Source organism: Cupressus sempervirens, chromosome 10, assembly GCF_028749045.1.
Source record: "Cupressus sempervirens isolate cs-2001-9-10 chromosome 10, ASM2874904v1, whole genome shotgun sequence".
Lineage (NCBI taxonomy): Eukaryota > Viridiplantae > Streptophyta > Pinopsida > Cupressales > Cupressaceae > Cupressus > Cupressus sempervirens.
In genome coordinates, this window is record NC_143127.1 from 511,598,658 (window position 1) to 511,670,746 (window position 72,089).

The 72,089-nt window shown below is 34.8% G+C and overlaps 1 protein-coding gene across 1 annotated transcript; it reads left to right on the forward strand.

Annotated features, from left to right (window-relative positions):
- The first annotated feature begins 2,593 nt into the window (after positions 1–2,593).
- Positions 2,594–55,454, forward strand: LOC149534905 (protein XAP5 CIRCADIAN TIMEKEEPER-like). The gene is made up of 6 exons (XM_089806092.1): positions 2,594–2,734; positions 49,411–49,542; positions 54,811–54,860; positions 55,048–55,117; positions 55,209–55,283; positions 55,404–55,454. Exons 1-6 carry the CDS (start codon positions 2,594–2,596, stop codon positions 55,452–55,454), a joined length of 519 nt encoding a protein of 172 aa, XP_089662218.1.
- The last annotated feature ends 16,635 nt before the right edge of the window (positions 55,455–72,089 follow it).

Consider the following 72,089-nt stretch of genomic DNA (forward strand, 5'->3'; position numbering starts at 1 on the left):
TATGTTGTAGTGGATGGCAATATGCTTGTGGTACTTCTTCTTGTTTCTTGCTTGGTGGCTCTAGCTAGTTGGGTTCTTATCTGCAAGGGTAGTCTTTCCACTTCATCTATCTCCTCTTCTTCCTCCTTTTCTCCTTCCAGAATGGTGTCAGGAATAGATGAAAAAGACACCATTCTCCTAGTCACCCTTTTCATTTTCTTCATTCAAATCTTGATCCTCTTTTGTTTTGTGGAGGAAAAAGGGGATGCTAGCTCTTCTTGTGAAGGAGGAATGGAAACTTTCTAACCCTCTACCTCTTCTGACTAGCTGGGCACAAAGGGAGGCAATTGAGGGTCATCTTGAACTTGGGAAGCACCAGTATCCTTAGATACTTTTACACTCTCTTCCTCTTTCTAGGGAGGTACTTGCACTTCACCCTATTCTATTTGAATCCTTTAAGGAGAGGTCCTCTTCCTTTTTTTCTTTCCCTTCCTCTCTGGAGGATGATAGTATCCAACTAGTCAGTCAAGTTGGTATAATATCTCTAGCCTGATGGTAGACTAGGCCACACAGTTAGGAATTGAAATTTTCTTCCATCTACCTTTCTCTGGGGGGGCTTGAGCATGGACGATCATAGTGTCAGGTATTGGATCAAGTTAAAAAGGCTTCTTGATCTAATCCTTGGTCATTCTGACTACATGCCTAGCTCGATGATTTATATCACTGCCTTCCTCCCTGTCAACCTCGACATTCATGATGGGTCTCTCTCCTATTTTTTTTGAGTTGAATAGGGGGTGTAGCAGCTCCCACAAATCTCGTTGCCTTACTTCTTCTAGAATGTCTAGTTTGAGAGCCTTCTCTACTAGATACAAAGTCATCCTACAATAGTCCCTTATGCAGACATCGTACTTGTTTGTGGCATTCATCCAATGATCTTCAATGGCATCTTCATGGTGGAACTTCTTGCCAGCCAGACTCTCCACTCTTCAGATATTATCAAAATACAGCTTAGGGAAACTATACTCCTTGAGGGGATAATTCTCCTATTCCCACTCAAAATATGAAATATGTTGCTTCTATTTGACCTAGTATGGTCCAATAACCAAGGGCCATGTCCAAAAAGGTCTCCTTTGTCTCTTCACCCTCTCACGTGTAGACTCAATTTGCCAAGAAATCTTCAATAACACCAATTTTTTGCTTGGATATCTGGGGAGCTTCTTGGGGTTGTCAGTGGCACCAGCTACCCACAAATATGTGAATGTCTTGAATTGGATAAAGTAGGCCTCAAGAGCTGTTATCTATTCTTTTTCCTCATCAGATAGCCTCTTTACATAATCACCTTCTATGAATTAGATGACTATGAAGATGAATGCATCATTCACGATTCTATATTCCTTGTTCTATGCTGAGAGCTTCTTCTTTACTAGCTTAGGGTAGACAATGTAGGGCCAAGCATTAGGATCCTGCATATTGCCTCTTCTGTACAAACTAATGTAGTTTGTCACCCTTGTTGCAAGCAGATATATCATGTCAAAAGTCATATAGAACTTATTCTTCTCCTTAACTACCACCAATTGCTCACACAAGTTCTCACTTAGTGTGGTGGCCCATTCTAGTGGCATCCTCGTTGTCTTCATTGTCTTGATGAAGTTGACCATGAAGGCACTAAGGTGGCTAGCTACTAGTAAACCCATGACTCTACTCAAAAGGATGATGGAATATCCAATGTCATCATTCATGTATCCCCTAGCCATGTTCACTTTCTCTATGACCCTATCCAAAGGATTCTTCTCAATGAGATATGAGGATTGGATGATTTTAGATGCTTCTTTAGGGTGCTCCCTATACCATCTCTTTGTTGCTTCATAGGAGAGTCTAACAAACTGATCCACCATCAGGAGATGGGAGACCCTCTCAATGTTGTTAGGTTGGAGGTCAAGGACCACTTCTCCTATCAATCTCTTAACGACTCTCTCCTTTAGGACAAAATGTTGTGCCAGTGCCATAATTAATTCTACTAATTGCATTGATACTGGATGTGAAGTTGTGCTTACCAACCTAGAACAGATCAAGGCGGATACCAGAGTAGATCTCTTAGTGGGTTTATTGTAGATTCTAAGGAACTCTCCCAGGACTGTATGCCCCAAATTAGTATCTTTGATCTCTACATGATCATCATGGAACCTCGATTTGATGGTACACCTTGGAACTTGAATACAAGTGGCTTTGGAGCCATTTTCTCTCTGGATGTGGATGCCATTTAACCTTCATGACACAAGGACAACATTTATTAGCTCAAAATAATGAAAACCTAAAAAAAAATGTAAAAGCACTCAATTACTCTTTAATTGACTATTGACGAAAAATAAAAATTGAAAAAGAAATTGGGTCCTTTTATTTTTATTTTTATTTTATTTTATATTTTATATTTTATATTTATTGATTTTATATTTTATTTTTTATATTTCTAAATTTTTATATTTTTATATTTTATTTTTTTAGTTTTTTAGGGTTTAATAAAAAATGATGGGGGAAGTGAAGCTGGGCGCATGCGGTGCAGTAGGGTTTTGTTGGTGCAGAGAGGTGGAAATGAGCGGCATGAGGCATAGCACACATGCAGGCATGCAGCAAGGGAGGTGAAGTGGGTGCATGTGTGGGTGTGAGGTGCAGTGTGCACACAGGCACGCAATGTGGTGGAGGTGAAGTGGGTGTGTACGCAGGTGCGAGGCATGGCGCAATGTTTGGACGCATGCGGGTATGTGTATGCAATGTGCGCGGTGCAATGTAAATGAGTGCACAATGTGAATGGGTGTGCAAAACCAAGTGCACATGGTGGTGTTAAACAAGCACGTGGTAGAAAATAAAGAAATGGTTGTACAGTGTTGAGCATGTGCGGTGGAAAATAAAAATGGGCACGTAGCACTAAGCTTGTGTGCTTCCATGTCTGTACAGTGCCCTAGGGTTTGAATGCACCTTAAGTGTGTAAGAACTGAGAGCAAAGGAGTTTAAAGTGCTTTAAACACAATGTCAAAGAAATAGTGAAATTGTATGCTGTGGGGGGGAGCTTTATAGCCCCACCCACCCCACCGTGGGTGGTGCGCGCTTTGTTGCACATATGTGGTGTGCAAATGTGTTTTATATTTTATATTTTATATTTATTTTTTTATTTTTTTTGAAAATTTTACAGTTTTTGAATTTTATATATATATATATATATATTATATCTTTTTCAATTTTTTCATTTTTTGGGTTTTTTTCCTAATTTTCTGACTCTAACATTTTCTCAAATCCCAAATCATGAATTCAAAAAATTGAAAAAGTAGGGGGCCCCCATTCCTAGTAGGGAATGGGGCGTGTGTTGTGGGAGCACAACAAATAGCCTCGAAAAAAGGAAGAAATGTCCAAGGCATTTCTTCACCAATTAATGTCCTTTCAACATGTGTCAAACACCAACCAAACTTTGAACACCTTGGGCATATTTCAGATGACCATTTAATCAAAAATCTAGAATTCAAAACTTTCAAGCTTAGTGTTCTATTCGTGTGTTCATTCCCTTTGACATTTCAAGATGCAACATATCAAAGTTTTCTGACAAGTCAAATACAATCTTCCACCCCTCCTAGTTCATTCATTAAGAATCTTCACAAAGGTTATTCATCGATCACTTGCTTAACCATATGAGAGAATCAATTCGAGGGCTCTTGGTAGGGTATCACATTCTTTTAGATTCCTAGCAACTTTTGAATAATCACTCCATGTAGTTCACAATGTCACTATTTGATGAAGCAATTTTTGAATACACGATACTTTGGTTTGAAAACATATCTTTTGCCATGTTAGATCTTTTAGAATCCTTCAATCCTAACACCATTCTTTCATTTATTTATTTTTAAATTTTTTTATGTATCCTAACTATGCTTAGACTATGTAGCCAGGACATTGGTGTCATTTCTTGGATTTGATCTTTTGTGAACATCCCTTGGGTTTTTAAAACTTCAGAAACTCTCACACCAAAAAATAATCTTAGCAACCCTTCGAGAAGACCCCTTCTATTTGAACCAATTGGAGCTTGAATCATCCCTTGGTGCCTTGAACCTTAATTTGACAACACCTAAGATGGTCAATTCTTAATTTTTTGAAGTGTTGAGAGCTCGTTGGTTTAGAACCCTGAACTTAGGACTGAAAGCCTTCCTATTTCTACAAGCAACATCCATTGTTCAGTTTGTATATAACACACAGTTGTCCAAATATTTTGACAAAGAAATAGCTCTCCCTAAAATTGAAACCAAAGATTAGTTTGTGAAATATCTCAAGATAAAATCAAAAGTGCACCTTACCCCTTGGGACTAACACAACTTTAAAAGAAAACATGCGACATGAAGTAAACACACAACTGAAAGTAAACACTCCTACATAAAATAAACATACATGCTAAAAAAGAAAAAACTTAACTAAATGCAGAAGTAAAATCTAACTAAGTGCAAAAATAAAACCTAACTAATTTTTGTTTCTTCTAGGCTTCAAAATAATGTTTCAGGAATTGCCCATTTATGGGCAAGGGAAGAAAATCCCCCTATAAGGAATTGAGCCTAAAAGTGTTTTCTCTGAGAATTTCCATGATCTTGTAAGCACCCATCCACAAGTGTTGAAACTTGGTATGACTACCCAAATTTTCCTTCTCCTTATCCCATAATAGATCGAGGTCATAAATCCTAAATGATTTTATGGTGGCCCTCTTGTTGAACCATCTCTTCACGATAGCTTGATGTTTAGCCATGTGCTCCAATGTAGCTATCTTTTTCTCATCCATCTCCAAAAGATTCATTAATCTTATTTGTACTTTGTTAGCATCTTCAGTGTATCCACTCATGAACTTCAGAATAGGAATCTTGAGGTTAAGTGGGAACGCTGGTTCTTGTCCATAAATGAGCAAGTATGGAGAAGTCCCCAAAGCATTTTTTTACTCTTACTCAATCTATCCATAGGACATATTCGAGTTATGTATGCCAATCCCTAGGATTCTCCTTCAAAAATCATCTTATTATTGTAATCATGTTCTTGTTTGTAGGTTCTACTACCCCATTTCCTTGTGGGTAATAATTTGAAGAGAACTTGATAATGACTTAATTTTCAAATGCCCATTGGGTCAATAATGTTGATGTGAAAGGAGACTAGTTATCACACACAAGGGTGAATGGCATCCCAAATCTAGTAACAATGTGTTCTTCCAAAAATTTTGTTACCACCTTAGCAGTGTAGTTTCTAAATTTTTTTGCTTCTGTCCACCATGTAGAGTAATCCATAGCTATGAGAATAAATGCATGCCCAGTTGATGATGGTGGATTAACCAAATCGATAAAATCTAGCCCCCACTTTGCAACGGGGTGTACCTTGTACACTGGTTGCAATGGCATCACCAGATTCCTTTCCCTATTGGCACTAGTTTGATGGATATGGTAGGAGTGCACATGGTCAAAAGTGTCTTTGAATATCAAGGGCCAAAAATATCCTGATCTTAAAATCATGTGATCCATTTCTTCTACTGAACCATGTCCTGTACCATACTTGTCATGAAAATGTTCTAAGATTTCCTTTGCTTCTTCATGTCCTAAGAATTTTAGATAAATCCTTCATAGTTCCTTTTATATAACTTGTTGTCACATAGCATGTAGGATTCACATTTCATTTTGAGTCCCCTACGTTGTGAAATATTCATCCAATTGGGACATTGGTCCTATAGAAGATAATAAACAATGTCTTGATACCAAACATCTATAGCCACACCTTAACCGATATCAACTTCAGATACAATCATTTTATTTCAGTCATCCTCATTTGTTTCACTATCAAACTTGAATTCCTTTTCATTTTCATCCTGGTTATTAGCTATCATTCTTGACAACCCTTGACCTCTAACTAATCTCATAGGTTGAATTTCTAGACTGAATTCTTGAAGTATGGCCATCCATTTAGCTCTCCTTTCACCGAGTTCATTCTGCATCAAAAGCATCTTTACTATTGGTTCAGGTACAATTGCATACACCTTACTTCTTATAAGTATGTAATAACAAAACTTCTTCATAGCTTTGATCAACACAAAAGACTACTTATCAAGGTTTGAATAATTCAATTTGGAATTCTTCAAAGGGAAACTCATGAAAGCAATTGGTCTTTCATCTTCCTTTTCTTTTTTTTGCATTAGGATCCATGCACAAGAGTGTTCTGAAGCAAAGGAATATATCTTAAAAGGTAACTCATAATCAGGACTTACTAAGACTGGAGTCATAGAAATGGCCACTTTGATATCTTCAAATGATTTCTTAATCTCTGGAACTCATTCTATCATAGCCCCCTTTTTGAGTAAATCATTAAGGGGATGAACTATTTCTTCAAATACACTTATGAATTTCTGCATGAAATTTATCTTCCTAAGGAAAGACTTTAGTTCTTTTTGACTATGGGGAGGTGACAACTTTAGAATAGCTTCAATTCTATCAAGATCGATAGAGATCTCAGCTTCAGAAATGATATGAACTAGGAGCTTTCTTTTAGTAACCCCAAATGAACATTTCTTGGGATGAAGGGATATGCCATACCTACGACATCTATTGAACACCCACCTCAAATCAGCAATGTGAGTGCTTCGATATTTTGAAAAGATAGTTAAATCATCCATATAGATGACTATACACTTATTTACAAATCCCTTAAAAGCTTCATCCATGGCTCACTAAAATGTAGCCCCTGCGTTAATCAGTCTAAAATGCATTCCTCTATAGGTAAAAATTCCCCATTTAGTCGTAAAGGTAGGTTTCAATCTGTCCTCTTCTTCTACCATTACCTGATTGTAACCAAAATATACATCTAGAAAAGACATAATCTTTGAACCATTTACAATTTGTAGGACCTCATCAAGTGAGGGTAGAGGATAACTATCCTTCTGAGATGCTAGGTTCAAGTTACGAAAATCAACACAAAGGTGAATATCTCTAGTCTTCTTCCACATAGGAATCAAATTAGCCACCCATGTAGAATGGTGAATGGGAAATATGATCTTGTCATCCAATAATTTCTTAATTTCTTTCATTATAAGTGGTTCAATGATAGAATTAATAGGCCTTTGTCTTTGTCAAAAAGGCTTGGCATCTGGTTTTAATGGGATGTCATGGGTTATAATCTCAGGGTCATATGTTTTTAGCTCCTCGTTGCTCCAAGCAATAACATCTTTATACTCAGTAAGTAACTTGAGCATTTCTTCCCTTTCTTGTGCATTGCATGCTTTCCCTATTTGGACCATTCTCAGATCTTCTTCTATTCCTAAGTTATATTCATCACACTCTGCGATTCCCTTTTCTCAGGTTGTTCTTTTATTAAGTGATGATTCATCATGATCAAAAATGCATTCTAACTCAACCATCCACTTGGGGGTAGTGTTAGTCTTTAAATTCAAGATCCCATTTTCATCTTCAAGTTCATCATCCTTAGGTTTGTCATCCAGATTGTCATCAATTTCTTGCCCTTTAGAGTGACCATTGCACATGATAAATTGAAGTATGTGTTGATCATCCTGAAAGACTTGAAAGTTTGTAATATTGTCCAAAATAGATGGGGCAGCAATCAAATCTACTGAAAATCTTTTCAACTTCATTCTTTTGACTAGTTGCAATGCACTTGCTGAAATGGTGAGAGCATTTACCACCATGTTCTTCCTCCTTGGAATGGACCTTATGTTTAGAGCTTTAAAATCATCCAATAAATCCCATACTCTTTTCCTATAAGAAAATAACCTTTTGTAGTTGCAAGAGTATAATAATTTTACTTATTGAATAACCAACTAAGAATCTCCTTTGGTTATGAGAGTCATGACTCCTTTCTCGAGTGCAAAGAGAAGTCCTTGGATCAATGCTTCATATTATGCAGCGTTGTTGGTGCATCTGAACTATAATCAATATGCTACATAGAAAGACTTACCTTTTGGTTTAACCAATTCTATACCCACTCTAGCCCCTAATTTGCATCTAGAACCATCAAAGTGAAGCATCCAAATTTGATCTTCCTTAGGCTTTATAACCTTGTGTTTGTTCATTCTTAACTTGTCTTTCACCTAAGAGTTAAAAGATCATTTCTTGAGAACCCATTGCAACTTCTCGTGGGGTGGACTTGATGATTCCCCTTTGTAACATGTTGATAGAGGAAACATATGTTTTTCCTATTTGTCTTGAATTTCCTCTATCAATTCCTCAATTTCATCTATTTTGGGTTTAAGATGAACAAAAACTGAAGTCCATCCTTGGCCTTTCATGTACTGTCTTCTTCTCTAAATCTTGATCATTCCTAGGGGAGGAGAAGACAAACCTCCACCATCTAAAGAGGTATCACTGTATGATAAATTTAGATCTTCAATTTCCTCTTCGACCTTTTCTATCAACTCAATTGGATTTATATGGCTTTGATCTCCCACGGGTCCATTTTCTAGAATTTGGTTATCCTTGCCTTGCATCATATGTGTTAACACCTTTGTGACTGCTTCTTGGCATGATGAGAATTCAAATTCAGAGTGGCTAACTTTTTGCAATTGAAAAAATCCTGGGAGGAGTAAGATACTAGGATCAGCTTCCTCTCCCAAGCATTACAAATTAGTGACCATGCTATCTATGAATTGTGTTAAATCTCATCCTTTGGAATTGATATATTGAGTTCTTTATCCTAATCACTTGATGCTTTGGTGGGAATCATGTCAAATGCCATCACTTTCTATGATCCCAAATCTGATTGGAGGAATGCCACCTCATTCAGAGCATTGTATTCTATAACCATCATTTTCAATTTGAGTTCTACATCTATCTTGATTTGATTGTTCAATCCTTTCCATGGTAACCATAACTGAGTGAAATCAGTAGAAAATCATCCACTTAGGCATTTCATCCATTCTCTACTCAAGATCAACCCATACATCTCTGGAATGTCCACCACATGTATATTAATGACATCTTGAATTTGAGGATCAACTGTCAACTGTATTTGAACATCTTTCAACATGCCGATGACTTTCACCTCCATTTTGTGTAACTGTATCACTATCTGATTGGAAGGTTGAGGACTTACCCCTAACCTTTGTGCTATTGATAATGGCATGAAATTACATGAGGCTCTCGAATCAATCAAGCAATTGTGGAGATTCTTCCCATATATCCTAATGCTAAGAAAAAATGGGGGTACTTCAACATTATCTTTAAACATAATGGGCATCGCTTGTGCAACATTGACTTGTTGAGATACTATCTTTTGAGGAATAGTATTCATATTATGGGGTACCTTTGTATGATCCAGAGTCTTCATGAGAACTTCTCATTGTTGTGGACAATTTTGAAACATGTCAAACATGGACATATTTTCTTTGGTTCACTTCAAGTCTTCGACAACACTATACTTTTCAGTAGACCAAGTGGGATTTATAAATATCATTGGTACATTCACTTGATTCTGATTCTATTATCCTCCATATGGTGGCCTAATTGGTGCTAGATTGTTACTTGCTCTTAAATCAAGAGGAGTTGGTTGTAAAGCTAGAGGAATTCCATCTGTCAAAGGTTCCTTTCTATTTCTTAGATTATATGTATTTTGATTGTCATTGTGAAAAGAAAACACCTCATCATGCTAAATATCAGGTTCATTCTATGTAGAATTATAGAATTCTAGTAGCATAGCATTAAATTGTATAGGATGAGTCTTTTCAGTCACTTCTGAGCTTTGATTCATCTCTTGATTCCCTTTATAATACGAACCATCATTATTGGATGCATTCTAACTATCGTCAAATTGATTAATATATGCATACTGAATGTTGTTATTGTTGTTGTCAAAAAGAATGCTTCCATTATTCGACCAAGTGTTCCACTATTAGTTTTGTCTTTGGAAGCCACTATTATGATCAAGAGGATTGAGATTTTTCCCCCCATTGTTGTTTCCTAGATCATTGTTGTTGTTTCCATTGAAGTTCCTGTTATAATTCTGGCCATAATTGTTATTGTAGGGACCAACATTGTTCCTTTGGAAGTTGTTGTTCTATCCTTGTGATAACCTTAGACAAGTTAATTCATTGTTCATTTGGGACATAGTCTTTTTCATCTAACCAAATTCAAAAACAAAACCATTGTCTGCTTCAATGGGTTCTGTTGCCTTTTTCTCAAAGAAGGCAACTTTTAGAGGTTCAAACCCTGGGTATGTTAGAGCAATATTTTGTGGAGTAGGTGCCTATTGTGATGTAACTGGGTTCATAAGTATAAATTGACTAGGCATCATGGGTACTCTGGCAAGGTATGTTGGCATCATTGTGATAGCTAGAGTTGGAAGCATTAATCCTCCTCTATTAGGATTATCTTGCTTAGTGAAGGTAATTGCCTCTTCGAAGGCTTTATCCAAAGTGTCAATATTTATTGTAGGAAGTCTTCTCAGAAAGATGATAGTAAGATGGTCCATAACATTTAGATAAATTTGAATAACGGCTTTAACTAGTATAGCGTATGGTGCCTCTAGCTTGTGATATGCCATATGAAAGCGATGGTTGAAGCGAGAAACTATCTCAGTTGGATCCCTTTTGATTGATATGAATTGTTGATGTATCCTAGCTGGGTTGGTGAATGTTTTGAATTATTCTAGGAACAATTTTTTGAAAGTATTCCAATCTCCAATACATCCAAGTGGAAAATTAACATACCAATTGAAGGAAATTTTCCCCAAGGAGTAGGGGAATAAATTAAGAACCACATCCTCATTAGCAATCTGCTTGCAGTTGCAAATTTCTTTGAATACTTTGATGTGATCTTTGGCAGTTTGTGTCTCACCATAGATTAACCTTGGGAAAAAATTCTTAGGATTCTTGGGGAGGTCATGGAGTGCACCTCTCAAGTTTATAGGTGAGTCTACAACATTGACGAAAAAGGCCATCCAAGGGTTTGGTAGACCTAATAGTGGCTGTTGAGGTGTAGCTATTGGAATATGTGGTGGTCCACTAGGGGGTTGGAGTGGAGGTGGAGTTGAAGAAGATGATGAAATTTCAAATGGAAGTGGTTGAACTTGGGGTATTCCCTTATCACTACATGGTTTGCAGAAGTGGGTAACCTCAAAAAACTCATGCACTTGGCAACCTTAATGCTCACTAAAATGGGGATTTTGGATCAAAACCCTCCAATTTGCATCAATTTTGGAAAAAGTGCACCTCTGTAAAAGTACACTTTCTCACCTCACTAAATTTGGCACACCATAGAGTTTTTCACAACTGCAAACTTGCGTAGCTGCAGATCTACGTAACTGCGGACCTGTGCACCTATGCACCTATGCACCTAAATTTCTAAAAAAATTAGAAATTTTTTTGAACTCGTGTGAAGCACAAATTTTTGCTAAAAGTGTAGAATTTCAAAAACTTTAGCAAATTTTCCTTCCTTTTTCAAGAATCAAAAGTGCGGCCCTCGTTCTAGTGCCACATCTATTGGGCTATCATTTTGAATGATGCTTAATGGTAGGAATCCTTTTGAACTCCTATCTTGAAAAGATGATTTTTTGAATTGACTCCAAGGTTCCAGGTGATCTTGCAACCTACTAGAATCGACTTAGTTGAAGATAAATGTGAGTGTTCACGAGGAGGCCTTTCCTAGTTTGTTTTGATTTTGGATGAAATGAAGAATCTACACACTATTTCAAAAATAACACTAAAAAAAAAGAACTAAGTTTTTGTATTTTTTGTGCTTTTATGAATGCAATCTAACCAAGTAGCTAGTATGAAATCTTATTCTAACAAGGGGGTTAATAAAGAAAATAACATGAACTTTATTGAAAATAACATGAAATTCAAAGTGAATAACATGAAATTGAAATCCTAATGGACATAAGCTACAAAAAATAACACGTCCATGAGTTAGGATTTCAAAGAAATTAGTAGGTAACCAATGAAAGTAGGAGCAGTGCTTCCTCAATTCCATTGATGCAATCATCGATGAGAAACTTTAATGATCGTATAATATTTCACCCTTCTTCAAATCGCAAGGCCACAAAAAGTGCACTCATGTGAGACAAAAAGTTATGCAGGCACAATTTGATGATTTCTTCTCGAGCTAGATACGTCAGCAAAATTTGTCAAACTATAGCAAACACCAGAACTAAAAGATTGCACAATCAGAAAAAAATCAATAAACCTTTGGCTCAATCACAATTCCACGAACAAAATTCACAAAAATATGACACATTCAAGCAAGAATCACTACACTCCAAATGCAAGCACCAAAAGCATAATTTTATTGCAAAATAATGGTGGCCTCAATTACATATTATAATGGAGTATTTATAAGAAATCATCTCCTCAATTTGTGTTGAGAGTGAGAGATATCTTCTTGCAATAAAATGCTTTTAAACAATAAAACAAACTAATTATATACAAACTAACTATCTAACTTGTTCTTTAGTAGGACTCCATCCATTTTATATTCATTAATTGGATGCATGAGCCTTTACATGTCAAAAAAAAAGAAATTATGAGAGAAGAAAGAATGAGAAAGCTTCGAGTCGAAGTGGAAGTGTTTGGAATTGCCAAAATTAGAAGTTGATCCTTCACAGGCATTTGTCGGAGTTATATTGCCATTAGAATGCATTTTTGATGCATGGAAAGCTCTATTTTTGGAACTGGTAGTTAACTATTAGTGGAACCTTTCCAAAAATGTGCAACTAAGGAGCTACATATCTACAGATCTACATACCTATGGAGCTACGCACCTCAAAATGGTCCAAAATCTCAAAATTTTATTGAGTGTCAAAATTGAAATTTTGGCACCTGGGTTTTGTTCTTCTTCATCCCAAACCTATGTTTGGATGTTTTCCCTTGAATTTCTCTATAATCTTAGTAATTTTAGCTGTATCAGGTAAATTTAAAGCATCATATTTGTCCTTGACCTTTTTTCTGTAATTGTCTACCTTAATTTAAGTGTCAGCAAAATCTCTGAGTTTGGTATCCAATTCTAACAAAGCTTCTTTAGTCCTGAAGGCTTGTCAGATGTCTTTGTCATTAGCAATTTCCACAAAAATCTTCCTAAAATTCTCTACCACTTTCTCTATAGGAAACAAATTTTCTCATTCCTCATCTTCAAAAGTATCCAAGAAAGCACCGTTATAGTGTCTCTCTACTTCCAAATTTCATTCTTAGGCTTGGTCCTTGAGTTGATGAATCTCCTCATCTAATGTTTCCATTAATTTATTGCTATCTTCTATTTTCTCTATCCAATAATCAATCATATTTAACTCTTCTCCTGTATATACATCAATCAAAATTTGGTACCTTTGCCCCTTTATGGCTTGTAGAGTTTGTAAATCCTTACTCCAAGCCCTTACTTCATCCATAATACTGAAGTCCTGCTTCAAAATTGCTATGATTTTATTCACATTCTCCTATGTAGCATGCAGTAACTTCAAATTTCCTATAATAATCAGAATACCTTTCTCCTCAAAACTTTCCCACCACTACTAATAGACTTTAAAAAATAGGTCTATTTGTACGCTTCCCCCTTCTTTGAGTATAGTATTCAAAGTCTCCTTAGGGTACTTAGGATCCAGAGGACCAACTACTTTAGCTAAGTATCCCTTTAGGATCTCGATCTGCATTTGAAGTGTTTGAAGGTCAACCTCATCCTGCTCCATGCTCTTTAAGACTTCTTTGATTCACATTGTCACCATCAATTGAGTTGTATCCTGTGTGGGTCTTCCCAACATAACCTCTTTCAATTGATAATCTTTGGGACCAAGGCTTTCTACATCAATGTCTTTAGGAGGAACGGCCACTTCCACAAATAATTCCTGGTCTTGTGTATTGGTGACAAATGCATATAGTCTTGCCTCATCTGACAAGGACTCAGGTTTATTCAAAATCTTAGCAATCTCATAAATTTCTTCTTCAGTAGCATAGAATTGAGGTTTTTTACTCCTCATTATTTCCTTCCAGAGCCATCTCGAGATATGCTCAACTAAAGACCTTCCTCTCAAGGACGAAGGAGTATATTCTATTACTTCCTTCCCATTATCACTCCTCCTCAAAGTTTTTTGCTATTGTGAGGGCTCTCCTTCTATGGTCTTAATCTTAGTGGACCCTATAGCTTGCACTTTAATGTCTTGGGAAGGTGATTGAGAATACTCTACTATTTTGTCCCTCCTTTGACACTTCATCAGTTGCCATTTGTTTTGGTTCCTCCCCTTGTGATGGTTCCTTCTAAACATATTCTTCTTCTGAACTCTAAGGTAAAGGAGTAATCAAACCCTTATCTACCATCATGAATTGTGGTGGAGATGGGGGAGTAAGATCAGGACCCTATGAATCTGGCGGCATCTGCATCTAGTCTTCTTGTTGAGGTTCACCTATAGGGGTATCCGTGATCTTATCCCTAACTAGTTCTATACTGACGCACATAAAATCAAAATCTAACATTTCCAAAATGTCATCACCTTCTTCACTTTGCTCATCCACCCATTGTTTAACTTCATCTTCCAAAGAAGAGACTTCCAAGGGTCCTATTGGGGTGGATGGCAATACACCTGTGGTACTTCTCCTTTCTTGCTTAGTGGCTCTAGCTAGTTGGGTTCTTCTCTACAAGGGTAATTGTTCCCCTTCATCTATCTCCTATTCTCCTCTCAGAATGGTATCAAGAAAAGATAAAAAAGGAACTATTCTCCTAGTCACACTTTTCCTTTTCTTCATTTAGATCTTGATCCTCTTTTGTTTTCTGGAGGTAGAAGGGGTTGCTGGTTCTTCTTGCAAAGGAGGAATGGAATGTTTCTGACCCCCTCCCTCTCCTGACTACCTGGGCACAAAAGGGAGGCAATTAAGGGTCATCCTGGACTTGGGAAGAACCAATATCCTCAGATCCTTGTACACTCTCTTCTTATTGTTGGGGAGGTACTTGTGCTTCACACTATTCTATTTGAATCCTTTGAGGAGAGGTCCTCTTCCTTTTCTTCTTTCCCTTCCTCTCTAGAGGATGATAGTATCCAACCGGGTGGTCAAGTTGGTATACTATCTCTGGCTTGATGGGAGACTGGGCTACAAAGGTAGGAATTGTAATTTTCCTCCCTCTACCTTTCTCAAGGTGGGCTTGAGCATGAAAGATCACAATGTCAGGTATTGGATGAAGTTGAAAACTTTTCTTGATCCAATCCTTGGTCATTCTGACTACATGCCTCGCCCAATGATTAATATCACCACCTTCCTCCATGTCAACCTCAGCATTCATGATGGGTCTCTCTCCTATTATGTTTGAGTTGAATAGGGGGTGTAGCAACTCCCACAAATCTCATTTCCTTACTTCCTCTAGAATATCTAGTTTGAGAGCCTTCTCTACTAGATACAAAGTCATCCTACAATAGTCCCTTATACAGACATTGTAGTTGTTTGTGGCATTCATCCAATTATCTTCAATGGCATATTCATGGTGGAACTCCTTGCTAGCTAGACTCTCCACTCTCTTGATATTATCAAAATAGAGCCTAGGGGAATTGTACTCCTTGAGGTGATAATTATCTCATTCCCACTCAAAAGATGGAATATCTTGCTTCTTCTTGACCTGGTATGGTCCAATGACCAAGGGCATGTCCAACAGGGTCTCCTTTGTCTCTTCACCCTCTCATATGTAGACTCAATCTACAAGGCAATCTCCAATAACACCAATTTTTCACTTGGATATATGGGGAGCTTCTTGGGGTTGACAGTGGCACCAGCTACCAAAGAAAATGTGAATGTCTTGAATTGGATGAAGTAGGCCTCGAGATCTATTATGCGTGCTTTTGGCTTATCAGATAGACTCTTTGTGTAATCACCTTCTATGAATTGGATGACTACAAAGATGAATGTTTCATTCACGATTCTATATTCCTTGTTCTGTGCTAAAAGCTTCTTCTTTACTAGCTAAGGGTAGACAATGTAGGGCTAGGCATTAGGATCCTACATATTGCCTCTTTTGTAAAAACTAGGGTAGTTTTTTGCCCTTGCTGCAAGCAAATATATCATGTAAGAAGTCATATAGAACTTCTTGTTCTCCTTAAGTGCCCCTAATTGCTCACACAAGTTCTCACTTAGTATGGTGGCCTAGTCTAGTGGCATCCTCATCATCTTGATTGTCTCAATGAAGTTGACCATAAAAGTGCTAAGGTGGCCAGCTGCTAGTAAACCCATAACTCTACTCAAAAGGGTGATGGAATAGCTAATGTCATCCTTCATGTATCCCCTAGTCATGTCCACTTTCCCTGTGACCTTTCCCAAAGGAGTCTTCTCAATGAGATATGAGGATTGGAGGATTTTAGATGCTTCTTTAGGGTGCTCCCTATACCATCTCTTTGTAGCTTCATAGGAGAGTCTAATAAACTAATCCACCCTCAGGAGATGGAAGACCCTCTCAATGTTATCAGATCAAAGGTCAAGAACCACTTCTCCTGTCATGCACTTAACCACTCTCTCCTTTGAGATAAAGTGTTGTGCCAGTGTCATAATCAATTCTGTTGATTGCATTGATACTGGATGTGAAGTTGTGCTTACCAACCTGAAACAGATCAAGGTAGATACCAGAGAAAATCTCTTAGTGGGTTTATTGCAGATTCTAAGAAACTCTCCTAGGTTTGTATGCCCCAAATCAAAATCTTTGATTTCTACATGATCATCATGGAACCTCAATTTTGATGGTATACCTTGGAACTTGAATACAATGGGCTTTGGTGCCATTTTCTCTCGAGATGTGGATGCCATTTAACCTGCATAACACAAGGACAACATTTATTAGCTCAAAATAATGAAAACCTAAAAGAACTTAAAACCACTCAATTACTCTTTAACTGACTATTGATGAAAAATAAAAATTGAAAAAAAAGGTGGGTCCTTTTATTTTTATTTTTTATTTTTTATTTTATATATATTTTTAATATTTTTATGTATTTTTTAAAGTTTTAAAGTTTTATTTTTAGTTTTTTAGGGTATGGACATGTGCATGGGTATGTGTATGCAATGTGCACATCATGATGTAAATGAGTGTAGAATGCAAATGGGCATGCAGTGCCAAGTGCACACGGTGGTGTTAAACAAGCATGTAGCAAAAAACAAAGAAATGGTTGCACAGTGCCTAGCGCGCATAGTGGAAAGTTAAAATAGGTGTGTGACGCTCATGAGTGCGCACTCTTTGATGTGTGTATAGCATAGTAGGGTTTGAACGCACCTTAAGTGTGTAAGTGTTGAGAACAAAAGGAGTTTAAAGTGCTTTAAACACAATGTCAAAGAAATAGTGAAATGGTATGTTGTGGGGGGGCTTTATAGCCCCACCCACCCTCGGGGTGCACGGTGTGTCCCTTGCGCAAGTGTACAGGTGCGTGCTTTGCTACACATATGTGGTGCACAAATGTGTTATATATATATATATATATATATATATGTATGTATGTATTATTATCATTATTATTTTAGGAAAAAGTGGCAAGCCACTATATTATATTAATAAATTTGGTTCAAACAAGGTCAACTAGGAAAGAACTAGTAAGAAAACCTAGCATCGTCCCTTATATTTACATCGATCATAGTTTTCGAACTTATAATTTTGACTCCAAAATAGAAGTAGAAGTTTTTACAAAGTGGAGAATATACTGTCTCCCTTGAGAAAATATCCCAAAAATGAATTTGTATTTGGTAAGCATATACCAATTTTAGAAACATTTAAAAATAACAAAATATCACAAAAATCAAAACATTCACTTTCACTGATTATTCCTCTATGGCGTCACTTCCTTGAAAACCTCTATTTTCAGCACCTTCAAAATCATTGCCACTAGAAACAATCAGACCTTCTTGAACACTGGTCATGGCATCACACCCCCAACCAACATGCTCAAATTGATACTTATCTGGAGACCATCCAAAACCTCTTCGAGCCTATGAGGAAGATGGTTGCAATTTTGAATTTGTCCCCTAATTCCGAACATTCCACTCTATAACTCTAGACGGCTGAGTTCGCTCGATTTCAAGGTTCTAAGTGGGAAACCTATTTGAAAATCTTTACAAATCCAATAGAGAAAAAACCATTTTCTTTACCCATTCCTCCAGGTGAAAGCCAAGTGCCATCTTGATGTGGGTAGGGCTTCAATGCTCATATGATTTTTTCAATTCTTCAAATACCACCAAACACTCATGTCTATGCAACAATTGAGAATGAGAGAATAAACTCCCTACCAGCGCCTTTCCACTCCATAAATCATACCTTTGATAGGCTATCAAAAACTTGTTCTCAATCACTTGTCTGATAGCCCTCCTAATTGTTGGTGAGTGAATAATGAACATAATATCCAGCACTAAACCATCAATATCCATGGGTAGCACTATTTCCCCAACACTCGATGCTAACCAGATGTGATAGTTTTTGGGCAACATTGATCGATGCTACAGATGAAAACCTTTGCATGGAATAGAAATGTCTACCTCCACTTTTAACATTGTTAAAACCATGTATTGACTATCACATATTCATTGGGCACTGATCTTTATGATATGATAGATACATAAATGTGCAGATTTTGCATATCTTCCACCATCTAAAATAATAATACCTCTACATTTCAAAAAAATTCACACAGCATGAAGCTATGTGAATGTCAGAGAATAAATGTCCTATCTATCGCCAACCAAATGTACTTTCAATCCTCCACACATTTGAACTTAAATCGTATGCGATGAATATGATGTTACCATAGTACTTTATTTTTGCAATAATGCAGACAAACTCCTCCTTAAATGAAATTGTGCATCATAATATGGTGTGGCTTTTATTATTTTTTATCCATAGAAATAATCTTTTTTAAGTCCTCATACTTTGCAATGATTGATCGTGGATTGAAAGATGAGAAATGTACCCCATCACACCCCAGATTGGAGAGATGATCTACCACATGATTACCTTCCCAAAAGATATACGAGATACATATTTCTTGAAACTCATCTAATTTCTTCCATACCTGGTTGAAAATGTATTTTAATTTCCATGAATATATTTTTCTATGTATGCAAGCATTAATTATAACTATCAAATCTCCTTCAATGTGTAATCTTTGATATTTCCCTTGCTTTGCAATAATAAGACTAGCTAAGAGGGCTTGCAATTCTACCATGTAATTAGTTTGAGATGGCAGCAGAGAAGTAGTAATAGCCACTACTACACCTTGTGAATCCTAAATGCATGCACCCAATCTAGAAGGACCTAAATTTCCTTGAGAAGCCCCATCAAAATTCAGTTTCAAAAAGCCCCCCGAAGGATATGTCCAGTGAATTGTAGATCGAGGAACCAAAGAGTGGTTTGGATGTTTAATTTTGGAATGAACTACTTCCATTGTTGAATGATTTTAGTCCCGTACTATAAAAATAGGATTAAATTTTGAATGATGCAAACTCAAATTTTTTACTTTTGATATTAATCTCCCAAGCCCCTCTAAGATTTTGTCAACTGTAGAAGCCTCTTTCCTGAAAATATGTTTGTTCCTTTCCCACCAAATAGCCCACATAACTAATGTCAGGATACATTTCTAAATGTTTTCAAATAATGAATTTGGATATAGGACAAGCCAAGCTTGAATAAAATCCCAAAGATTATTTTGAATTGGAGTAGTGTAATTCAGCTTGTTTAGTATGAAAGTCCAACATGTATTAGCAAAAGAACATGTAAGGAGTAGATGATCCACAATCTCTTCACATTCGTTGCAAAATAGACAACTAAATGATGATGCTATGTGCAACCTACTAAGTCTATCAGTGGTCAAGATCCTATGATTTAGTGCTAACCATGCAAAACTACATGCTTTTGCAAGTACAACATTATATTTATTATTATTACTTTATTTTTTTTGAAAAATTTACAATTTTTATATTTTTGAATTATATATATATATTATATATCTTTTTTGAATTTTTCATTTTTTTGGGTTTTTTATCTTGATTTTCTAACTCTATCATTTTCTCGAATCCCAAACCATGAATTTAGGAACTCAAAAAAGTAGGGGGCCCCCATTCCTAGTAGGGAATGGGGCATGCATTGTGGGACCACAACAAGACATTCATTGTCATGAAATACATCGAGAGGGGTAATAAGTTAACCTATGACCTGTCTCAATGCATTGGAACCAACCAAATGCAGGGCCCCTAGGGACATACGTTATCATGAAATGCATCAAGAGGGGTCATAAGTTAACCTATGACCCCTCCCAATGCATGTGAACCAACCAAATGGGGACATATGTTGTCATTAAATGCATTGAGAGGGGTCATAGGTTAACCTATGACCCCTCTCAATGCATTTGATCCAACCAAATGGGTTCCTACAAGCCCGTTGTCATGAAATGTCTCGAGAGGGGTCATAGGTTAACTTATGGCCCCTATGCATTCAAACTAACCAATTAGTCCCTAGGGGCCCTAGGGCCCCTAGGATCATATGTTGTCATGAAATGCATTGAGAGGGGTCATAGTTTAACCTATGACCCCTCTCGATACATTTGAACCAAACAAATGCATCCCTAGGGGTCCTAGGCCCCTAGGGACATAATTTGTCATGAAATGCATCGAGAGGGGTCATAGGTTAACCTATGACCCCTCTCGATGCATTCAAACCAACCAAATCGATCCCTAGGGGTCCTAGGGCCCCTATGGACATACATCATCAAGAGGACCTATAACCCCTCTCGATGCATTAGAACCAACCAAATGCATCCCTAGGGGTCCTAGGGCCCCTAGTGAAATATGTTGTCATGAAATGCATCAAGAGGGTTCATAGGTTAACCTATGACCCCTCTTGATGCATTCTAACTAACCTAGGGACATATGTTGTCATGAAATGTGTCAAGAGGGGTCATAGGTCTTGATGCATTCAAACCAACCTTGGGACATATGTTGTCATGAAATGTGTTAGGAGGGGTCATAGGTTAACCTATGACCCCTCTTGATGCATTCGAACCAACCAAATGGGTCCCCTAGGGACATACATTGTCATGAAATGCATCAAGATAGATCATAAGTTAACCTATGACCCCTCTAGATGCATTTGAACTAACCAAATGGGTCCCTAGGGCCCCTAGGACCCCTAGTGACATAAGTTGTCATGAAATGTGTCAAGCCTATGACCCCCTCTCGACACATTTGAACCAACCAAATGTGTCCCTAGGGGTCCTAGGGCCCCTAGGGACATTCATTTTCATAATAAGAATAATAACATATATTACTATATTATATTTAATAATAATAGTAAGAATCATAATAATATAATATAATAATCATATATATATATATTAATATATATAATATTTATAGGTCATATATAATAATAATCATATATAAATCATATATAATAGTAATTGTATATAAATCATATATAATAATAATCACACACATAGACACACACACACACACACACACACACACACACACACACACACATAAATCATGTAATGAAATTTGTTTACATTGCGCACGATTCCCTCCAAAGTTTGGAATCAATATTGGGTACTAGATCTGATATCAGATATCTAATTTAAAATTAGGTATTCAATATGAGATCAGATACCCGATAATACTAGCATGATTCTCCCAACATATTCCCTATCACTGTAGACCAACAATATTGCTTTTTGCAAGCTATTTTCATGGGTTTTGGAAAAATTGACTTTTAGGGGTCCATATGATCAAAAGAGGTTCGATAATAGATCATTAGGTGTCTGATATTGTCATCTAAATAGGGAGTAGTAGTCGTCAAAAGGCTAAATGTAAAAGGAAAGTATCGAATGAAGACATTGCAACATATAGGGAAAGGGACAAGCTAAATCACCGAAGGAAGAGACAAGGTATGTTAAATGTGATTCAAGTTGTTGATGTATTGATCAAAAGTGAAATCATAGAGTACAATAATGAATATTTGTATTTGGTGAATGAAAATGTACCAATTGATAACGATAATGTCAAGATTGAAAATTTAGAGAATGAAAATTTGGAGAATGAAATGCTACCAGGTCATAATGTAAATTGCATGATTGACCATGTTGAACATGACAATGCATGAGAACCTTACATATCTCCTAATTGTAATCGACATGAAGGTTCTAGAGCACCAAAATAGATAATTGAAATTGATGAAATGATTATTACCAATTTGGAAGAAAAAATTTAGAAAGAACCATTCGGTTATGGGCTTCAAGACTATATAAGATATTTTTCAGCAACAAGACAATGGTGGAGCAATGTCAACTTTTTATGTACTTATTAAAGATGCAAAAGATGATACCTATGCTTTCCAAATTGAAGATTCGTGTCAATAAAAAAAATGGAAAGAAATGTCATTATTGTGAAGAATCTTTTCAGTGCTCTCAATAGCATTGGGAAAAATAATAGGGAGAAGGATAAGAAAGTTTCTCAAAGGGTTATTACAACCTCTTTGGTAAGTCATCATTTGAGAAAGGGTAGATATATGAGACAAAATTGTATTAACTTGAACTTAAATAGTACTATTTTCAGAAGAGAACTTAGTAGATGAGAGAGAATTGATGATCCTCTTCAAAATGAAACATGGGCTTTTGGTGGGAAACTTGCACATTTTGATAAGAAGCTATCTGATAATGTGAAGAAAGAAATCACACAATTTTGGCACTCTAGCTCAAGAGTATCACCCAATGCTAAAGACATTTTAAAGTTGAGAATTGGCATCAAAGAGTGCATGCCACATCCTATACATTATTTGGAGGTAAGTCAAACTATGTTGTTCAAACAATTTAGAGAGAGTCATCCAAGTCTTCATATATCACAAAGGACTTTTGAATCTTTGAAGCCATTTTATTGTGTGCCACTTAAAATTTGAAACACATGTTGTTGCAAATATCATGTCGAGTTTTCTATGCACCATGAACTATTACACTCCATCCATTCTACTTTGCATAGTCAAGAAATGTTGGAGAATTATGGTGCTAGCGGTCTTCCAAAATCATCAAGAGACTTGCTAGATCAATTTTTATGCCATAGAGTTGATGGTTGTTTCTTTTATATAAATGCTTACTTAAATGAGAAGTGTTCAAAATGTGGTGGCTTATCCAAGTTTGACATATGTTTCCATGACAGGTGCGAACAAGATCTTGGAAAGAAAATAGTGTAAAAAAGGTATATGAAATGGTGAAATACACATTGAAGAGTGGGGATGAGGGCTCTAGATGTGAATTGGTTGCAAAAGAAATTAGTGTGCCTAGTTTTATTCTAGATTTCAAGATGAATCTTTTCTACAAGTATGCAAGACATAGTCACATGTCTTAGTGGTTGGATCAACAATTTAGAATGTGTAAGGAGATTTTTCCCATTGGCACTATTATATCAATTGTTGACTTTGCTGAGAAAAACACATTGTAGCCTCAAAATGAGACACAATATTAGTATTAAAACTCCATTCATATTGCTATTTTCATCCACATAACATATAGACATGCCCTTAATAGTGTGGAAGATAATCGAAAGATTATTAGAGAGTACCATTTTTATGAGTGATGATAGATCTCACTCTCACGATTTTATGCAACATTGTTTCAAGAATTATTTTGATTTCTTACAAGAGAATGCAATTTCTATGGATAGACATGTCATTTGGTCAAATAATTGTACAGGTCAATTCAAGAATGCTTGCATGTTTTATTGGTTGTGTAGGATGCATGTAGAGAGGGGGGTGCCTAATATTTGGAGTTTTTGTGAGTCTAACCATAGGAAAGAGGAACATGATAGAGTAGGGGCATGTGTGGAGAGAGCTCTAGTTAAGGAGCAATTGAATATTTTAGGAACAGAGCTTCTTGATGCTCATAGCATTATTGATTGGTGTAGTTCAACATTATCATAGGGGGGACTCTTGATTTAGTAGTACACAGGTTCTTTTGGTTGGTTGAGGAAGGGTCCATAGGTGATAGATCAAATTGTGCTATAGTGAGAGACTCATAAAAAATGCATTCATTATGGAGCTCTGATTCTAGTACATGGACCATTTGGACACAACAACTAGCTTTCTTTTGTCCTAGTTATTTTTAGTGTGATTAGGATCACTATGAGTAAAGTGAGTGGGTGGACACATTGGCTCCACATTATCTTACTTCATTGTCAATCATACCCTCTATTAGAAATGTTGACATGGAAAGTTCACTTGAGCATAACCATCTATCAGATCTTCTTCAGCCAAGACATGTCTTTGAATTAGTTGCACCATAGGGGAATGATGAGAAATCAAATTATTGGTTACCACGTTGTGTAAGAGGTTAAAAAAAGCTTGCACAACTAATCAAATTCTCATATATTTTCATCTTATTATAGAAACAAATGTAAAGTTGTTGAAGCATCAAGGAAGATCAATAGTAAAAGAACTTTTTACTATTACTAATGTTGATCATGAAGCCCTATTGGAGACCCTAAAATAGAGAGAGGACTCTACTGGAACACTCGACTAGGTATATTTACTTATGTTATTTTTTTCATAATGATTCAGTGAACCGATGATTATCTTGTTTAATACAATAAGTTACTAATATTTTTTATGATATTGGAATGTAGGTGCATCATGAAGAGTAGCCATGCATGAAGATAAAAAACTAAATAAGGAGTAGAATGAAGAAAAATCTATTCTATTTTTGACACTACAATTTTTGGTAGTTATGTATTGATGTAATAATGATGGAACACTTGAGATATTGTAAATGTAAACTTGTTGATTTAATTTAAGAAACAAAGATGATTTTACTTAATGCAATTTACGTGGAGGGACCTAAAAATGATGATTTTAATGCATACTAACACCAAACTATTCCCAATGCCAAAAACTTGAGAGAAGTAAAAAATAATTTTTTTTCCTAATAATAATCCTAGTAACACCTTTGTTCCAGCCATGGAGAGCCTTCATCATCCACAGCCACCCCATACTAAGGAGTCTCCAAGGTGCTCTAAGTGCTTGTCGAGGTAAATCTTTTGAGGGTCGTAACTCAGAGCTTGTGGGGGCTATTGATAAAACATCAAATGTTACAAGATGGTCATATCGAGGCCTAAAATAACCTATCTCATTTTTGAAAGATCACATTTCGTTTGGATTTGGCACAACAATCTTGCTCAATGCCAAAACTCGCAGTGTGACTCAGTTCATAGGTGAACCACAGCGTAACTTTGAAACCACTGATCTTGTCATCAAATCATCAATTCAATTAGCTCCATATGGGTGGGCAAACCCTATTGACACCCTTTTTTTAGCCACAAAGAGCCTCCATCATCCACGGCCACCCTGTACTGAAGAGTCTCCAAGGTGCTCTAAGTGAGTATCGAGGTTGATCTTCTGAGGGTCGTAACTTGGAGCTCATGGGAGCTATCAATTAAATGTAAAATGCTAAAAGATGGTCATGCCAAGGCCTAAAATAACCTATCTCATTTTCAAGAGATCACATTTTTTTTGCATTCGGCACAACGATCTTGCTTGATGCCAAAACTCGCAATGTGCCTCAATTCATAGGTGCACCATAGTGTAAATTTGAAACTATTGATCTTGGCATTGAATCATCAACACCATTAGCTCTAGATGGGTAGGTGAACCCTAGTGACATCCTTATTCCAGTTTCAAAGAGCCTCCATTGTCTGTGGTCACCTTGTACCGAAGAGTCTCCAAGGTGCACTAAGTGCATATCGAGGTTGATCTTTCGAGGGTCATAACTCAGAGCTCTTTGAGTTCATGAGGGCTATTGATGAAATTTAGAATGCTAAAAGATGGTCATGCCAAGGCCTAAAATAAGCTATCTCATTTTTGAGATATCACATTCCATTTGGATTTAGCACAGGGATCTCGCTCGATGCCAAATCTCGTAGTGTGCCTCAGTTATTAGGTGCACCATAGCATAACTTTGAAACCACTGATCTTGGCATCAAATTTTTAGTTCCATTAGCTTTGGATGGGTTTTTGAACCCTATTGACATCCTTTTTTTGCCACAGAGAGCCTCCATCATCGACAGTCACCCTGTATCGAAGAGTCTCCAAGGTGCAGTAAGTGCGTATTGAGGTCAATTTTTTTAGGGTCATAACTCAAAGCTCGTGAGGGTTATCGATGAAATGTTGAATGCTACATGATAGTCATGTCAAGGCCTAAAATAAAATATCTCATTTTTGAGAGATCACATTCTATTTAGATTCAACACAATGATCTCGCTCAATGCGAAAACTCGCAGTGTGCCTCAATTCATAGGTGCACCATAGTGTAACTTTGAAATTTCTGGTCTTGGCATCGAATCATCAGTTCCATTAGCTCTAGATGGGTAGTTGAACCCTAGTGACACCATTTTTTTGGCCATAGAGAACCTCCATCATCCACAGAGAGCCTCCATCATCCAAGGCCACCCTATAATGAAGAGTCTCTAAGGTGCTTTAAGTGCTTATCGAGGTTGATCTTTCAAGGGTTGCAACTTAGATCTTGTGAGGACTATCAATGAAATATACAATTCTATAAGATGATCATGTCGAGGCCTAAAATAACCTATCTCATTTTTTAGAGATCACATTCTATTTGGATTCAACATAGTGATCTCACTCGATGCCAAAATTTGCAGTACACCTCAGTTCATAGGTGCACCACAATGTAACTTTGAAACTGCTAATATTGGGATTGAATCATTAGCACCATTAGCTCTAAATTCATGGGTGAAATCTAGTGACACCCTTGTTCCAGTCACAAAGAGCCTCCATTGTTCGCAGCCACCCTGTACTGAAGAGTCTCCAAGGTGCTCTAAGTGCATATCGAGGTCAATCTTCCAAGGGTTGTAACTCAGAGCTTGTGAGGGATATTGATGAAATGTCAAATGATACAAGACAATCATGCCAAGTTCTATAATAACCTATCTCATTTTTTAGAGATCACATTTCATTTGGATTCGGCACAATGATCTCGCTCAATGCCAAAACTTGTAGTGTCCCTCAATTCATAGGTGCATCACAATATAACTTTGAAACCACTGATCTTGGCATCGAACTGTCACTGCCATTAGATTTGGATGGGTGGGTGAACCCTAGTGACACCCTTTTTCTAGCCACAAAGAGCCTCCATCATCTGTGGCCACCTCATATCGAAGAGTCTCCAAGGTGCTCTAAGTGTGTATCAAGGTCAATCTTCTGAGGGTCATAACTTGGAGCTTGTGAGGGCTATTGATGAAATATCAACTGCTATATGATGGTCATGCCAAGGCCTAAAATAACCTATCTCATTTTTGAGAGATCAAATTTCATTTGGATTCAGCACAGCAATCTCATTTGATGCCAAAACTTATAGTGTGCCTCAGTTCATAGGTGCATCACAACGTAACTTTGAAACCATTGATCTTGGCTTTGAATCATCAGCACCATTAGCTCTATATGGGTGGGTGAACTCTAGTGACACCCTTGTTCTATCCATGGAGAGCTTCTATCATTCGTAGCCACCTCGTACTGAAGAGTCTCCAAGGTGCTATAAGTGTGTATCGAGGTCGATCTTCTGAGGGTCGTAACTTGGAGCTCGTGAGAGCTATCAATAAAATTTTGAATGCTACAAGGAAGTCATGTCGAGGCCTAAAATAACCCCTTACCAAGTTTGGTGAACTCATCTAATTAAGAATTTTAAGTTATAGTAAAAATTGCTCAAAATTGCAAAATTGCAATTTTGCAACTTTTTCTTGCAAAGTGAAAATGAGTGCAAATAGTTAGTTAGGGGTTTGAGCATGACCATAAAAGGTTGGAAACACCTATATAAGGTGTGAAATGACCTTTTTATGACTATGATTTTAATGTTCTAACAACAACATCTAGTTGAAATTTGTTTGAGATATTGATTTTTAGTTATTTTAGAGTTGTTGGTTGATCCAAACTCATACATATCAATGTCATGATGCTAATGGAAGCCTTGAATATTTCTTGCATTTCCAAAATGTCATGTGGGCTTGGTAAACCAAATGTGTAGTAAAGTCTCATAATAGCACTTATTCTCATTTGTCTTTCTAAAGTTCATGTACCAAGGTGAAGGAGGTGGATTGCAGAGATTATTTTCAATTAAACATATATGATAGAATTTCAAATTAAACATTGCATCAAAATTTGATACTAAAGTTTGTTAAAATTTTATTCAAAAAATATTGCATTTGAATCGAATATAACAAACATGATAAAAATGAATGATATTCCATAAACATGAACACTACACATGATCCATGATAAATTGAACACTACTATACTAAATTAATATGTATATCATTGTGCACATAAATGAAAAAAATATATCAAAATACATGTATACATAGAAAAATTACACAAATATATATCAAAGTTCATGTATCCTTAAAAAAAATTACACAAATATATATCAAAATATATAGATCCATATACAAAATGTGGTTGATCATGCCATCAGAATGTGTATAATATCAATGTTTCTGTGAACAATGTGGCATATGCCATCTCAAAATGTCTCATGATGCATCCTATGACAACTATACTCTCCTAGGCTACTGATGGATGATCAAAATGTAGCCTCTTTGTTGCACTAGGTGGATCGGATGCCTCCTACATAAACAAAAAATGAAAACCCAAAGTTAGACTACTAAATTTATATGATTCTTTGTATCTAACATTGAATTAATCAAGTGCATAATGATCTTTTTTAAATGAAGATTTATAGTATTAAAATTTCATCATAAATACCTCTCTCATCGATCTCCTGCACCGGTCAGAAGTCCTCTCATATGTCCTTTGCAATGCTTGTACCTCACTAATTGTGGCATGTGTATGTTCAAATATGTTTGTCAGATGAATCTACAACTTCAACTATAACATTATAATTCATAGCATGCTAAATTTATAACATATAATCAAGAATTAAAATTACAACTTACTTGTGTGGACTCCTCATCAAGATATAATGGTTGCATTAGCAAAGATACATAACTCTATCGTCCAACCTTGTGTACACTAGGTGTTTCCTATGAGATACAAAATACTAGTTGTTAATATCATGAAAAATTAGTTTTGAATTTATTTATGAAAATAAGGAAAATAAAAAATAAATGATACTTATACACACAATGGGGCTCTCAATGCAAATGGAAATTTCAGAGCTTCTACAACATGTAATTTGCATGGGCTCATCTCCAGTTACCATGCCCTATACAATAAAGAATGTAATTAAATTTCATTACCACAAACATTTTACAAGAATGCATCGATATTTAATCAAATAGAAAGCACCTAATTACCTTTCCCTTCTCAATGGGTTCTACCTCATCCCTCACAATTTTTCCCCCAGGGACAAGTGATACCTGGAAGAAAAAAAATAGATTAGAAACCATATATGCTACAATATCAAATAGAAAAAATAATGAGAATACAACATAATGAATTGTAGATGTCTCAAGGCCAAATGAAATAGTCGAGAGCATGGCATCATTAGCCTATTTGAGCTCCTCCTCAGTCATCAACTAAACATGAATGAAGATCACAAACATGTATAAGTCAATATGGCTTAAAAATTGAAATTACTCTATTATAAAGATTAACTTTAAATCACATATGTCATAACAAAAAAATGTATACACGTACCGACATAGAAGGATTCCATGCCTTTGCATGCCCCTCCTCTCTCACATTAGGGTCTATAGCCACTATATGTGTGTCTAGTGTATCCTCATCAAATACAACCTGATACTCAGAAAGATCACCTATGGGACCCAGACAAATATTCTTGCATGTTATGCAAGTATGGGGCACACAAACATGTGATGAGCTCATTGATGATGAACTCACGCCAACATCATCAACATGGGGAGGTAGTACTGACCTAGCTTGGGATATCAATAGGCTACTCAATCTATGGATGACTCTAATAGTCTGAGAGCTAGCCTTTGCAATGATATTAGGATGTTGCACTCGAGGAGGGAGGGAGACATTAGTAGGGGGGACAAAAGTGCCAGATTTCTTCTACTGGCAAGAGGGTCTATCCTAAGGAGCTCCTCCTACACCCATGTTGGGCTTCATGCTCCAATAGTTCACCTTCAGGCCCAACACAAATTATGAATACAATTTTCTAAGGAAATAACATTGCACCTCCAAATTTCTATGTGGAGGGATGTCAAAAAACATCCACCAACGATCCCAAAAGTTCACACATATAGCATCATTTGTGCACCATTTAATTGATAGTTTGGGATTTTTGCAATTGACTTGTAACTTGGTTTTTGGGTTTGCAAAAAGGGCAACCAAATCATCTTTTCTTATATTGAGGGCCGCAACCTCATCATAATCCAACCCATCATCAAACATGGCATGCATTTTGTCATGGCAATGAAGAGCAACATTTTGTTCATTGCTAAGTGTTTCAATATTATCCACTATGGTGTTTAACATGGATAACATAGGAGTCAATGCAGGTTCAATATTATATGTGGTTCGCAAAGCCCTCAATTCGGTGAGATTTTCAAATATCAAATCTTTGATTCAAGGAGGGCTTTGAGGGGTTAGGGGATCATTTGGTGGATGATTTTGAATGGGGCACTGGATCATTTGGTGGGGGGTTACAAGGAACAGTATTTCTTGCCTCATTATCATCATTTCGGTTAGCCATACCTATTAATTCACAAAACATAATTTCTATTAAAAACAACCTAAATTTCAACAATTTCTATTAAAAAAACCTAATTTTTAACAAATTTAATTAAAACTAACAAATGTATAATAAAATTCACTAAAAACATTAAAAAAAACAAAAAAACACTAACCTATATTGTGTATCAGTTCGTTGATCGGATACCAAAGCCTAAGCCAAAAAATGCAATGTGAAACAAATAGCACTCAGGTTTTTTTAAAATCACAGTACAGGTATTAGGTATCTGATATTTTATCAGATATCTGATATGGTTTAGTCCTAACTTTTTAACTTTGGTATCAGGATGGGTGGAAAAAAACTTAGAGCAGATTTTGAAATGCTTTTAGACGTTTTCAAACTCTATTTTTTTCACATTGTCACTTTTTGGCACACTATGACCCTACACATACCCTAGTATATAAATTGACTAGAGGCACCCATGGCATATTGAATTGAGCACCACATTCATAAACACCTATGTTTGATATTAAGCTATTGAGTGTATATATCATCATTATTTGTATTTCCATGCATCACCATGATTGGGCCTCACTTTTGATTCATGTACTAGATTATACATTGTTATTGTGTTGTTATACTAGCCAACATTATGGGGCTTACATTATCAATTGTCCTTAATGACTCATAATTTTTGGTTAATCATCCATGATTTATTCATAATAATCATGAAGAACAAATAAATTGGTTATGAGAGGTGACAACTTTCCACTGTGTCTCTTCATATCCCAAAGCACATGAAGTTTGTGAACCTATGCATATGAGATGATCTCTTTGCTTTTGAAATTGCATGTACTTTAGGGAAATCCCAAATGCACTAGTAGAAGTAGATCCTACAGAGGCAAAGGTAAAAGTAACTGACTCGACTTCAGCTTGACTTAGGGTTTTCTTCAACATATAAGCAAAATAGAAAATTGTAAGTACAGACTGATAACAGTTTGTTGAATTTAAGATATTTAGTCTTTGTTTGAGTTGAATTTGATATAAATCCTACTATATCCTAAAAATGTATCAACCTTCTCTGATTTTTAATTAAATTCCACTCTATCGTAATTATGTGATTTTAAACCAAAGCATTCTTTTTAATTTTTTGTAAAGAATCTCAAATAGCTATTTCAAGGGACTCCAAACTCTCTAGAAGAATCGAGGTTTATAATATGCGAGCTCCTTAAGTGAAATACATTATTTAAATGCTTTTGTATGGATAATCTAATATCGTATAAATTCTTGATCTATTTTTGTATATGAGTTTTTGTTGATAAATAGTATATGAATACCACTGAAAACATCTGAAAATGTTTCAAATTATACAGCCTTTTTCTAATTACATTTCTTTATAATCTATTACTGGCTCCTATAATTGTATGATAATTTTCTAATAACCAACCTTTTTCTTTCTAATCCTCTCTTCTCTGATCTTATTAAATCATAAACTTACAGAGATAAGGTTCAACTATTTTTAAAAAATTAATGTTCTTTCTAATCCCTTTTTTCTAAAATTCAAAATTTAAATATACCATGTTTTACTTTTAATTTTATTGAACTTTTATGCTCTTTCTAAGTGATTCAAACTAGAAATGGTTCAATTTGCCCAAATATTTTCTTGAATTCTCTTGTTTCTTTGTTATATTTGTAGGAATAATGTATGGCCTTAAAATGTTGTAGTGAATCTCCAAAATTGTGAGATTGTCTTTTACTGACATTTGGTACAATTTTCTTAGAGATACGAACGAGTAAAATTAATGGGTTTTTTGTGTTTTCACATGGTTTTTGTAGAGTTGGATGTTGTCAACATATAATTTTAGCTACATCAAGGTAGCTACAACTACTAGATTTAATGAAAGAGAATGTTAATCAAGTACTCGTCGAGGCAAAATCAAAGACTATAGGTTATTTCTTTTTCCTTTTTTCTTTGTTTCCCCATTTTAGGGTTTATTTTATGTAGAGGGTTTTGCATTTATAAAATTGTTTTAACCATTCATAAGTTTTTTAGGTGTGGTAGAGCTTGTAGAGTTAATGGATGGGCCATTTGTGAAGCTCCATCTAAAAGGCCACTTTTGGCACAAAAGATCCACAGTGTTGATGAGGCTTGGCACTTACCTATAGAAGAGAATATCTATAAGTGACTTAATATGTATTCTTGAATAGAAACACGTGAATTAGAAAAGAATAGTAGTAGAAATGTTTGCATTCTCCTTTTTCCAAATCCACTAGAGCCTCATTAAATTGGTTTGCAATAAATGGGGAAAATTTATAGTTTTTGATGAAGAGAGAGAGGAAGAGAGGGGTCACAAAGTAGTATTTTTGATAAAGACTATAAACTACAAAGAAGAGAATATAGAGAATACCTATAAGTGACTTAATATAGAGAGCTATAGGGAGAGAGGAAGAGAGGGGTCACAAAGTAGGTTTTAATAAAGATTGACTATTTATTGATATAGAGGTTTTAGTTTTAGTTGTGCTTAGATTATAGTTTTGACGGGGATGTGATGTGGCTTGCCCCTCCCACTTTTTGGTTTATTATAAAATGGGGGTTCCTACTATTTCTAAGGAAAATATTAGTGATATTTTTTTAATAGTAATAATTACCCTTAGACTACTATAAGATGACAAAAGCCTATAAATTATGGAATTTAACTTTTAACCAAGTTTGAAAATTATAAGATCTGAAACTATTTTTAGAAACTATATGCATGAAATATAACTTATGGTATAAGAAAGTGAAAATATTGGTGTCTTTTATGCTTAATATTGATTTCATTTATATAATCACAAAGAGGAAGAATGTGAACTATATAAGGAGTTATAGAGAGAGATTAAGACAATTTGATATTGTTGGCAAGTTGGATGAGTTATCATTGACATCAACATGTCTATTATGTAGGTTGGATGGAATTTATGCATTCTTTCTAATTATAAAAGATGATTAGAAGAATAGAAAAGGAAGTTTACTAAAGATGGGGAATCATACACCTCATAGGATGATGTAGAGGTTGAATGTATGGTTTATGTCAAGTTATAGTTTCTGACATGATAATTGATCAAGATATAATATCACAAATCGGGATTGGTTATTTTACTATTTGCAAGTGTAATTGAGTTGCACATGTACTTAAGATGATATCTTTAGTTGTGACATTGGAAAAAGTTTAATGATGTATCATTGCACCTATCATTCAAAATGTTTGTGATTCTAAGGGTCAGCAAGGCATTTACAAGTGTTTGAGTTGGGGATAATAATGCTATTGAGGTTTAGCACAAATTGTTGATAGATCCAATTTATATGATGGATTTTATTTTTTGTTTAAGCTTCATGATGCCTTATATGAATGATCTAGGATTATGTGCCTAATAAGTTGGAAAAGTGCATTGATCAAGGTGACCAAGTACAATGGATTCAAAGATGGCTTAAATTTCTTATCCAACATGTCAAGAAAATTTGATCAAATAGTTTATGAGATATAAACAAAACATTTTAGGGATATTTTAACGATCTTGAGGTATTTTTGATGTATCTAAGTAATGTGTGGAAAGTGTGAATGATCATGATGGTTTTTTTTTTTTTTGAGGTTTGAATATTTGAGTATTAGATTTCATCAATCTAGTTCTTGGTAAGAATGGTGAATAAAGGTTTGATTTGATTGGTCGTGTGTGTATGATAATATGTGGAATATTGCATAAAGAAGAGGTTGCTAGTGAAGTGTTGTTAAATATCTATTGAGGGATAGATTTATTATCTAAAATGTGATAGAGAGAATTGTAGTAAATGATCTCACTACACTAAAATAGAATTGACCAAGGTATAGGAAGATGCTATAATAAAATTCATGAATTCTAGAATGGTGTTTAAAGAGCGATTACAAGTTAGATTGACCTTTGTAAGAAGAGAATACTTGTAAGTGACTTAATATGCATTCTTGAATAGAAACACGTGAATTAGAAAAGAATACTAGTAGAAATGTTTGCATTCTCGTTTTTTCCAATTCCACTAGAGCCTCATTAAATTGGTTTGCAATAAATGGGGAAAATTTATAGTTTGTGTTGAAGTGAGGGTGCTAGATCTAAATAACCATATAAATATACAAATCAACATGATGGACCCTTCTAGACTATCCAACCTTAGCCAAATTCAATTCAATTCAAAGACCCCCAATCCACATAACTCTTCATTAAACTATTCAAAGAACCTAATAGGTTGTTTGGTAGACTAGTAGTAGTTTAAAAAACTAAATAACTCAAACTTCTTCCAAGATATCTGACAAGGTAATGGTATTTATGGATACCCTTTTCAATGTTCTAAAACATATTAATGAATTTCATATAGTTACTTTGGACTAACACACCTATTCAAGACTGATGCCCTATTTTTAATGCATAGAAATGACCCAATTTACAAAGGAAGTACCCTGCGATGATCTTCTATCAACCCTAACTACTAGACAATGTCTTCTTATGTATTCAAATGCTTAATTCCAAAAGTAATTAGACTCCAACACTCTAAGACCTAGAAATCCCCAAATTGTGCCCTTAAACCCATGTAATCTAAGGCTTCCTCAATCTTCTAATTCTCCATAGTTTTGGGCCCAATTGGTGATTGAATCACCTTTCATTCTCCATACTCAAATGTTCCAAAGCATAAAATGTATGCCTCAAGTGGATTGATCATCCACTGCTACACCTTGATGTTCAACTTCAATAACTTCGTAAAAAATCTATCAAATAGGAATGAGTTTAAAAGCTCCACACCTTAGCAATAGACTTGGGAGGATATTTTACCTTTAACTTTGGGTCAATACACTACTTTACTTTGTCTTCACTCAACCTTGGAGTTTCCTGTATGCATGGTAAAAGCATAGAATATATTATATATCATTATCCCCAACTGCATAAAAGTGATATAAAATTATATATAATGGAACCACTGTCTATACTCAACAAGCCATCAGTATGATGAATTAAGTATGTTAATGATTTACTACAATAGGGAAGAGAAACTTTAGAATATATTATTTGCAAAATCATTGTAATGTATCACCATTGATAGTGTTTTGTAATTGTTGAAAATGAAAGAAAAAAAGGTGAAATATATCTTCTCCACGATATGAATTCTTTCTTAAGAAAAGTTCTGATTATTATTTTTCCCATCCAAGAGGAGACTTGGAACCAAAATATAACACTAACCCAAGTAACAAGGCTTTGTTGTCCCCTACGCATTGTATGGTCCACTGGTTTTCTTCCTATTAAAAGCATAAGTAGCACCACCCCAAAACTATATACATCACTCTTTTGAGTTAACTGACTGATCATAGCATACCTAAAAGGAGAATGAAAATAAAATTGTCACAACCACAACCTTGAATACTCAAAAGTTGCCCTATCATTTTTTAATAGGAAGCATCCAACATAGCATTCAATTATGATCCAAACAAAAAATAGATGCAATGCTTATTTCCATCTAAAGTAATCCTTAGAGACAAGTAGCATTAACAACTATGGGAGCCTGTTAATTACATTGCATGGCACATTTAATTTTGAAACCCTTCAATATCTATCAAATTTGGAGTAGCAGGGAAATCAATATGGTAGTTGTATTCTACAGTCAAATTCATATAAACATTGAAGGCCTAAACAATTACAAAAATATATCCAGATACATTATATTATGTTAAACTATGAGAAACTCAAGTTTTAATGCTTGTTAAAAAAACTCAATCACTAGTGTTAGGAATAATTTTCAAAAATTCATAGGAAGTTCAGAAATCCTAGTGAATCTTTTCAATATCAAAGTTTTACATTACAATATTTGGTCATAATGTAGAATTATGTTTCCATTTCCAAGTTTAATATGATGTAATACAAAAAATTGCAAATTCCTAAAGGAAAGAAATATTATTTGTGAAAATTTGAGCCCCTTTATTTTCAATAGAAAATATTTGTACATAAAAAGAACATTATATCCAATTAGTAAATATTATTACTAAAACTCCCTAGATAGCCTAAAATTATTTTTTTGTTCATTTCTAGCAACCACATTAATTTCCCCCAGTTACAATGTTTGCCAAATTATGAGAAAACATCTAAGGAATTTTGTTATAGAGTATAATCTAGTTTATTAGTTCTTGAAATAATGAGTATAGCTACCCCAACGTAAGAAATGCAATCATAGATGTAGGTGTAGCAAGTTGAGGGATTAGAAAGTAAAGGATAAGAAAAGAAAAATAGTACTAAAAAGAAAAGATTTTGATTGATCCAAATACAAGATTGAGAAAAGTTGATTTGATTTAACTGGTGCACAGCTAGCATAGTATTCATCAATGGTATATCCAAGAGACACCTCCCTTAAGATGTTCCTTTGATCTTGAAAATTATGCATGGAATGGACAAAACACTGGCTAGTACTATAATAATAAAATAAATGTAACACAACACTAAGAAACATGAGGTATTCACAAATATTAATATTTACTTAAACCCTATAGAAAATTAATAAAGAAAAGAAAAGAAAAATAAAGGCTCCATAATATTATTAACTCAACAGAAAATAGTCCTACTAGTCCTCAGATGTCTTGAACCAAGGTTGCATGGGTACGCATAGCCACACCCCTATGATGCATAGCCATATACCCAAGTACTGGGTACTCTATGGAGAGCATCATAGCTCAGGGCCTTGATTAAGAATTTTGATTTATGTTTCAATTTTTTGTCTATGTATCAACTTGTTGTTTATCAGGTTTAATTCAATATGTAATGAGTTTGAAACTTTGATACAATAATGATTAATATTAAACTTTATCATTGTTCAAGTTAGAAGTTTATCATTTGCAATATGTCATTGTCATATGATGTATGATCTTCTTGTTCATTTTTAAATTATGCCTATTGATGGATAAATAATTCTAAGGTGCTACATATTGATTGCTACAAAGTGAAAAGAAACACTCCAATTAGATTCTTAAATACACGAAGTGAAAAGGAACACTCCATTAGTTTCTTATATAAAGAAATTATGAGCTTCCATTCAAGTAAATGAAAACTTCTATTATTTTGAAAATGATCATGATCATGGTGATGAAGATGATGATGATCATGGTGATGATGCTCATGATGATGATGGTAATGAAGATGATGATGATGGTGGTGATGACGATGATGATCAAAGTGACAAGTACGATGGTGGTGGTGGTGGTGATGATGATGATGATGATGATGATGATGACATGGATGAAGATCATGATGATCAATGAAATATCTAGGTAGGATCAACGTCAACTATGATGTGGTCATGTACGACCAAATTTTTCTTTCCAAACCATATGTGCAGATATAAACATTAAATAGAACATGTCAAATATTTTTTTAGATATACACATTAGTTACACCAAATTTTTGGCTAACTTAAGACAAATGATTTACATATATGATCTACTTTATTATTAATATTTATTTTGGTAAGCCTATTACTTTAATTTTGTTGTTGATTTCTAAGACTTACTAGTATTTTTTGTCGGGCAATATGGATGCAACATCTCACAAACCTTCAGTGGAGGTAAACATTACTTATTGTAATTTTTAATGTTAATATAGAAATAAATGTTGTATTATTATGTTCTTTTCTTGATGGTTTTGGAGTTATTTTGATGAAATTTTATTGATATTTTATGTGACAAATGATAGGAAAAAGCTAGAATGACAGCTGATCAAATGCGATCTGAAATACAGGCATCATTTCTACATGACATCGCCCTTAGTGCTGACCCTATGTTCATGGCCCAGCAACTCAAAAAAAGATACACTAATGAAATTGTTAACATTATCATTGAGGGTGACACAAGCGAGGAGAAAGAGGCACTGAGAAAAGAATTAGACCGTAGGGTCCACTCTTTGAAGGTAAGCAATAATTCAACTAAAGCAATAACAAAAGTTCAATAGATGTTAATATTTGATAGTATCTTATGGATCATGATCTCTAATTTTATGTGTTCTTGTATAGAATTATGTGATAGTTGTGACATCACATGGTGAACATGGTGAGGATTGTAGTGCACAACCTTCGTGTAAGTAACTCTTTCTTTGTTTTTTTTCATCAACATTATAACATTTACCTTTTTTTTTTTGTGGATGCTTCTACCTAGTATTTCATTTGATCTTTATCTATTGCAAATTTATTTGCTAAAAATATTGTATTCTTTAGCTCATGATGAAGTGTAGACACCTCCTTCAGTCGACAGTCTAGTATTGCCTTGTGCATTGTTGGCAACAAGGTCCATGCAAACATCCTCATCTATGCCCACTACAACTAGTAAAACCTTCTTTTTCTATATTTTTAAATGTGCTACTCATACTTTTTTTTTGTTGGGTGGATTTTGTACTCATGTACCTATCATACATACCAGATTTTATCTTCATCTTTTTCTTTTATTGATATGATAGCTCTCAATGGCTTGATGAATTATTTTTGGTATTTTTTTAAGTCACCTCTAATATATATTATGTAGGTTCTTTCTAACCAATTTGATTTTTTTATTCAATCATCAACTGTGGTTTAGCTAGCAATGGTTTTTAATAAATTTGGTTACTATGAATTTATTTTGTGTTTACCATTTATTTAGAGAAGGACATTTTAGTAGTTCTGATTGCTTAAGAAAGGCTCTATTAAGTGATTCATCTTCATTCTTGAAGCTGATTATCAACTTGTTTATTTATTGGATCTTGGTTTTTGCTTATTTGTTTGTTGGGAGAGATTGTAGTTTTGATAAAAGTGTCCATGATGCCTGTAGTGTTTATATTGATACATCTCTACAGCTTTTCATGTACAAGTTTGGGTGAAGTTTGCATTTTCATCAATCATAAATCATGCCAAAGAGTGTGGTGGGTTTCAGATATTTGTAACTCTTATTGGGAAAGAATCCACCATATGTCCCTATGCTCATTTATGCTTCATCCAAATTGTCATTATTCAAATACAAGATGACTAACAAAACTCTTGTAATCATTTAGGCATATATGTTGGCTTACAAGCTTTGGAAACTCTGAAATGCATATGTTTGGTAAGAGATGTATTCTAGTATTTGTTTCTTGAGCTTTTTTATTAAGATCCTATTTGACATATCTACACTCTAGTTTGAAGTAAAACAATTCATATGGCAACAATTTCAATATTGTGATTGGTGGCAGTACTTTTGTATGTTTTTATGTACACATTTACCAATGAAGAAAGTGTGATTGGTGGTGTTTCTCTTTCTTTCATTTCATTTGGTGTGTGCTTTAATTGTCATGATGTTTCATTTACATTTAATAAACTTCATATTTTGATCATTCTGCATCAACATTTGTGTATGTGTTTTCTTGGAAGGATTAAATGTGTTTCCAAGATAACATAGTTAGGTAGTCTTAACCAGAAGGTTCATTAATTTTACCAGACTGAACTAATGCATTTTAGAACTGCATTGTATCACCTTTGGGACACATTTTTGCAGTTCTCTCCATAGATAAATATGTCATTCTGACAGAGAGAAAATAAACATTACCACTCAAATGGACTCCTAATGACTTCTCCTCTAGAACACATTATCTTCACTCATTCATCCTTCCTATCAAGAACTTGGATTGCATCAAACAATCCATTCAAAGCTCCTTCTTAACTCTATTTTATTGATCATCAGGACTAACCAGGTATTCAAACTCACCTAGGGCTCCTTGGTAAAAATAGAAACTTGTTCAACACACCACCAAAATGAATATTTACATAGGTTACCAGATCCATTACTTGATTCCAAAAGTTCATCACGATTCTACCATTGGATTTCAACTTATGGTTGCTTCTTGGTTGATTTCCTTATTTAGGCCAGCAAATTGGAAACTTCAAAATGGTTTTCAAATTAGCAATAAAACCTATCATACAAACTGCAATTATTTACACAAGAAACTAATTTTAAAAATCTACAAAAATATATGAACATGTTATTCCATTCAATCCATCAAAGGTATAGATGGTGGGTTGAATCCAAAACTATCATAGTTTTCTCTTGTTTGTTATTTACTCCAATGCACCAGTCCATACTGGCAGGAGCAACTATTAAATTACTATAAAAAAAATTAAAAGGTAGGGGAAAAATGTCAGTGCAGGTACAATGTTGGGTAGAATGTATTTTTTCACATGCTATTTTAGATACAAAACCATGCATTTTATCTTTTAAGATGTCATTTTAGCTACAAAACCATGTCATTCAATTCCACTTTATGGGTCATTGGATGACCATGAAGTAAAATATTTCAAATATTCAAACTCGTCATGAGGAATGGTAGTAAAAAAATAGTATGGTCTATAAATGTTTGCCTAATTCATCAGTGGATGTAACCAGTGATAAAAGTTATGCCAGATAGATCTTACTACAGTCCTATTTTGTGCACTGATAGATAGACCTTCAATTGATAGAGCAACAGAGAGTAGTACTTTTGAAGATGATCCATTTCCTAGAGCAGTCTATGTGATTAGTACTAGTTCATATGTAGGGATGTTGTTGTTGAACAAGAAAACTATGTTTCCATTAAAAGAACAAAAGCTTCTAGGTGCTTTAAAATTGTTATTATTTAAAGTGTAAATTTAGTTTACTTTTACATTACTTGTTTTGGACTGATAATCCCTTTATGTTTTTGTAGGTAATGATGCTTTCTTTGATCATCTTTTTGATATGACATTGAGACTATTTGGACCCAACATATGTAAAAGGTATGTAGTTTCATATCATTGCTACATAATTTTTCTTTTCTTCCATTTATTGTACTATATTAAAGTAATTTATTTAACAATCTATTTTTTTTTAAAGGTGGAATTTACAAGCTATGGAATTAAAAAATTAGTTGATTAAATCTTTTGAGGAGAAATTTGGAAAAAAAAAATTGACACTGGCCTACTTCTCAAAAGAGCATCAAAGCATATAAAGACTGTGAGGGATCAATATAGAAGGGGTCTTAAGGAGAATTCAAAGTACGACCATCCTCCTATGATTCCACCGATGGAGTGGAATGAAACAATAGAAGATGCAAGGGAGAAAAGGCTGTGTAAAAATAGAGTAAATGAACCAACATAGGGCAAAAAAAGGTATGTCATGATAGTATTAAGTACATTGTAGTCATGCACTAATTAGTGATATTTGTAAATATATAATCTAAGATGTTTGAAATTATTCATAGATTGCAGGACACATCTGTGGCTACAAAAGCAAGACTACAAAAGGTTGGCCAACACGAACTTTCTCTAGTGGCTATATGAATCTCCAGTCTCAACTTGTAAGTAGGAGCAATGAAATTTCATATTAATTTTTTTAAATAATGTTGCAAATAATTTTGTTTAATGAAACCATACATGGAAAACTAATGATATTAAGAAAAAAATATAGGGCATAGAATTGAATGTGGAGCTCACAGATGAAGATAGAAAAATTGCCTTGAAGGAAGGTTGTAAAGTCGTGGTTGCATACCTATGCAAAGAATTTGAAAGCCTTGCCCAAGAATCCAGTGCACCAAATGATATCTCACATGTAAATTGGTCAGATGAAAAGTAAATGAAATTGAATAGTTGAGAAGATTCTTTTTTTGGTTAGTTTTGAATGTAAATTGACTGCATAACAATGTGCATAACATTTTACTATAGCCTTCATATCCTACCATAGAACCTGCTCATGATGAAGGCCATGATGTACATTATAGTGGTGGAGGTATTAATTTGCTATTGGAAATTAATTATGCAATTATGAATACAATTTAACATCTTCAATTGCAATTTGACGTGTATCCTTTTTTTGAATATTTCAGAGCATGTCGAACATCAAGGTGAAGGAGTGGAGCATGTTCCAAGTGTTCAACATGTTGATGTGGCGGTGGATCAAAATGTTAATGTACATGATGTGGCATTTTCAAGTAAGAAAAATGCATGTTATGTTGTACTAGTACTTAATTACAGACATGTAATAGTTAAAAGAAGAAAAAGAGTATGTCAATTTATCCCGTTTACTTATGCTTGCAACAAAGCCCCCTTTAGTGCAACAACCTCCTACTCCTCCAAAGAGAAGGAACCATCGTAATTTGACATTACACATGCTAGAAGAGGAGGAGAATGAGGAAGATATGGATGCTCCTATGAGTGTTTTTCTTAAGAGAGCTAAGAAAAACAAAAAGAAAAAATGATGTTTTAAAAATGCTCTTTGATCAACCTTGTTGGATAATGAAAGAACTTTGTTTTAAGTAATTATCTATAAATGATACATATTAATATTGATTTTTATTTTATGTTAATGAATATTGTTATATTTTAATGAATTCTTAATTAGTATTGTGTATTAATGAATTTTATATCATATTAATGAATGTTATGTGATTATGTTGATTGAATGTTATAGTTCATAAATGGATGAAGGAATGAATGAAGTATGTAATTAGATGATAATGGGTAATTTAGATTGGTGTTAGGGGGAGGGGGGTGAGGTGAAATGAGCTTCCACCTTCACGTGGTTGACCTTGTAAAGTAGAGAATATTATAGTATTCTTGAAACCAAGTGAAGCTCAAACTAACATAAAATGGACACTTTGCATGTGGTAGGTCTAAAATGATCTAGGACTAGTGCTTCCCATAACATAAATTTGTGAAATACATTCTGATATCACCCATTTCAACACTCTATTTGAAGCATAGGAGTGGCCTATAGTCTTAGCATCAATTTCAAGTAATGCCTTAGTCCAGATTGCCTCATAAGTGGTTGGAAGAAGTCTGAACAAGTCTAAGACTATGAACTCTCCTTGCCTTGGCCAAGAAGAACTTGTCAACTCTCTAGTATTAGGGAAAACCATAGAGTGGTGTGGCTAATCTACAACCAACCAATAAGTTCACAATTAAAGGAATGAGCCTTCCCTTTCCAAGGATTTCCAAGTAGCAATCTCAAGCGTACCAATTTGATCAATGCTCCAATCCTTATTGAGTATTTTGTCCCAATCAATCAATCTCTAGATGAAATGGGGACACAAAGTGACTGGTAAAATGGTGAATAACATCTAAACATCTAAAAATTTCATCCTTATATCTTCCATCATCAGTCCAATGAATCCCAACCAATTCCATTACTTCTTGTTGAGAAATCCCAACATTGACACCCAACTGAGATTGATCCCCAAGACCAATGCATCACATGAAAAAACTACATTCCCAAGAACCACAACAAGTGCAATTCACTCTTAGTCTACCTCTTTATTTGTATATATCACAAGTGGTGATGTCCTTGGAGAGTAACTAATCATCCCATGATGTGAAATGGTATCACCCTCAAGTTTGTAATCATGTTTCAACCCATTGCCTAAGTCATCTATCTAAGCTAATACCATCTATTATCTTTTAAGTGCAATGCTAGAATCAAGTGATATTCCACCTATCTCATATAATGGTATGACTGCCCAACTTCCATCTCAAGCAATGGATTATTGAAGGATTCCCAGCTCTAATTTTGTAGAGGAGGTGTAATGCTATGGTAAGGCTATTTACCAAAATTATCATCCATGTCATAAGCAAGTCACCCTCACTTTCATTGGTGTACAGTGGATGAAAAGCAACTCATAGGGCCCTCTACTAGTCTCCTAGAAGATAGGTTCACTACTAAGAGTTTGGGTGGGGGGGTGGCCTTGTGGAGGAGGGTTAATTAGTAGTGAACAAACTTTATAATCAAATTCAAGCTTCTTCACTTTAATCATTTTTGTACTCTAGAACACTAACCATAACAATAGAAAATTACACTATGAAATGAATAAGCACAAAATGCAATAACGTGATGTGGAAACCCAATGAGGGAGAAAGCAATGATGATAATAGCTGCTACAATCTACTATCCTAATCTAGTCTCACAAATCTTCAATCCAATTAAAACTTTCAAGGGCTTTAACCCTAAGGAGCGACAACCCCTCTCTTTGAGAAATCTAGCTCTTATACACCACAAGTATAAACTTACATAGTCTTACACAAGTACCAACTCAAACAAATCCAGCAAGAAGTCTACAATGTTTGGGGCTCCAAACCTACTTAGCATTATGCAAGCACCAACTTTGGTTTACATGAACAACAATATTAAGATTCAATCTTAGGATATTTAAAATGGAATATTCAAAATGATTTAATATGCATGCATGCTATTAATTTGATAATTAACTCAGAAGATATACTGATGATAACCAAAGTATTTTTGATTTTCTTTCTAAAACTAGGTTGAACTAAAGTTTCAATACTTTTGCTAGTATTTTTATAAAGATATATTCAATATGAAATGTTTAGTATACTTTTGAAAAACAACCTTAGATGGACAACATGTTTATTATCTTTTAATCAGAACTTTTTCGATCAAAATCTATATCATTTAGGAAACCAATATCTGTAGATTTATATATTAAGGCAAAATTAAGACTTGTAAAAATATTTTGCAATATTATCTGAAGATAAATCTATACCTTCCCAATCAAAGAGCTTGTCATCATCAAACCTATTGCAAGCCTATGCTCATTCTACATCACACCTTTTGTATAAGTCCATCTCAAAACACAGTGTGTATACTCATTCCAATATCTATTCCATGTATTAATCATCTTTATTATACCTAGACAATAGGCTTCATATCACTGTCTCACACACAACTCTCAGTGTTGTGATATAGAATAAGACATATATAGACATCTCAAATTATCAATAGTCCTTGGGAGTTAATTAGTTCATATTAGCTAATATCATATTTATTCAAACAATGATCTATTTTTGCAAACGTGAGTCTAACTATTTTTTTACTGCAACCAATTTTAATAGGGATTGTTGACAACATATAAAATATTTAGCAAAACTATAATCACTAGTCTTAACAATTTTATAATAGTCTTCGCTTTATATGTGGGTGCCTATCTGGAATAGTTTGTCATCACAAAGACTTATTTCTTAATTAAATGTGTCTTTTAGTAGGCTTACTAGAAGTCAAATAGCTATTTGTCACTTATTAGATCTGCCCTATTCTCCATCATTTTTCTTTAGTATGTGACCTCTTAATTTGTGAATATTGATGGCCTTCATGATATAGACTTCAAATCATATGGATGTGAGACTTTATTCCTAGTTTTTTTCCATCTCTACAAACAACATCTCTCAATCAAACCATATGCACCACTCAAGCCAACAAAGCGCACACAGCCCAACACAAAGACCTCCTTAATTGCTTGTATGCTAGAGTCAATATTTCACTTGTATGATTCCTTGTGTGCCTAGCATCCTCTAAATTTTTAATTCAAAAAATAACGACTGACATGTATTCTTCCTTGTGTTCTTGACATCCTATAACTTTTGAATTCAAAAAATCTTCTCTCTTTTATCTGTATATAGCCATCATGAAGATCAATTTGGATCAACTTGTTCTAGACATTCAGTTCCACTTACATATACAAATTCATTTCATTACTTATTATTGTTTGTAGAGATACATACTGTGGGTGGTATTTAATTTAGAATCCCTTTTACTTCGGTATTTTTTTACAAGAAGAAGTGACAATGATTCAGAAGAATTTCTAAAGATGAAAGTGACAAGGATGCAAATCAAATGACGCCCATGGTATGATGATGGATTGGAAGGTTTCCTTTTGGGAAGGTATTATTCTATTTTTTTATTCTATCTTATAGCTCATTTAAGACCTTCTTGATGAAATGTTGAGACTATTAGCAAGAAGAGGACTTTGTTGGAGTCATCTACAAAACCTAAAATTATTGCTGATAAAATTACTGTTGATAGATCTCATGCAGCATAGTAGAGGTTTGTGTGTCAAAATGCTCTATTAATCGATATATGTAAAATAGAGTAAACTCTTGAGGTAGGCTAGCACCATACAATACTCCTTATGGAGGAAGACACTCCACACAATCATACTTCACACATATCTCTTATAATGATAACCAGCTTCCTTTATATATACCTTCTCTTAATAGTAGAATGGAAAAGTAAATCCTAATGAAGGCCTATGCTACTCTTGGTATGATTAATTAGACAAATTATTCACATGACCCAATATAACTAACTAAAGGAAATGTGCCATGCGAACATCTCCAACCCCCTAAATAACTTATAATATCATATCCCTATAGACTTTTTATATTTTCTTGTTCTCCTTTCAAGATTTCTCATCCTCATGATTGATCATGGAGCATGATCCGAAATGGTGATGATAGAAATTGATAACACATAAAATTTATCAAGACACATTATTATGGACTATGGAAATTTAATGCACCTAACAACTTTTTATATATTTTTATTAGCGTATCTAGTGATTAGGCTACTGCTTTCTAGTATACAAATTGGAAACATAACTAAAATTCTATAGTAGATTATAAGAGTTGCTTGAATCTCTTTTGAAGTGGATATAAATTCCTAGGCACTCATAGTACGTGAGTTGGACGTGAGATTTTACTTCCTTGTTGTAACACTTCAAGAAGTCTAAGATTATAATACTTCCATCACCTGCTAGATATTTTTATGAATACTGTTGTGTGTTTCAGCTATGCATGGAGATGATGTATTTGAAGAGTAACTTACTACCACACTTCAAGACTACAATTCATGCTGGAAGCTGACATTTTCTCTAGATAACAAATTTTAAGGTCAGATCCATCATTGATTTCTGATTGTCATTGAATAGAAACATTGTAAGTTTAGTTCAGTTTGTATCATTTTTTGAGATGCATATAACAAATCCATGACATGTTTGTGAATTCTTGATAGTTTTTTTTTTGAAGTTTATACCTTGCAAGTGCTGCATTTTGTAATAGCAGATTGGACTAAGTTGTATTTGATTTAGTTTAAGTGTTTCTTTTTATCATTAAGTTATGTAATTAGCTTTCATGGAAAACTTTTCAAACCAATGAAATTTGTGACATGCACTTAGCAAGCAAGCTATTTGAAAAATTTACACTGAGAGGAAAAGTAAAATAGTCAGAACAGGGGTAGCTTTTTATACTATTACATGATAAAAACTGTATGATGTATCTAGGTGAAACCCACTATGTCATGCTCAAAATACAAAAAATGTATTGCATGTGTGATTTATTTAAAAGATTTAAATATTTAGATCTATAAATCCAACTGGCTACATATTGAACACTATATAAATAAATCCATACCAAGTATTGCAAGCATCAAATTTGATTTATGATTAGCTCAATAAAAAAGATAGGGCTATGAGTGATTTGTTTATTTATCACCACTTAAGAATATATTTTGAATTTCCACTATGATTTTTGAGAGCCGACAAACCCAAATCCTTGAATAACATAGGATTCAACATATCATAGATAAAAATGTGTCACTTGACACACTGTGATATCCCAGATTCCAAAATACTTGCATTCTTCATGAACAATGTAAATATTATGACAAGAGGTGTTAAAATTTGTCGCTTATACAAAAATTGTATAATACGTCTAGTAATAAGTGAACCATAGAAAGGTTCCTGATTATAAGATGATTCATGCACTCAGTCCATCATAAGTACATCAATATTCCATGTAGATAGTGTTGTTATGATACTATCTAAAAGCTAGCAATCCTTTGATCTCTCTTACCACAAACAAGCCGACTTCATGGAAGACTAGTGACATGATGGTTAGATAGAACCACCCATCATCATGTAACTAGTATTGATGATTGAATAAGAAATTATAAAATTTCATTCATATTCATTCTATTTCACATGTTTCACAATAGCCATACATGTCTTTATGCATCACAATCCACATTGCATTATATAACCAACATTACCACTACTTGTTGATGATCTCCATATTTCATATGTATTGCATATCCCCCACCAACTTATAATTCAATTCCATCATTCATGCATCTCACATCATCAAACATATCACACACAATTTCCATATTTCATGCATTATACATCTACGTTCATCATTACCCTTACATTGACTAAGTCAAGTCAATAAATTAGAATATCATAATTGACTAAGTTAAGTTGAAAAACATAATTGACTATAACATGAAGAAGGATGCATGGCATAACAAACCAATTAATGATTGAAGAGGTATAATGTAGAGAGTTACATCTCTCTTCTATTGTCAAGAGATGTAAGTGTTTGATAATTGCAAGAATATGAGATGGAATTTGAATTCACCCCATAAGAATGTCATCAGATATTTTTTATGTTTCTTTCTACAAGATTCAATGGGACTTATGAAGTGTTTGGGTGAGATAAATCATAAAGCCTTTAAGTGCATAAGGTTGTAGAAGATTATTTTAAGATATTACATACTTCATCATGATTGACTTTCCACTTCCCTAAAAATCATTTATTTCATCAAGTTATAAATATTTTCATATGCACAATATTTTATGGAGATTTCTATTGGTGAATGAAGCATGTGCAAGCATGATTTAGCTTTTAATTCATTCTATGTGTTTTATGCTTGGTTCAAGTTATTTTATGTCTAGTTTTTTTTGGTTTCATGATACTAGAAACCTTTTTTCTATTAGGCTATGGTGAATTCATTTGCAGCAAACATGGGTGACTGGGTTTTCATTATTAGGTCCACTACCTCTTCTTGTTACCTCAGTACTTCAAGGGCTAGATATAGATAAATTTTTGAAAATATTTCTTATAGAATAGCTATTTTATTTTATTCTCAACTTTGGCATTCTCATTTGTAGGTTCAAGAAGGAGATACAATAGTTGAATTTCTACGAGCTGTTCAACAACAACTTGCATCTAAGTTTAGAGAGATCCGAACTACCTTGATAGAAAACTTACTATATGTGAAGGAGGATCTAATTCTACCTCATGTATGCTTGCTTTTCCTTTACCATCAATATGGTTCCACTGAATCAAATTGCCACTTTGGTATTGAGTATTAATCAACTAGAGTATAATGTCACCCGTGAGACCCTCACAAAAATTGTAGAGTGTTAAATCTACTACAAGTCTTCTATTGGTGATATACTCTCTATTGATTACAAATAGAAAGTTTGGCTCTTACATTTTGGTTTCTTTGATGTACTACTAATGGTAAGCAACAAGAGCATTTTTTTAACTTTAGAATTAGTTTTATTATGCTAATATATTTATATTGTGGAATGCAACTATTAGGATTAAACCACAGACAAAAATAACAATTACATGCAACTATAACCAATAATAGAAAATAATAGATCACATAGAAAAGAACACAAGGCATCAAGATTTAATGTGGTTCACCCAATCCCTAGGCTACGTCCACCAAATAGTAAGTCCGATATTTTTATGATCCAGTGATTACAATCTATAATCCCTTACAGCTCAATACCACCACAAGAACCAATTTTGCATCGCACCCTATGAAACAATCCCTAACCCTAAGCCCTTTTATACAAGTATTTTAACTGCTTTAGGATTATAATTAATAATTACATATTGGCCTAAAATCTTGATAAAATAGGGCCCAAAATTATTTTTTTGGAGGCAATGCCCTGAACTCCAAAGAATTTATGAAGTATTTATAGTACTTTCCTTATCAGTCACCACAATCTAACAATCTCCCACTTGGAGACTAATCCTATAGCAATACCGCTATCACATGGGGCTCCCACTGGATCAAACCACCCTTGACTCTACTATTCTTTTATTCATATTCAGTCTAGAGGACAAACCAAAGTTGAAGAGGAGTTTAGCTTCTCCTTTGTTACTACCTTTGTCGACATATATGTTGGATTGTCATTGGTATGTATCTTCTCTAGCTTTAACTGTCCATCCTCCAAAATTGACCGAATGAAATGGTACCACAACTATATGTGTTTGGTCTTTGAATGCAGAGCTGAATTCTTTGCAAGATGAATGGCACTCTAACTATCTGTGAATAAATAATGTTCCTTTTGAGAATGTCCCAATTCTTACAAGAAGAACTGAAGTCATATCATCTCCTTGGCTGCCTCTATAGCAGCTACATACTCTGCCTTTGTAGTGGATAAAGCATTAACCTTTTGTAACGTAGAAACCTAGCTCACAGCTGCCCCACCAATAGTAGAAATTTAAACTATAGTACTCCACCTAGTATCAATATCCCCTACCAAATATGAGTCACAATAGCCTTTTAAATCAGTAGTAGAGCCCTGAAAATGTAAACACTTGTTGGATGTTCCCCTCAAATATTGAAGAATCCATTTGACTGCATTCCAATGCTCAATTCCTGGATTACTCATATACCTGCTAACAACTCCCACTACATGTGCAATATCTAGCTAGTACATACCATAGCATACATCAAGCTTCCTACAACTAAATCATAGTGTACCTTAGACATCTTATCCTCCTCTTCTTGTGTCTTGGGACCCATCTCCTTAGTCAATTTCAAATGACTAGGTAAAGGTGTGCTAACAGCTTTAGTATTCTCAATAGAGAAACATTGCAACACCTTCTCAACATAATTAGCCTAAGATAGCGTCGATGTTCTATGTTTCCTATCTCTACAAATCTTCATACCAAGGATTTTTTTTTTTCTGCCCCCAAATCTTTCATAGCAAATGCATGTGCTAATTGGCTTTTTAGCCCCTTAATGTGATCCATGTTAGACCTAGCTACAAGCATATCATCAACATATAAACATAAAATAATGTAGCTATCATCATCCAACCTCTTAAATTAGACACAATTATCTAAATGACACCTACTGTAACCATGCTCATGCATAAAACTATCAAATTTTAGATACCATTGTCGAGGTGGCTTCAAGCCATATAAACTTTTCTTCAATTTGCACATTGAGTTCTCCTTACCTTTTACCACAAATCCCTATGGTTGAGCCATATATATCTCTTCATCCAAATCACCATGAAGGAAGGTTGTTTTAACATCTAGCTACTCTAAATGCAAATCTTTAGTAGCCACTAGACTTAAAACAGTATGGATAGAAGTCATTTTAACAATAGGAGAAAATATCTCACCAAAATTAATTATCTTTTTTTGTGAAAATCCTTTTACAACTAACCTGGTTTTAAATCTTTTTTTACCTCCTTCCTCTTCTTTTAACCTATAAACCCACTTATTTTGTAAAGCCTTTTTATCTGCAGGCAACTTGCACAAATCCCATGTCTTATTCTTTAGTGAAGAGTCTATTTCATCTTTCATTGTAGACTCCCACTGAATCTTAGTATCCACCTGCATAGCTTCATCATAACTTTTAGGTTCACCAACATCAGTAAGTAAAATAGAATACAAAGAGGGAGCAAATCTTTGTGGAGGTCTAATTTGCCTTGTTGATCATCCAACATTCATTGGTGTGTGTGCTATTTTTTTTTGTGGTTGTTGCACATCATGAGGAATGGTTGGAACATCAGCTTTTGGAGTATTATATAGCACTACATAATCATCTTATTTCTTCTCATGTTGCTGCAATAGATCTTTGTACAACACTTTCTCATTGAATATGACATCCCTATTTCTTACAATTTTATGATTTTTAAAATCCCAAAGCCTATAACCAAACTCATTAATGCCATATCCAACAAATACACATTTCATTGACTTAGCTTCTAGCTTGGTTCTATTTTCAAAATCTATGTGAGTAAATACTTCACAATCGAAGGTTTTGAGAAAAGAATAACTCACCTTCTTACTAGTCCATGCCTCCTCTGGAATACCACAACCCAAAGGAGTAGAGGGACCTCTATTAATCAAATATACAGTAGTATTGACAGCCTCCATGTACATGTATAAGGAAAATCCAACATGCAACCTCATGCTCCTTGCACGTTCCATTATAGTCCTGTTCATGCATTCAGCCACTCCATTTTCCTTTGGAGTCCTTGGAATAGTTTTTTGTCTACGAATACCATTAGTGGAGCAATAATCTTCAAATTCATGACTGCAATACTCACCACCATTATTAGATTTGAGACATTTTAATATTTTACCAATCTCATTTTCAACCAAGCATTTCCATTTCTTAAAAGTTTGAAATACATCAGATTTCTATCTAAGGAAATAAACTCGTACTTTTCTAGTTGCTTCACCAATAAATGTAACATAGTAATGAGAGCCACCAAGGGAAGATACCAAAGCCAATCCCCATACATTAGTATGCACAAGCTCTAATTTCTCCCTTTTATTTTCCTTCCCAGTCTTTGCAAAACTCACTCTCTTTTGTTTTCCATACACACAACTTTCACATAAATCCATATTAACACATTTCAAACCTAGTAAAATTTTTTTTTAATGAAGTACTTTCATACCTTTCTCACTTATGTGTCCAAGTCTATTATGCCACAACGTTATATTAGAATCTACAATAGCTATTTGTTCTCCCTACTCAACTGCAGCAATTGTTCCTGAACATTCATTTTTCTCTGAAACAATTAAAGTAGAAGGAACAATATGACATGTAGAAAGATATAAGGTGCCTACTTTCACACCTTTTTCTACTACAAGGGAACCTTTTGAAACTTTTCAATTTTTATCATTAAAAGTAATTACACAACCCTCATAACTGTGTTTCCCTACTGAAATTAAATTCCTACTCAACCTTGGAACACGTCTTACCTCATGTAGTAGCTAGTGATTCCCATTTTGCAACTTAATCTTAATTTTTCCCTCTCCAACAATCTGATAGGGCTCATTATCCCTCAAATAAACAAGCCCAAAATCTCTTTGGACGTAATCAATGAAATAACCTCTATGAGGTGTAGCATGAAATGAAGCACCAAAATCTAAAACCCATGAATCATCAACACTTTGTAAAGATAGAAGCAAAGCGTCCTCTTCGGATTTGTTACTTACCACATTTTCTTCCTTGTCTCCATCTGATTTATCTCTTTAATTTTTCTTTCAATCCCAACAATCTTTCTTTTTGTGCCCTAGTTTCCCACAGTACCAATAGTCGCTCGATCCTCTCGATTGAGGCCTCCTCCCCTTTGGCTTTTTTCTTGATTTCCCATTATTTCCAAAATTACTTCCTCTCTTAGTCATTCTACCCCTACTTTGTGCATTCAAAGCACTTCCTGATGTAGATCCACCTGAGGTTTTTCTACAAGTTTCCTCACTCAAAATAACACCAATCACATCATCATATTTTAGAGTACTAGAGCCAGGAATAAAATTACTCACAACCATTACCAAGTCATTCCAGCTTTCAGGCAAAGAACACAAAATCAAGAGAGCCCTAATTTTTTCTTCAAAATTGATACCCATAGAAGATAACTAACTAGTAATAGTATTAAACTCATTTAAATGATCTATAATAGATCCACCTTTTGTCATTTTCATAATAAATAAATGCTTCATGAGAAATACCTTGTTTGAAGTCGAGGGCTTTTCATATAGTGTCGCTAGGGTTTTCACTAATTCTTCTATCGTCTTTGCTTTTTTAAAATTAAATGCCACTGATGGTGCCAAGCATAATCGAATTCTTCCAAGTGTTTTTCTATCCAAAAGATCCCATTCATCATTTGACATAGATCCCTAATTCTTGGATTTGCCTTCCAACAGCTTCCATAAATCCTTCTGATATAGATAGTCTTCCATTTGCATCTTCCATAACTGGAAGTTCTGCCCATTAAACCTATCAACCCTCATCTTACCCTCATTTGCCATAGCTCCCACTCAACTGTGAGACTTTCCTACAGAGGATTACTAAAAAACAACTAGGCTCTAATACCACTTGTTAGGATTAAACCACGAACAAAAATAATAATTACATGCAAATATAACCAATAACATAAAATAATAGATCACACAAAAAAGAACATAAGGCACCAAGATTTGACGTGGTTCACCCAATCCCTAGGCTATGTCCACCAAATAGCAAGTCCAATATTTTTATGATCCAGTGATTACAACTTGATTACAATCTATAATCCCTTATAGCTCAATACCGTCGCAAGAACCAATTTCACATCACACCTTATGAAACAATCCCTAACCCTAAGCCCTTTTATACAAGTATTTTAACCGCTTTAGAGTTATAATTACTAATTACATGTCAACCCACAATATTGATAAAATAGGGCCCAAAAAAAAAATTTCGAAGAATTTATGAAGTATTTATAGTACTTTCCTGATCAGTCACCACAATCTAATAGCAGCAACACAACTTTTATGAACTAATAATTAATAAAGCAAGAGGCAAAAGTGGACTGGTAATTTTCCTACTATATTTTTCTTATTTTCTTATAGTAGTTGATGATTTGCATTGTGTGCTATGCTCTCATGATTTCCTACTTTATTTGTTTGTATTCTAAAATTGTTTGACATGTACTTCCTATAGAGAAGCTATAGATATTGAATGATTTTATAACAGATATTATGACCAATTGACTTTTGCAACTTTTCCACTTTGATGTTCATGAAGATATTCAGACTACTGCTAATGCTACAATAGAGAAGGACGAGGTATTTTCTTTCATATCTATACATATTCTTTCAATCAAATGTTTATGGAACAATTTTCTTTACTAGCTGCTGAAGGTATATTTTATTACAGTCCCATGCTGGTAAGGTCATTGAACGACATTGGTATGAAAAGAATGAGCACATGTTTCCTACCTCTAGATGGGAGGCATGCTTCTATCCCATACCCTTACAATTTTTGTGCCTAGTTATTTCACCCTAATTTTATGACAGAGACTTGATTCTCTATAGTGAGACACTAATATGATCAATTTGGTTTATTATTTAGATATACGATACAACCAAAAAGTGGGAGTGGTACACTATCCACGGGGATTGAATACAAGCTTTATTGAACACAATGGAAGAATTGTAGTTTTTCATAGCTTTATTTTCTCAAGATGAGAAAATATTTATAGTTATGCACATCTTTAATTCCATATGTTTAGTACTTTACTAAATGAGCAACTTGGAAGTAACTTATTTTACTTACCATTAAAGGTTGCAATCCTCATTGCTAAGCACTAATCTGTGTAGAGATATAAAGAAAAGAATAAGACTAGATATGGGCTATATAATGAGATTTTTCATCTTGAAAATAAATGCTTTTGGCAATTTTGTAACAATATTCCTTTAACTATATTTTATTCTCATAAAGGTGCATGGTTGAAAGGCCATTTACCCAAAAAAAATAGGGGGATGCAGCTAAGATATTGAAATATAGTGAAACATCATTCTCAAGAATTGAGATTCTAATTTTTTTTCCTTTAGGTCAAATACTAAAATTTACATTAATGCCCCTTGCCTTGGTGCAATTAGATGTGACATACTGCAAATGTTGCAAATGCACAATCTCACTAGTACATTTGACCACAATTCTCGACCAAAATTTTTGACCATATTGTGCGATCAACAAATATGAAGTGCCTCACACCCTTGTAAGTATTTCAATATTCTTAGCTTCTTTGAGGAATTCTATAAAATAGTTCACATGCCTTACCTATGATTTGACATTTTGCATGCATCCTGCACTCTCTCATCTGGCTGATGATGGATTACAAAGAGTGATCTAAAATGATGATGCTAAAAAACACACACAATCAAATCCAAAATGAACTTTCATTACAAATGGATTGTGGAAATTTGATATTGTTAATTTTGCATGCATGTCTACCAAGACAATCACAAATTAAACATATATAATAATTAATTTTGCATGCATGTCTACCAGGACAATCACAACTTAAACATATATAATATATTTATTATATATGTTTAAGTTGTGATTGTCCTTGTAGACATGCATGCAAAATTAACAATATCGGATTTCCACAATCCATTTGTAATGAAAGTTCATTTTGGATTTGATTGTGTGTGTTTTTTAGCATCATCATTTCAGATCACTCTCTGTAATCCATCATCAAGATGAGAGAGTGTAGGATGCATGCAAAATGTCAAATCATAGGCAAGGCATATGAACTATTTTATAGAATGCCTAAAAAAAAAATTGACCAACCATTGGTTAAAATTTTGACCAATTGTTGGTAGTTTCCTACCAAGCAGTGGTTGAATTTTCAACCAATGCCTAGCAGTTTCCTGCCAAGCATTGGTCAAAATTTTAACCAATGCCTGGAAGTTCTCAACCAAGGATTGGTCAAAATTTTGACCAACCAATAAGTTGGTCAAAATTTTGACGAGAAAAACTTCAACCAATTGGTTGGTTCAAATTTTGACCAGCCTGAGTCAAAATTTTGAATAATATTGATAAAAAAAATGGGGTCAAATGTACTAGTGACATATTTATACAAGTTGATCGACTCTCCAAAGGCAAATAAGAAGAATTGATTTTATAAATTATGTATTCCCTTTGTGGAATCTCTCAACTATAGGGAATTCAAGGTTGCAATAGCAATTGTTGGTGCAAGCAATACAATTGTATATCAAAGACAACATCCATTGAAGAGCATATAACATCATATACACATCAAAGTTCATTCCTATAATAGAGATAATTGCATATATATAACATCAAAATAATAGAGATGGCATATCCCTACTTGAGATCATTGTTATCTTGTAACTTCTAGCATACACCAAAAGTAAGAATTATCATATACAAGTACAATCTAAGAGCGGTTATACAATGGAGCAGTCATCATACATGGCTATCATAGTATGTGATAGGATTTCTACGGTGTAGAAGAAATACCATTAATATGTTCATTGAATAATCCAAGTCAACATGTAATCCAATACTCTTGTTAATAATACATGTCGAATATGAAATTGAATTCATCACTGGCTAGTGTAATTTTGATGTGATGTTAGCCCACTCTTTCATTGCATATATATAGATACAACACACAACTTCAAACCGGTATATTCTAAAGTGCCACATATCATTTTTGGTGATGTCATAAATAGATATAAAGGTTAATCAAATGGGTAGTTAAGTTATAATAACCTCTATATTATATATTGAGCTCAAAGGATATTAATTCACTTTGCAAGGGCCCTTTTATATTTCCTCAATATATCAAATTCCTATATAATAAAATTGGAAATCATAATATGAGAAATTACGATAGAATAATCAGACATATGGTAGCGCCATATTGAAATGTCAAAGAACATACAAATAGGTGAAGGAAAGCATATGTCTTGTGTTAAGGATATTAAGAATCTTGAAGAAGCATTAGCAATGGAAGCATGGGAGTCTATATATGCAGAAGATTGGATAGGGGGACATTACACTTAGCCAAAATGGAGAAATTGAGAAACAATTGGAGTTTCCTAAATTTCTTCTTAACAACAAAAAAATCATTTTAAAATCCTTAAAATTCATACATAATGTTTAGATGTATGGTGTTTGAGTTTGGATATTGACATGTTTTATGAGCATGGCAGGAGGTCATCAAGCTTGCAGTTTATTTTCTCTATTGCTTATAGTTAATTAAATTGGAATAAGAAGAATTTTAGATCTACCCTAATTTTAAAGTATTTATTTGTTAGTTCATAGCACAATTTGAGAAGCTACACTTGTACTTTTCAATTACGTTGCCTAGTTATTGTCAACATTTGAGGGTTAAGCCTCCCTTTTGGGCAAAAGCCTCCTAAGAAGGATGAGGAGGGAGATAACAATGATGAGGAGGAGCCGAAGTCTGAGGAGGTGGTTAAGGAGACACAGGAGGAAATTAAGGATGAAAGTGGAAGGAAGAAACACAAGAGGGAGAGTTTGGAGGAAGTGTGCTTTCAATTTGAGGAGGCATCTGTGCTACCCCTATCTCCTATCCACCTCCAAGCCCAACCTGAGGAGAAAAAAGAGGAGAATGCAGGGTATGCAGAAGGGGAAGTGCAGATCAATGATAGGAGTAAAGCTTGGATAAACTTTAATGTCAAGACTTTGAAGATGGGCATCTTCAGGGAGGCCATGAATCCCCAAATCTTTGTGGAAAATCAAGAGGAACAGTGGCTGGAAGAACTCATTGACCCGACGATAGTGGCTATTTCGGACAGAGCCAGGGAGACAAGGATGAACCTCTTGAATAATGCTTGTAATAGTATGATTGACAATTTTAGATCAATCAAATGGCTTTTCCACGAGTTGGAGTAGGTCAAAGAATAGGTGAGACATATTGAGGCAACAAGGAATGGGATAGATGCTAACAGGAGGATAGATTCGGCTGACAGGCTCAGTTTGGCAGAAAGAAAGATACACAACCTGGAGAACTACAATCACAATCTTGTGAATCAGATGTTCTCTTTGTTAAGCTTCATTAACAACAATATCATCTCTCTTATGGGTTGGATCAAAGACAAAGAAATGCAAGATGATGAGGAAGGAAAAGATAGGGATGAAGCCAGAATGGAGGATGACTTTGCAAAGGACAACACCATTCCTAATCAGGACCAAGGGGACCAAAGGGCGCAATAGTTGGAAGTGGAGGAGAATCAACTGGCCTTCGAGGCTACTCAGGTTATGCAAGAGCTGGAGCGAAAGAGTGAGGAATAACTCTCACCTGTTCTTTTATTTTCTTTGTCTTTTGGCTTTTTTTTTGGCTTTAGGTCGTGGTATTACTTGTCTTTTTTCTTGGTCTTTTCTCAGAACTCTATTTTTTGGCTGGGCTTTATGCTTATTATCAGCCTCTGAACTTATACTTTTTTGGCTGGGCTGTCACACTTATTATCAGCCTTATATGTTTTAACTATTGGGTTTCAGGATCCCTGTAAAACCTGTTTATCTAATCAAAAACATTTGAGGGTTTTCTTCCCTGATTGAGATGTTCCAGGAAATGAGAGCTTGAGTTATATAATATGTTTGGAAGAGAAGGCATTCACTTGAAATCTAAAAAGAAAAAATTATTTTTTTCATGGGCTGAACATTATCCCTTTCTGTGTAGAGATCAAGCTTTTTGAAAGGGGACACCCTTAAGAGTAGATCACCATTTAGATTAACATCTGGACTAACAATTGTGTCCATTCCTAAAAGTAAAAATGTTTGATAAGTTGTAATAGTTTTATGAATCTCAATTTTCTTGTGTTATGTTTCAAAACAATACATAATATACAAAATATAGTGTTCATGAACATTTATAAGTTATTGTTTGTTCACATTTAGACTATGTTATTAAAATGGTATCAAAGCTCAAATCTTGCTAGCCTATGAATCATGGAGGAAATTTTGACAAAAAGAAGGGTAAACCTTTTTCAAGATAAACTTATGGAAATTCATAGAAGTCAAGTTAAAATGATTAAGCTATTAGAAAAAAAAATTGCAAGTTTAAAGAAGCATGCAAAAATTATAAGTATAATAGAACCATAATAGAAAAAATTGAGCCTTAGGTATAAGTATGTCAGCTTTGAGATAAAAGAATTGGCTATGAACAATGGAAGAAACAAATGTGCACTCTTTGGGTTAAAGAGAAACTTAAGAATATTACTTAAATGCAAAATTGAATGAGAAGATTCTATCCAATTGATCAATGTACATTATGATCTAATCAACTAAAATGTTAAAATATGTTCAGAAACATTTCAATATATAAACCATATCAAAGTGACGTAATTCTTATCATTGAAAAACATCAAGAGACAACAAGATATGCATTAGTTTTCTATTGATTCTACATTACCAGATTACAACAAAAGAAATAATAATAGGAATTGAACACAGTTAATACTGATAAATGTATCTTTTCTTAAAGGTTTGGTATTATAATTTATTTAATTTTTCAATATAGGGAAAGCTAAAATCATCATAACTTCCCTGACACATAATTGCTTTCCCAAAGATAAAACTTATGGTTATTGGTTATACTGTACACAACCATCAACAACTAAGCACATGAATTTACATCACCATCTAAAGCTAATAAAATGTAATAATTAAAATAAAACAAAAATCTATTAAACTAAACTTCATTTTAAGAAAATCAAAAGTCTCTTCTAATAATATTGATAACAAAAAATTAACTCAGCTACAAGAGGTTATATCTTGGGAACTAGAAGATGTCCCTGGAGCTTCAAGAAGAGCATTTCTAGCAATGCCATAGGGTGAAACTATACATTGGTTCATGAAACTTGAAGCAGAAACAACAACCTCCTATGACACATTGAAGAAAGCATGAGGCAGAAATCAAATTGCTACGACATGACTATGAGATTGTGCCAAAGATCAATAATATCAAACAAGGAAAACACAATAACATACAATCTTAGAATTATCGGCTCAAAGAACTATAAATGAAGTCTAAAAACTAACCAACCATTAGGAAAATGAAGCATTGGTTCATTAGGGGTTGATTCTCTCGTTGCACAGAAAGGTGAAAGTAGCACCTTCATCCTCATACACCAATGCTTACAGTTGGGTGACAAACATTGAGAATGAAAATAAAACATCATCTCAAGGTGATGCAGGAGCACCCACAAAGTACTCAATACAATTTTTTAGCCATTCATAGGAGTTGTCTTTTGATGTCATAAGGTCCCTTGTACCATTTCCAAATATTGTTTAATCACTTTGTAAGGCTTCCTAGCCAAATTGTATAGTTGATCAAACTATGGCCAAAGGCTCCAAAAATGTGGAAATGGAGTGTTTTATATGTTTTCCATATTTGTAAACCTAGCTTGGCATATTGACAAAGTTTTAGGGACCTAGGAGGTCACCATGTGAATAAATGACAAAAGTTATCAAATGTTGCAAAAAGTTGCAATTTGGAGATCCAATGGTCACTACGTTCAAAAAGTGGTTGATTTTTGTTAGAACAATTGTATGAAGGTTATGTAAGCCTCTTTTTGGTTGAGGCACACAAGTTTTTAAAAATTTGGCACATGAATAAGAAGATTTTTTTTTCTTCGTATATGTAGAAGTTATAAGAAAATTAGTGCCTGCAAGTCCGAAGCCCTAACAGGCTAGAGTTTGGACATTAAAACACTCTAAATTTTGGTTAAATGCTAGAGTTAGGGGATATGTTTAAGATTCCAAAATTCACAGAGAGAAATTTGATGGTTCCCATGGCCAAAAGTGCAAATTGACATATGGTATCCCTATGTGACGAAAAAGAATTGGTTGTGAACGATGGAAGAAACATGTGATGATAAGGGAAAGATGATCATAGGGAAACATACCTGGTCAATTTTTCCTCCTAGTTTATCTAACTCTTGGATTGGGCATTCTCACTTCCAAAACCCATTTCCCCCATTTTCTCATTCTCACCCCACTTGAAATTTTGAGTCTGGTGTAAGTTATTGTGGGGATTCTGCTTTAGCAAGAGTTTACTACTTTTAACCATATTTGGTTTCAGATAATGTTGAGATTCAACCTCAACATGTGGCTTGTGAAGATAATGCCAAGATTCAAATTTGAACTATTTACCCTAATTTTAAAAACCTCTATGGTTTCAACAGTGGCTGAGTAAGTCCATCGAAGGTAGTATTGAAGGGAATTTGAAACAATAGAGAAAATGGGATCTTAATTTGTTCTTCTTGCATCACTACTCTAGTGCACTTTCCAAATTCAATCCTCAAATTTAGTGCAGATCAAGGAGCGCCTCATATTTCATGCATTGTAATCTGCACATTAACTTAAAAAGAACTTACTGCCTTTGTGATGCCAAAAGATCTGTATGCGAACCCACCTCCTCCTACCCAAAAGTGCTTCGGCACAACAAAACAATAAAAATTGTGTTTCAATTTTCATTTTTTCTAATATAATCATGTGTTCATTGCTATTTTGACATCTCATGTTCATCATTATTTCAACATTTTCAAGAGCATAAATAAGAAAAAAAAGTTCACAAGCCAATTTGGCTTTCATCTCTATTTTGACATCTGTGTTCGTCGCTATTTCAATGTTTTTGGGAGCATAAACCAAAAAAAAAAAAGAGTTCACAAGCCAGTTTGGCCTCTCATCGAAAATAGAGGCCAAATGTACTAGGTTGAAGTATTTGACACTGGAGGGTAGGCACAGTGTGTATTATTTTTATCACTTCCCCCTGCTTAACCATTTTTGCAATAAGAAATTTTTTAGTATTCCTTTCTTCCTATTGCATTCTCTAGATGACACTATCATTGATGTTAGAGAAAAAAAGGGGCAAATTTCACCATTCTCCACCAAGGACTCATGTTTCACCTCTTCCAATTTCACTTGGCCCTCAGCCCTCCTCGTGTGATTGTCATTAATAACACCCTCCCCTCTAGGGCCCCCCTGCATTTGGAATTTACTAGTGGTAGCCAAGGCCTGACTCCTCAGCCCTCACCTAGCCAAACCCCTACTAGGGAAGGAAAAAAAAAATTTGACCCTTGAGCTAGAGACCAATAAAAAAATTAAAATGGACAAGAGGGTGGAGGTTGAAATTGGTGATTCTAATGAAGAAATTTGCAGGGGTAGAAGAAGGTCAAGAAGAATTGCTAAGACCTGGGTCAGTACAAACAAATGGCTAATCACTGTCAAGAAGAGGAGGAGGATGATACCAACTCTGAGGAGAGTGAAGAATTCAAGGGATGGTATGGATAAGTGGAAAGAGGGGACAGAAAAAGATGTAAGAAATGAGATGATACCCTTGATGGTACCTAGGACTTTGAGGTAGACAATACTACTAAGGACCCCTCCCCTGACCACACACATGTCTCAACCACCATCACCTTGCCTTATGATGTCAACCAGGAGCACCCCAGTATCACTAATGCCTCCCCTGAAACTATTTCCTCCTTGGTTGGTAAAGAGGGCCAGGAGAGCCTGAAAGGCCATGCTAATATTTCTAATGTGCAGATTAAGCGAAGCCCCCTAGTGAATTGTAGAATGATCCTAAAGCTAGAAACCAAGGAGAATGAACCTATTACGTCCCACAAGGAACACAAGGCATTGATGGACAAGTGCATGGCAGTGGAAGAGGGATTCAACCTTTTCTCCAAGTTCACCCTCAAAGTGACACATGTGATGGCCACCACTCTTCAGCTGTCGGCTAATAACTTGGAGGAAGAGAACCTTGGAAAGGAGGACACAAAACTTCTTTACAACTTCTTGCTGATGACTGGGCTAAGAAGGGAAAGAAAAAGGAGGCTAGTTTTTTTATGTCGATGGTTTTGTTTTTTTATGTTAAACTTGTTTATAGGCTATAGGTGGTATAATGCAATGACCACCTACATGCAATTTGTTAACTTAAACTTTGTTGGTTTTAAAAGTAAGAATACTTGTAACTCTATATTCTGGTATATTTTTTATGATGTTTTTGATATGATCCATTAGGGGGACTGTGTGGTTTTGTGCTAGTTTCCAGCTAGTTTTGATGGTTGTTCCACCATTGTTGTAAAGGGTTAGCCCCCTAGTTTTTGGCTACCTTTTTTAATCAAAAACATATTTCAAATTTGATGTATTGCATCTCATTTAACTTGTATTTATGGAAGAGCTATGTCAATTATATATAGATAAATGGACATTCTTACCAACAAAGTTGCACCAATAAACAATTGGCACTTTATTGACAATTTTTCTTTGATGTCCTTGGAGGCATCACTCTTTCTTTGCATGTTTTTAACAACTTTTTGACTTGCCCATCTCACATCAAAATCGATCAAAGTTGGTTCATAATTGAGAAATAAGAATCTTATTTCTCCATGTTATATTAGTTGTTCTATACATTATTGTTGATAAGAACATACTAGGTTAAAATTTTAGATAATTCCTTCTTCTTTTTTTCTCCCTAGCACATTATCCCATATACACCTACAAAATTTGAGTGAAAAAAAAGATTTCAACTCTTTCTTATTCATGGAGCAAGCATTCAAGCATATATCCCATCATAATATCCATTTATTTCTTTGTCACGTCTATATCTTTTTATATTTTCTGCATGTGTCCATAAAAAAACCTAAAGTCATCTACTAATTGGATATTATTATCAGGATTCAACTATGTAGTTTTTAAATCACATTTATTGATCCACACATATCACAAGTAGTGGTTTGCATGAACCCCTCTCTCATAAGAATGAATGGAACACTTAAACACTCATTGCATCTAGGTGATGCCAATAGAGCTTAAGCACATAGACTTTTTGAGAGGTCTCCCACCTTAGTACAACTCAATCCCAAGCACACTTAACCAAGAAGTTCCCTTCAAGGTTAATTCCACTATGCTTGCAAAACCTTATCTACTAACTTCCATTTCTTCAATTCTTTCTAGATAACTCGTGAGATAAAAAATATTGTTTAAATAGTAGATTCCTCAATTCCACTCAACATAATCTTATATAAATTTGAGCTTCTTATTTTAAACTTGCTTGTACTTCAGTACTTTAGAATTATATTTTCATTTTGAATCTAAATGGCTGCTAACCCATAATTCACACATATAGAACATCATAAAAAAAAAATTAAGAACTCCACAAAGATATAAACTATTTTCCAGTAACTCTACCTCCTGCCCTTAAAAAACAAAGAAAACTTTTCAACTTTCTTCTTCAATAGTTAAGAGGATTAGGGGAAACAAGCCAGTTGTTGCCCATGTACGCAATGTTGCCACATTAATCATTACCTTTCTTCCTCACTTACATCAAATACCGAAACAAATCACCATGAACACCAATACCCGTTCATTTTTTATTTTCATTTTTTAGTTTTCTTGACTGCTGATTGGTCCATTTGTCCAAAAGAATACACTTTTCGGGGGGTCTAGTGGTGGTGAGTATTGGGCAAACATTTGAAAATGAAACTTTTAAACCACCTCGTACTCTACAAGTTCTTCAAAGAGCTCCATAAAAAAACGAAAGATTAGCTTTAAGCTCTTCACTCACCTACAGAGATTCACCCAAAAAAAGGCAAATTTTGACATTCGAAATTCAAATTATAGGTACAACCTTACCACCTTCAAAGATGTCGCCTTGTAATCCAAACCGCACCGCACGCCACCAATGACGGGGAACCATAAATGAAAACTCAAAAATTATGCATTCTCCTTTTTGACAGACTGAAAAAGCATGAAATGAAATGAACGAAAAATCTAATTTTTGAAGACCCATAATGATAGGGGGCAGAGACAGCAAATGTAATCAATGTAGTGTTTTGCCCACCAGGAAATCGGGCGCCTATTAAATTGATAGCAGTTTTTGGCCCTCTGCGCACGTAGAAATATGTGAAGTGGGATTTAATAGATTGATAAGAGGTATAAAATAAGAGGAGAGAAGAAAATAAAGACGTCCCAAGCTGAAAAGAACACCAATATCTCCTCCTTCCTCTCGGTGGGAGACAGAAGCGAAATGTTGAGGATGAAATCTCTCTCCTGAAACAAGGTTTTTTTATACCTAAAATCTCTCTTTTGTTTTGATCATCTCTTCTTTCATTTCATTTCTTATTGTATACATATGATTTCTCTTTTTGTATAAGCAGTTCAACACATGTTTTAAGGGCCATATTAAATATGTTTGAAAAGAAAGTTTTGTAGAATGAAACGAGCAAGGAACATATTTATCTGTAGCATGTTTTCCCTTCTGTAGGACGACAATTGTCCTTTCATTGTTTCAATTAGTAAACAGAATGACTGCAACTGTTAGGTTTGCGAGTTATTCCTCCATTCATCCTCATCGTGGAACAGCTTTGCATTGAGCTTGTCATTATTAATTAATCAAAAGTGTAGGGAGCGTCCATACGCTGTTAAAACAATAAGACGACGATTTAGTAGTACAATTTTCGTTATGCATGGAAGAAAATGACGGTTTACGTGTGACTGTGTGAATAAACTTAATGGACTCGTCCCACGGGTGACTTCACACAAAAAAATCTACCCTTTTACTGTGATCACTTGTACTACCCTTATCATCCGATCACTGCTATAGTTGCATTTCTCTTTGTTACAATTCACTTGTATATTTATTAACAATTGCATTCTAACATGGTGTAATGGTTACATCGATAGAAAGACATATTAGGTAATATAGTAAGGAGTATAGATGAAATTTGATATATTGTTGAGTAGAGGTCAATATGCATGTTGGATTCTTGAAATTGAACTATTCTAATTGATAGTGTCATAGGTATAAGCAGATTTTTATAGGAGAAATTTGTCACAATAGTATTAATTCTTTAAGGACTGCCTTTATTTCTTAGAGAAATAGTAATTGTAACTTGAAATAAAGGAGGGGCGAAAAAAAATTCATGCTGAAAGAGAAACAAGAACAAACAGAGAAAGGGCATCAGACAGCCCTGTCAAGATCAACCAAGTGACCAAGTTGATGGGACAAGCCCGTCGAAAGTTGAGTCTTATCAACAATGTTCCAATTACACATATGGTGAGAAGCCTTCTATGCCAAACAATCAACAACACTATTCCATTCCCTGGGAATATGAGTGAAAGTAATAGACTCCAAAGAAGTACACAAATTTTAAATCTAGTTTGCAATCAAAGCTAACTTTCAACTAACAACTTCAGAATGTTGCTAATTCAATAGACATATCACCACTTGTGAGTCAAATTCACAGATAAGCCTTCTCCAACCAAGGTCCCAAACATTCCTCACAGCATAAAAAATAGCTATTGTCTCCACCAAGTTGTTAATGTGATGACCTTTATAAATAGGAAACACAAACTGGACATCCCCCTCACTATCTCTACCAACACCACCAATGTTAGCAGGGCCTAGATTTCCCTTGGAAGACCCATCCGTGTTGATTTTAAGAATACCCCGCGAAGGGGCACTCCACTTCCCCACCCTATTTATCTTTTGCAAGGGATGTCTACACATCTTTCTTAGCAGTTTTCCATGTGAGGGGGGAATATTTAGATGATTATTGAAAATATCCTCCCCTAGTTCCATGGGCTCAGAATTGTCACATTTTGCAGAAACAGTTTCCCCCAAAGAATGGAGAATTTTCCACCATAAGTGAGGAACCTCTAAAAACTCATCCTTAAGATACGATGGTTCCTTTCCAACCAGATATGCCAAATAATAAAGGAGGGTACGAGAGTCCAAGCAACTTGAAGAAATGAAGTCTTGACAGGAGCCTTATCCTAGCAAGCAAAGAATTTTGCTAGTGAGGAAACATGCCAACAAGATTGGTTCTACAAATTCCACCAAGAGTGCCAAATATGTCAAATGAAGGAGCATTGGAAAAAGAGATGAGAGATATTTTCTTCACTAGTCTAGCATAGAACACACATTGAAGGTCCTTGGAAGCTACGCTTGCATAAATTATCCCACGTAAGACATTGGCTATGGACCACCAACCACATAAAAAACTTACATTTGGGCCAAGAAAACTTGTACCAGACTTGCTTCCACCAAGGTAATTGAATGTCCCCCAATGTATGTTGAATAAGCTCAACAGATCCTACAAATGTTGAAAATTTTTTAGACAAATCTTTGCTATCCCAAGCAAGAACATCATTACCAACCAAAGTAGTACACTCATGAAACTATAAAATTTGAAACAACTTTGTCTTATCCTCCTCGAGGCCATTCAAAAGGGTGTTTCCAATGAAAGGAAGGAGCCAAACCTCTAACACACCCTATCTTATAAAAATCAACTATATCCCAACCAATAGCACAAAAAATTCGATGAGTGGTAAGAATAGGAGGGTAACCATCCCAAGAGTCAAGCCAAGATAAAGCTTGTGATCCTGAATGAAAAATCCAAAAGAGACCATCTTTAACCAACTAAGCTCCAAACTTTAGCATATTCCAAGTCATGGATCCTCTCCCTTCCAGAGGAAAGTAGTGAACTTCAACCACATCAATATCTGGAAAATATTTATGCTTGAGAATATGAGCCCAAAGTTGATGTTGGTTAGTATACCAATGCTAATAAATTTTTGCAGTGAGAACCTATCCATTTAAAATAGATGATCGTAAGCCAGGGCCACCCTCCTTCTAAGGTCTACACATTGTTTCCCATTTAACTAGAATCCATTTAGAAGTTGAAAGGTTCCCACTCTAAAGGAATTGACAAGACAAAGCATCAAATTCCTGAAGAAAATACATAGGAGCAACCTAAACAAAACACCTTTAAATAGGAAGGGCTTGAATAACCGTTTTTAATAGAGTTAGGTAAGCAGCAATTGATAGCCAAATTGATAGCCATCAACGAGTCCAATGATTAACCTTTTGCTGTAGTTTATCAAGAAAAACTTGCTAGGAAGATATAGGATGTCTACCAATAGTAATAGGAATACCCAAATAAACAAATGGAAGAGACCCAATCTGAAACCTCAAAATAGCAACAATACACCTCTAAATAGCCTGGGGAGTATTGAAGAAAAAAATGGAGGATTTGTTCTTGTTAACTTTCTGTCTAGAACCTACAAGATAGACATCCAAAGCATGCCCAAAAGAAGTAGCTTCCTAAAGATGGGCATGTCCCATAAATGAAGTATCATTTACAAACTGGAGATGTGAAATAGGAGACAAGCCACCACCCCATTTCTACCCATGAATCAAACCTTGGCAAGCACAAAGCTTAAGAAAGTGGCCCAAACCCTCAGCTAGAATGATAAAGAGATAAGGTGAAATAGGATCCCCTTGGCGAAGTCCTCCAGAGGCACCAAAGGACTCTAAAGGAACACCATTCACCAGAACAAAAAAAGAAGTTGAACTAAAACAACTCATAATTTAGTTCACCCACTATTGGTAGAAACTAAAGGCCAAGAGGATCTTTTAGAGAAAACTCCATTTGACTCTGTCATAAACCTTAGTCATATCCAACTTAATGAACATAGCTCGCTCTTTTAATGTATGCATAGAATTAATAACTTCAAAAGCAATAACAATTCCATCATGAATTTGCTTACCAGCCACAAAACTGCTTTGTTCCTCTGAAATAACAACTGGAAGGCATATCTTGAGTCTATCAGCAATCAATTTGGCAATAATTTTGTACACAACATTACAAAGAGAAATGGGATGAAAGGAGTCAAGATTGTCAGCACCTTCTTTCAAAGGGATAAAAGTCAGTAAATTACAGTTCAATGCATGAAGCATTTGCTTATTCTGAAGGGATTCCTTCACCGCCTCCAAGAGATCCATATTAATAATTTCCCAAAATTCTTGAAAGAATTCCACAAGGAAGCCATTTGGACCTGGAGCTTTACCTGTATTCATTCCAAACACAACCTCTTAAGTTCAAATATCAAAACTGGATGAAGAAAAGAATCATGCATAGCATTGGTGATAAGACAAGGAATGCATAAAAGAATTAAGTTCTCCTCTTTAGTTGCAGGCTGAGAAACCTTAGTAAAAAGTTTAGAATAAAATTTTAGGGCTTCCTTGGAGAAGAAATCTTAAGTCCTTCTGTAATAACAAGAGAAGAAATATACCCTTTATTGTGATGAGCCTGAATAGAATGATGAAAAAAGTAGTATTTCTATCCCCTTCCTACAGCCAATCAATGCAAGCCTTATGTTTCCAATAAATCTCTTCCTGAAATTCCCATTCCTCCACATCCCGCATAGCTTGGCATTCTTCCCTACCAAGAGCCTTTGTAAGCCCAGAGTCCTTGATTTGGCAAGTAATCACTGCAAGATGATCTAGAGCATTCCTCTTTCTAGAATGAAGGTTCCCAAAGCAAGAAGTATTCCATCTCTTAAGATGATATTTGACATACTTAAGTTTCTTCTCAAAGACAAACATAGCCATGTCATAAGCTGGGCCACCCTCTCTCCACCACTTTTCCACTAAATCACAAAGGGACAAGTCTTAGAGCCACATAAGCTAAAATTTAAAAGAAGGGTTCTTAGAGAGTACAACAAGAGAAGAAGAGAACTTAATTAGCCAATGATCAAAACCTCTCCAATCAAGAATTTTAGAACTTGTAATTAGGCCACCGGCAACCCAATAACATGAAACAAGAAAGCTATCCAAATGTTCTGAGATAGCTTCTTGACCACTCCATCTATTGTTCCAAGTGAAAAGCCCATTTGAAGGCTTAACATCAATAACAAAAAGAACATCCACCTAGGCTTGAAAAAGATTAGAAGTAGGGCCAAGCCTAGGCCAACCTCCTCTTTTCTCCTCAAGACTTAAAATAGAATTAAAATTTCCTCCTAAAATCCAAGGAAATTGAGGAGCACAAGAACGCACATACCTAATGTGATCCCAGAGATGAATCTTCCTACAAATGTTAATAGGGGCATAAACATTTGTCACAAGAATAGTCTCACTAGAATCCAAGGTAGTAGCCATCATAGAGATTGAGTAATAACTAGAAATCCAACCAAAGGGAAGAAATCTTACGAGGGTCCTAGAACAAAGCCAAACATCTAGAATTCCTTGTGAATCAATACTTTGACAGTGACCAGCTTACCAACTACGTGGAGCATGTTGATGCACAACCTCAACAAAAACCTTAGTCTCTTGAACACAAAAGACATCTGGAGAATGAATTGCAATCAAATCATGAATTTTTTTTGATGACAGGTGCTATTCAAACCCCTCACATTCCAAGAGAGAGTGATCATTGAGGTGTTTGAGAAAAGTGAGCATCAATAGGTTTAAAAAACCAAGATTCCATCAGCAAATCTCCAATCATTTTCATCTTTTCAAAGTCTATCTTTAGTAGGACCTTTCTTAAGGTTTCATTGTTGCACTCCCAATCTATGAGATGAACCCTTATTTTGAGATGAAACTAAAACTTCTCTAGCTAAATCTACCAAAACAATGTCATCCTCTATGGTATTATTTAAAGTCACCTAAGCCACTTGTTGTCCCTAAATAGCGTGAACTAGTTCTAGTTCAAGAGCTAGTATAACCTCCATACTGACCCAACACTATTAGAAGTGACCACATGCAGGACCCCTTCTTCCAAAGCTAAATTCTCTAGCACCTCAAACCTGTTGAAGCTTCCCTATGTCTATCTATCCTTGAATGGCCTCTTCTAACCTCACCCTTTAGCCTTATTTTTAATAGGTACAAATTCTTCCTTGTCCTTTCCTTGAGCTTTAGAAATCATGGGAGCTTTCCCTTTGTCCTCTTTACTCGGAGGAGGAGGTGCCAAAGAGGGGGAATGAGCTTCCTTACAAAATTTATGGAAATTTCATAGGAGATGGCCATACTCATGACAAAATTGACATTAAAAAGGTAGAGATTCATAATCTAACTATTGAATCCATGATGAAGATCCAAAAAATATTTCCATCAAATCTGGAAAGAGATTATTTAGATCTATCTGAACACAAATCTAGGCAAAAGAAATCACCCTTTTACCAAGTGTTTGTGTAGCAACTGTCGCAGGCTTTCCCAGGAGACTAGCAATTTTATGTACAATGTCTTCTCACCAAAACTCCAGGGGGAGGCAAGGTAGATGAACCCAAAAAAAAACTTGAGAAGGCATCTCTTCAGTTGAATTAAAACCTGCATGTTATGGTTTAATAAATAATCTAACCTTATTATAAAAATATGGGCCACCTTCAAAAACTCTATTGGATCTGCCATATTTGAGGAAATAACCATAAAATAGCCATTTGTTGCAAGCATAATGTCCATATCTCCTT

Coding starts and splice junctions, on each gene's coding strand:
- LOC149534905 (XM_089806092.1), top strand. CDS start 2,594: ATGCAGGCATGCAGCAAGGGAGGTGAAGTGGGTGCATGTGTGGGTGTG. Junction 2,735..49,410: donor CAATGTTTGGACGCATGCGG/GTATGTGTATGC, acceptor TCTCATTTGTAG/GTTCAAGAAGGAGATACAAT. Junction 55,284..55,403: donor TTCCTACCTCTAGATGGGAG/GCATGCTTCTAT, acceptor TTTATTATTTAG/ATATACGATACAACCAAAAA.